This window comes from Lissotriton vulgaris, chromosome 5 (genome assembly GCF_964263255.1).
Source record: "Lissotriton vulgaris chromosome 5, aLisVul1.2, whole genome shotgun sequence".
NCBI classification, from domain to species: domain Eukaryota; kingdom Metazoa; phylum Chordata; class Amphibia; order Caudata; family Salamandridae; genus Lissotriton; species Lissotriton vulgaris.
Genome location: NC_141693.1, coordinates 1,780,845,428 through 1,780,917,516, shown reverse-complemented (window position 1 = coordinate 1,780,917,516; position 72,089 = coordinate 1,780,845,428).

Genomic DNA, 72,089 nt, shown 5'->3' with positions numbered 1-72,089 from the left:
TTTTAAATTCCTTGCCTTTTATTTCATATGATTGACTTGAAAATTGAATGAACTTATGTAGCAAGTTGTTTTTTAAAAGAAATGTTTTATTGTATCTATGTAATTGTTCTTTTATGGTATTCATGCCGAAATAAAGATTGAAATGAATGAATGAATGTCCGTAGTAGTTGTCCTTTCCTCCGGTGTACCTGTACCGGTTGCGATGGGTCTACTACAACCCTGGCTCTCTTCATTGTCTGTGTGACCCTCCCCTAATGTGGGAAATCATGATTTAGGATCAATGCTAGGAGCGATGGCACTGCCAGATTTAATGGAGATTACTTCCTCCTGGTAGGGTATATGTTTGAGCATGCACACTCTCTCGCAGAATACTTTGCACAGTTTCTTAAGGCCTTTGAGGTGCCCTGGGTCATGCTTAGTAGCCTTCTGTGTAGGTCTTGAAGGTTAACCCCCAAAGCCTCTCTCACCATTTATGAATTCTTCACCAAAGAACTTAGTAAAGTGGTCCATCATATTTCTGAGCCGTTTACTAAGGTTGAGAGCTTTGGAAATAACTGACAGCCTGATTCATGAAAACCGGAATCTGCGATTCTCAATTTGCGAAAAACTGCAAATCGCAATTGAGAAATCGCAGAACGGAATTCATGATGTTTTGCGATAAAAAAAAGCGAATCGCACGCGGCCGGAAAAGCCGTTTGCGATTATCGATAATCGCAGAAAAATCGCTATTTCCGGCTACATCCGTGTCGGAATTGCGATATCGCAAATAGCGATATCGCTAATTGCGAGATCGCAAAAAGCGAGATCGCAAAACCGCGAGATCGGGAAAACGGGAAGTCGCATTTCGAGCACAGTGATGACATCACAACCAGGAAGCAGCCAGTTCCCACCCCCATTCACCACAGTGAGGCAGACCTCGAGTCAGCAACTGGGAGAGCTCCTGCAATTCTGTTTGGATTTCTACTCTGAAACTACAGTGCAGCAATATCTGAGGATGCAGTTCCTGGGCCCAGCAACACCACAGGGCGGAAGAGAAAGTTCAAATTCTCCGAGCAGGAGTTGGAGCATTTATTAGAAGGGGTGGTGGCCAACCACTCCAAACTGTTTGGGAAGGATTCTAGGAGGGTGCCGGAGCAGCAAAAACGCAGGATCTGGCAGGGTATAGAGTCCACGGTGAACTCTGTGGGTGTGGCTGATAAGTCACTGGACGAACTCAAAAAACGCTGGTATGACCTCCGAGGTCGTGCCAAAGAGAAGGTGGCTGAGCGGCTTGGAGAGTCATCGGGCACTGGAGGGGGAGGACCTACAGTCCCTCCAAACACCCCCTTGGAGGACCAAGTAGAAGACACGCTGGAGACTGAGGCGTGCATCGGAGTGACTCGTCTGGACTCATCCCGCCCCACCCAAGACATCCAAGGTAAGTGGCATGCGACTGCGACCCTGTCCCCTATGAATGTCCATGACCATATAGCCTCCCATAATGTTCCATAGTCATGCCATTGTTGCACATCAGGTAATGCCCTGAAGCATTGTGGGACATGTAGTGTGGCCACAATGTAGAAGTACCACAATGCAGCCAGACAGGTTCCAAAGTACGCAAAGCCATAGCCAGTCAGGGAATATCACCCAGCATGCATGTAGCAACTGCACGTGTGACAGATACATGCAACCAATGAACGTCCACTTCCCCACACAGGTGGCACAGACAGCAGCGACAGCGAGAGGCTGCAAATAGATGAGGAGGCACAGGATGAGGAGGAGGTGCCACCACATACACAGCCACCAGCCCCTGCCGCAGCAACAACTCCTGCAGCCAGGTCCACCACCAGTGTGCCTCCTGCGTCTGGCACAGCAACTACTCCCGCAGCCAGGCCCACTACTAGTGTGCCCCCTGCCTCTGCCGCTGCTACTACTCCCGCAGCCAGGCCCACTACTAGTGTGCCCCCTGCCTCTGCCGCTGCAACTACTGCCGCAGCCAGGCCCACTACCAGTGTGCCTCCAGCCCCTGCCGCACCAGCAAATCCTACCGTGACACCACCAGCAGCTGGTGCTTCAACATCAGGGCCCGCGACAGCGGCAACACAGCGGCCACCCACTGTGTCAGGGCAGCAGAGCAGGCGTGGCAGGTCTCGCCTGCAGACCAATGCACCTATCAGCAGGAGGGGGAATGAACAGCGGCTGGCGAGAATGAGCGTGGAACGACGCATGCTCCGTATACATCAGCTGCAGGCACGCCAGCAAGGTGCCATACTGCTACAGCTGTACAACATTGGGCGCAATGTGGCCAGAGTGGGGGACCGGATGGACCGCATGACGGCAGCCATGGCAGGTGTGGGGGAGGGAATGGCCCGCATGACTGCAGCCATGGAGGCCAACACTGCTGCAATTACATCGCAGCGCAACGCAGCACGCCACCGCCACCGTCAGCTATTGACCCGGCTGACGGCCTACACTAGGTCAAATTATGTAATAGGCAATGCCACCTCACAGTTATCGCGGCGGTCCCTTGCGCAGCAGCAGCAGCTCATCCAGTGCTGCGAGGATGTGGCCAGGGTCCTTGAGCATCTGACCACTGCCGTGACAGCACTACACCCTGCTCTACCTGCCACTGTTGGGGGTGATGATGCCAGTGAGGGGACATCGAGTGTGAGCAGCCACTCTGCCTCACACGTAGGGGCACTCAGGCGCAGCACCAGGCCCACTGCAGGTACACGTGCCTTGGATGAGGATGAGCCGCAGAGGCGCTTGGGTGGTACGCGCAGGAGGCGCACATGACTTCATAGGACTATTACAGGCACAGGCTGAGTATAAGCCTGCCCTGTCCTTTCACACAGCAGTATGCTGAAATACTGTTAGCAATGACAACATTTAAACTGGTACCATTATTGTGAATGAAACAATAATATTTAATTTTGCAGCACACATTGGCGTTGTGTCATTATTACATTTTGCATGCATTTGTGATTTGTGGGGTGAGGGTAGAGGGTGCACTAGAAACTGTTCAGTGTGATGTGGTTGCGATGTCTGTGGCCTTCAGCTGGGTTCTCCCCGCGTGCATGGCGCGCATGTGCAGGTGGCCGGTCGTCCCCTTCTGATTCACTGCCAGAGATGTCGACAGGTATCCGGCGCTTGGTAGCAATGTTGTGTAGGATAGCACACACAGCCACAATGCGGCAGCACACTTCAGGACTGTAGTACATGGCCCCACCTGTCTTGTGAAGTATGCGGAATCTGCTCTTCAGTAGGCCAAAAGTTCTCTCTATGCAATTCCTTGTGCGTATGTGTGATACGTTGTAACGCCGTTGCTGTGGTGTAGCAGGGTTGAGGTATGGGGTGAGGAGGTATTCACGCAGGGCGTACCCACTGTCACCTGAATGAGAGGAGCAGAGGGTGAGTGCCTGTGCAGCGCAGCTAGTCATTCGCAATGTGACATTGTGGGCAAAGTGTACTTACCAAGTAGGTGTCCTTCCCCGAAGTCTCCCCTGACCAGTCGTGTGTGGAGGCCGCTGTGCCGGAATATGAATCATGTGTACTCCCCGGGTACTGTGCCACTATGTCCGTGATGTATGTCTTCGCATTGCAGACCATCTGGATGTTGAGGTAGTGGTAGGACTTGCGATTGCGGTACATGTACTCCGTTGCAGCAGGTGGGCAAATGTGGACGTGGGTACAGTCAATGCATCCTATCACATGTGGGAAACGGGCAACATTGTAGAATTGCAGCTTGGTCTCATCCAATTCCTGTTGGCTGGTGGGAAATTTGATGTGGTGGTGTAGCTGGGTCAGCATTGCGTCAAGGAAACTACGTAGGCAGCGGGACATGGTGGGCTGGGATATCCCCCCAGCTACCGCAACTATCCCCTGGAAGCTCCCAGAGGCCAGGAGGTGCAGGCTACACAATACCTGGACATGTGTTGGGACGGCATTGGTCCGCCTTGTTGGGTGCTGCATCAGGGGGTCAAGGTCCTGTATAAGCTTGATGATCATAGCCCCATTCAGCCGGTACTTTGCGTATATTTGCTCTCTGGTCTGGCCCAGCAGGGTGACCGGCTGGCGGAATATCCTCTCCTGGATTCTGCGTCTCCTCCTTGCTGCTCGCTGTAGCCTTCGCCGCCTGACCACCATGTACATTCCTGGCATTGTGAGACTCCTTCTGCTGATGCTGCTTCCCCTTAAGTGTGTTTGGTCAGGCCTGCACCAGTTACTGATTGGCCAACGGTTTTTAAAAAAAAATGTTCCTATGGGTTTGATGGTTACCACCTGCTTTGGGTTGTCCTTAAATTGCGCCTCGCAAAATGCGATTTTTGGCTTTATCGCAAATAGCGATTTTTCATGAATACCGATTGCGAGTAATGTGCGATTTCGCAATTATTTTCGCAGAATCCGTGCTTTCTCGCTATGTCCGATTCGCAATTGGTATCCTGCCGGCATTCTGCGATTATTTTTGCGATTTCGCAAATCTGTGTTTGCGAATTCGCTTATTTAATGGTGAATTCCGATTATGGGATTTGCGCCCGCGATAGCATTTTCGCAGTGATTGCGGGCGCAATTTTGCTTCATGAATCAGGCTGTATATTCAGTGCTCTTTCCACCTCTTCCAACAAGGGCTTCTGTGTGGTAAGTCATTCCTCCTCCTCTTCCTCATAATAATGGGAGTATTCACAACCCCTGAAGGACTCCACTCATTGAAGGTGGGAGCACCACAGGGTGAAACACTGTGCCTGTGAAAAAAACACCCTTTTATATTCACATGAGCTGCCCCTCGCCTGTGCTCCGTGAGTGTAGTGGGTACTTATGATGGAATTATCTACTGTATAACTGACCGCAAAGGGATTTATCTGACCACCGAGTGGTGTCGGGGAGAGTGCTGTGAGGGTAAACCTCTTAATCCTTTAGGGATTTCCATGTAGGGCTGCGTCTGGAGTGGGAGCCCGCAGGGCTTCCCTGCATGTAGGAATATAGGGTGTGTCTAGTCTGAACTGCCAGGTCATCAAGCAGTGTGCAAACCTTCCAACTCACATAGTGCAACCACACGTCACACACTATTGATTCCCTTTACACAGTCTCAGGTGAATAATGGATATTACAAGGTGAAACACAAAGAGAACTGGAAACCTCTGCACAGGTTGCGTTTCCAGCTCCTGTTCACAGACTTTGCACAGCAGATGTCCAATCTAAGGTGTGAAACCTTCCTGGGATATTGGTGACAGCCTCACAAACTTTGGGGTTTGTTTTGGTATGGGAGTAGGGTTACAACCTGGCTGATATTTTTACTGGCATAACCAGTATTTTAATGTCCCAGCTGGTACAAAAACATCAGGAATTCACCTAAAGCTGCTATTTCCCCCTTATCAATGCATACTTAAAACAGTAAGCATAAAAAAGAACTTGAAAATGTGTTCTAGAGCTGCCTTAATGTTCCCTGAGTCATAAATAAAGTAAACAAAGGCAGAAAGATGATGTACAAAATAATGCAAACAGTTTTATATAAAGTTTTACTTAAGTATTGTTAGACCTGACATCCTTGGCGTGGTTTTTCCCCATCTTTTTGCCTCTGACTCATGTATTTTTGATGCTGTGCTGGATTTCGTTTTTGCTGATTTAGATGCTTTGGACCCTCTGCCACTGCTGAACAGTGTCAGAGGGTAAGTGCTCCCTCTGTAAATTGTCATATTGATTGGGTATACCTGATTGGCATATTTGTATCACCATGAAGTCCCTAGTAAAGTGCACTGTGTGTACCAGGGCTGGTGATGACAGATGCTACTAGTGGGCCTGCAGCGCAGATTGCGCCACCCACATGAGTAGCTCTAAAATGGTGTCTCAGGCCTGCCAGCGCAGGGCCTGTGTGCAGTCAGTGGACTGCCATGTCCGCCTGGCCAGTGTCCCCAGTGGCTGGGCTTAACCCTCCCCTGTCTGTGCACATCAGCCACCCCTATGGAAGGCTCCAGGTACCCCCCTGGGCAGGGTGCAGTGTATGGGTAGGGTAGAGCATGTACTAGTGCAGGTAACATGCACTGGTGGAGAGCAGCAGCCACTTTGTGTGCTCACTGCTGTAGGGCTGTGAGGCTCCCTAGGGTAACATGGGGAGGCTGGTCCCATTTGGACCCCAGCCTATCTCCCTATAGGAACAAGATGGAACATCAATGAAAGATATCCCTGAACTCAGAATTAAATGACACATCTTTTAGTGAAGGTTGTTTTTGGATCCTGGGGTTGAGAATAGCACTTTTAGAAAGTGGCTGTTCTTTTGTATAAACCTTTCTGTGTGCTTGGGCCTGTGTGTGTGGAATGCCTGCGTGACAGGAGCTGCAGGGCCCCGGAGGGGGTTGGAGTCAGCCCAGGGGTGAAAGGCGACATCTGTTGCCCGGGGAAGGGGAGAGAGAAGCGCCTGATAGTGCTGGGCTGTGCCTGCCTGACCACCGTGCTGGCTAACTCCCCTGCCGGCCTGCTGTCACCTCTGGCCCTGAGGCTGTCAGGAAGACGAACACCAGAAACATTCCAGAGCCAAGGATCCCCTTGCACAAAAGACTTCAAAGGTGTTCAGGGGTATAAGGGAAGGACCCCTTACTACAGAAGATTAGATTCTAAAATTCTACAAGCAAGAAGGAACCTCTGCTGGAAGAAGGACGGCTGGAGAACTAAAGGAAGATTGCCTTGCTGTGTGCTCTAAGGGCTGACCTGTTCTGCTGTCTAACTGGAAGCTGAGTAGGAGAAAGGGACTTTGCTGTGGGCTGTGTCCCTGCCTGCTTGAAACTGCTAAGACTTTGCTGTGTGCTGTGTCTGCAACCTGAATCTCCAAGGGCCTGAGAAGAGCTGGCTCCCTGTCTGCAACCCAGGAACATAAAGGTTGCCCAAAGCTTCAAGAATCTGCTGTGCCCCCCCTGAGGCTGCTGTGTGGCGAAGAGATCGTGACACCGTGTGGTTTGCCTGCTTAGCGCATTGGCTGCTCTCTACTGCTTGAGAGCGCCGCGCTGACCCAGCCTGCTGCGTGGCCCAGATCGACGTGTTCATCGACACGTGTGTGGGGCAGACCGGAGACCTGTGAGCCTCTGCAGCGCAAGGAGCGCTGAAAACAATTGCTGGCCGTATCACCGCCGCTGCCCGGGGCCAGAGAACCTCTGTGTGAAGCGCCATCCTGATCGGAGCTCAAACGGCGAAGAACGAAGCCGCCGCGCTCCCATTGGTGGAGGGAGCCGAGCCCCCTCACTAACGCCGCGACGGGATTGGCCCGTGCGGCGTAGCGTCATCGGCGAGGTGGGCCGTGATTGGCCGAAGTCGCGGAGCGTCACTGTTTACTTGCCCGGGAGCCGCACTGCCATTGGCTGACTCCCGGGTGCTGTTGGAGGCTCGCCTGGAGAGGCGCGACGCGATTGGCTGCTTGGGCGGAGGCGGCTGGGGAAGCCGAAGAATCAGCGCGATCACCGCCGGGCCCGGGAAGAAGTGACCTGACCTCGCCGAGGGATCTGCGCAAGTGCTCCAGCCCCTGGCCTGCCGTCTCTGCTCCCCGCTGCTCTCTGAAGGATCCAGAGCGGGCGGAGAGCGTCCTGAGACCGGCCGGGCGGGAGCAGTACTGAGCCTTCCCCCGCGAGGTGCCCCTGGGGGACCCGCGTCACCGCGAGCACGGGGAAAGAAGTCCCCCCTCCCTCAGGATACCGGGTGAGACGCGCTTGAAGCGCTTGTGGTCCCTGAAGCCAGGGGATCATTGGGGCATATTTTTTAACGCTTTTGAAAAGGGGGGTGGTGATGAACAGAGTGTCTGAATTGAGCAGACCACTCTTACCCAGTCCAAAGATCAGGGCTTGATCCATCACCGTTATTTATCTCACTGCCCCACCCCGGCTCAGAACCTGGCTATATGCAAATCAGTCTGTCCCTGGCCCAGTGCATCATGGGAACAGGGCAGACTAAACTACCAAGTCAATTCTTCACCAGAAAGGAGACAAGCTACCGGGGACCGGTTTCTGGCATTTCAGCCGTCTTCGGCCCGGCTTGCTTGAATCCTGATAGAGCAGTGAGAAAGGGACTCATGTCTGAGTATACCCTGCCACACCTATAGTGGCCAAAAACGATTTAGAAAAGGGGGGTGGTGATGAACAGAGTGTCTGAATTGAGCAGACCACTCTTACCCAGTCCAAAGATCAGGGCTTGATCCATCACCGTTATTTATCTCACTGCCCCACCCCGGCTCAGAACCTGGCTATATGCAAATCAGTCTGTCCCTGGCCCAGTGCATCATGGGAACAGGGCAGACTAAACTACCTAGCCAATTCTTCACCAGAAAGGAGACAAGCTACCGGGGACCGGTTTCTGGCATTTCAGCCGTCTTCGGCCCGGCTTGCTTGAATCCTGATGGAGCAGTGAGAAAGGGACTCATGTCTGAGTATACCCTGCCACACCTATAGTGGCCAAAAACGATTTAGAAAAGGGGGGTGGTGATGAACAGAGTGTCTGAATTGAGCAGACCACTCTTACCCAGTCCAAAGATCAGGGCTTGATCCATCACCGTTATTTATCTCACTGCCCCACCCCGGCTCAGAACCTGGCTATATGCAAATCAGTCTGTCCCTGGCCCAGTGCATCATGGGAACAGGGCAGACTAAACTACCAAGCCAATTCTTCACCAGAAAGGAGACAAGCTACCGGGGACCGGTTTCTGGCATTTCAGCCGTCTTCGGCCCGGCTTGCTTGAATCCTGATGGAGCAGTGAGAAAGGGACTCATGTCTGAGTATACCCTGCCACACCTATAGTGGCCAAAAACGATTTAGAAGAGGGGGGTGGTGATGAACAGAGTGTCTGAATTGAGCAGACCACTCTTACCCAGTCCAAAGATCAGGGCTTGATCCATCACCGTTATTTATCTCACTGCCCCACCCCGGCTCAGAACCTGGCTATATGCAAATCAGTCTGTCCCTGGCCCAGTGCATCATGGGAACAGGGCAGACTAAACTACCAAGCCAATTCTTCACCAGAAAGGAGACAAGCTACCGGGGACCGGTTTCTGGCATTTCAGCCGTCTTCGGCCCGGCTTGCTTGAATCCTGATGGAAAAGTGAGAAAGCTAAAAAACGGTGTTGGATCTAGCCCTGATCTCTTGACTGGGTGAGAGCTTTCTGCTTAATTCAGAGACTCTGTCCCTCACCACCCCTTGTTGTAAATATTTTTGTCCACCCTAAGCGTGGAAGGGTATTCTCAGATGTGAGACCCTTGCTCATTGCACCATCAGGATTCAAGCAAACCGGGCCGAAGACGGCTGTAATGCCAGAAACCGGTCCCCGGGAGCTTGTTTCCTTCCCAGTGTAAGAATTGGCTTTTGTAGTTTGGTTTGCCCTGTTCCCATCATGCACTGGGACAGGAACAGACTAATTTGCATACAGCCAGGTTCTGAAACTGGGATGGTGCAGTGAGCTAAAAAACGGTGTTGGATCTAGCCCTGATCTCTTGACTGGGTGAGAGCTTTCTGCTTAATTCAGAGACTCTGTCCCTCACCACCCCTTGTTGTAAATATTTTTGTCCACCCTAAGCGTGGAAGGGTATTCTCAGATGTGAGACCCTTGCTCATTGCACCATCAGGATTCAAGCAAACCGGGCCGAAGACGGCTGTAATGCCAGAAACCGGTCCCCGGGAGCTTGTTTCCTTCCCAGTGTAAGAATTGGCTTTTGTAGTTTGGTTTGCCCTGTTCCCATCATGCACTGGGACAGGAACAGACTAATTTGCATACAGCCAGGTTCTGAAACTGGGATGGTGCAGTGAGCTAAAAAACGGTGTTGGATCTAGCCCTGATCTCTTGACTGGGTGAGAGCTTTCTGCTTAATTCAGAGACTCTGTCCCTCACCACCCCTTGTTGTAAATATTTTTGTCCACCCTAAGCGTGGAAGGGTATTCTCAGATGTGAGAGCCTTGCTCATTGCACCATCAGGATTCAAGCAAACCGGGCCGAAGACGGCTGTAATGCCAGAAACCGGTCCCCGGGAGCTTGTTTCCTTCCCAGTGTAAGAATTGGCTTTTGTAGTTTGGTTTGCCCTGTTCCCATCATGCACTGGGACAGGAACAGACTAATTTGCATACAGCCAGGTTCTGAAACTGGGATGGTGCAGTGAGCTAAAAAACGGTGTTGGATCTAGCCCTGATCTCTTGACTGGGTGAGAGCTTTCTGCTTAATTCAGAGACTCTGTCCCTCACCACCCCTTGTTGTAAATATGTTTGTCCACCCTAAGCGTGGAAGGGTATTCTCAGATGTGAGACCCTTGCTCATTGCACCATCAGGATTCAAGCAAACCGGGCCGAAGACGGCTGTAATGCCAGAAACCGGTCCCCGGGAGCTTGTTTCCTTCCCAGTGTAAGAATTGGCTTTTGTAGTTTGGTTTGCCCTGTTCCCATCATGCACTGGGACAGGAACAGACTAATTTGCATACAACCAGGTTCTGAAACTGGGATGGTGCAGTGAGCTAAAAAACGGTGTTGGATCTAGCCCTGATCTCTTGACTGGGTGAGAGCTTTCTGCTTAATTCAGAGACTCTGTCCCTCACCACCCCTTGTTGTAAATATTTTTGTCCACCCTAAGCGTGGAAGGGTATTCTCAGATGTGAGACCCTTGCTCATTGCACCATCAGGATTCAAGCAAACCGGGCCGAAGACGGCTGTAATGCCAGAAACCGGTCCCCGGGAGCTTGTTTCCTTCCCAGTGTAAGAATTGGCTTTTGTAGTTTGGTTTGCCCTGTTCCCATCATGCACTGGGACAGGAACAGACTAATTTGCATACAGCCAGGTTCTGAAACTGGGATGGTGCAGTGAGCTAAAAAACAGTGTTGGATCTAGCCCTGATCTCTTGACTGGGTGAGAGCTTTCTGCTTAATTCAGAGACTCTGTCCCTCACCACCCCTTGTTGTAAATATTTTTGTCCACCCTAAGCGTGGAAGGGTATTCTCAGATGTGAGACCCTTGCTCATTGCACCATCAGGATTCAAGCAAACCGGGCCGAAGACGGCTGTAATGCCAGAAACCGGTCCCCGGGAGCTTGTTTCCTTCCCAGTGTAAGAATTGGCTTTTGTAGTTTGGTTTGCCCTGTTCCCATCATGCACTGGGACAGGAACAGACTAATTTGCATACAGCCAGGTTCTGAAACTGGGATGGTGCAGTGAGCTAAAAAACGGTGTTGGATATAGCCCTGATCTCTTGACTGGGTGAGAGCTTTCTGCTTAATTCAGAGACTCTGTCCCTCACCACCCCTTGTTGTAAATATTTTTGTCCACCCTAAGCGTGGAAGGGTATTCTCAGATGTGAGACCCTTGCTCATTGCACCATCAGGATTCAAGCAAACCGGGCCGAAGACGGCTGTAATGCCAGAAACCGGTCCCCGGGAGCTTGTTTCCTTCCCAGTGTAAGAATTGGCTTTTGTAGTTTGGTTTGCCCTGTTCCCATCATGCACTGGGACAGGAACAGACTAATTTGCATACAGCCAGGTTCTGAAACTGGGATGGTGCAGTGAGCTAAAAAACGGTGTTGGATCTAGCCCTGATCTCTTGACTGGGTGAGAGCTTTCTGCTTAATTCAGAGACTCTGTCCCTCACCACCCCTTGTTGTAAATATTTTTGTCCACCCTAAGCGTGGAAGGGTATTCTCAGATGTGAGACCCTTGCTCATTGCACCATCAGGATTCAAGCAAACTGGGCCGAAGACGGCTGTAATGCCAGAAACCGGTCCCCGGGAGCTTGTTTCCTTCCCAGTGTAAGAATTGGCTTTTGTAGTTTGGTTTGCCCTGTTCCCATCATGCACTGGGACAGGAACAGACTAATTTGCATACAGCCAGGTTCTGAAACTGGGATGGTGCAGTGAGCTAAAAAACGGTGTTGGATCTAGCCCTGATCTCTTGACTGGGTGAGAGCTTTCTGCTTAATTCAGAGACTCTGTCCCTCACCACCCCTTGTTGTAAATATTTTTGTCCACCCTAAGCGTGGAAGGGTATTCTCAGATGTGAGACCCTTGCTCATTGCACCATCAGGATTCAAGCAAACCGGGCCGAAGACGGCTGTAATGCCAGAAACCGGTCCCCGGGAGCTTGTTTCCTTCCCAGTGTAAGAATTGGCTTTTGTAGTTTGGTTTGCCCTGTTCCCATCATGCACTGGGACAGGAACAGACTAATTTGCATACAGCCAGGTTCTGAAACTGGGATGGTGCAGTGAGCTAAAAAACGGTGTTGGATCTAGCCCTGATCTCTTGACTGGGTGAGAGCTTTCTGCTTAATTCAGAGACTCTGTCCCTCACCACCCCTTGTTGTAAATATTTTTTAACGCTGGCATTGTTTAGGATTGCTCATTTTGAGAACGTTCAAATTACCAAACGCTGGCATTGTTTCGTTGCTCATTTGAAGAGCATTTTCAACCCAAGCACATTGGCAGATCTTTGTGCTGATTAGAAGAGACTAGAGACATTTGTTTTGAGAACTTCCTGAAACTACGTACCACCATTAAGATTAAGTGCATCATTTTTATAATGAAGTGATTATCGTGCAACTGCTGATTTACCTTGCTGAAACTAGATAAAGTTATATATTTTTATAAAAATATACTTACCTGTGTGGTCTCAGTTTGTGGTGGATTGGGGATTATTGTTGTGTTGAGTGCAATTATTATACACATTGCCTTGGGGATAAGCCTGCCTGCTCGCGCCAAGCTACCTAGAGGGAGAGCGGAGGTTATCTACTGTGTGTATTCCTTCACCCTGACTAGAAGCAAGGGTCCCTACTTGGTCTAAGGTACTTACCTCTGCCAACTAGAGACCCCCAGTTCTAACATTGTTGGACAGCGGTGCGGATTTTGAACTAATAATTGCACTTGACCTGCAGTGATTTCTTGTACATCACTAGTCTAGTTTAGCAGCACAGGTTGCGCAAGATTTTTTCTTTTTGGTGAAACCTTGGTGTTGAAAAGGTTAGGAAGCATCATGTCTTTGAACGCGGCAAGCGTGAGAGAAGAATTGGAAGTGGAATTCGCAATTCAGGAGTTGTACAACTACAGAAAGGATCTCCTGAAGCAATTCTGCAAACAGCTTGGATGCCCAGTGAAGGGCAGCGCAAACAAGGAAGAGCTACAGAAAGCTCTGAGGGCCTGGTGGGAGGCCAAACATGTTGTCTCAGAAGAAGCTACTGAAGTGGACGGCACACAGGAGAATGTTGTTTTGCTCAGTGATTTGCCAGTGCGGTCAGCATCTAAGGCTGGCAGCAACCATTCCAGTAGGGTTATTTCTCCAGAGGAGCTGGAGGATAATCAGAGAGCTAGGGCTCATGAGATTGAGCTTTTGAAACTCAGAGCGGAAGCCGATGAGAAGAGACTGCGCCTGGAAGTTGAGAAAGAGGCGCAGGAGAGAGCGGCGCAGGAGAGAAGGCATGCTCTCGCTTTGGAGGAGAAGAAGCTCCAATTGGCTCATGAGAGGAGCATGAAGGAGTTGGACATCAAATATAAAGAGAGGGTGTCCAGTTCTAATGGTGGCAGCGCACAACCAGTACAGGCGGGTAAGGTATACATACCAAAGGATCTGGTACAGAATTATCAGCGGGGTGAGGATATTTATGCGTGGTTCAGAGCGTATGAACTTGCCTTAAAGATGAATGAAGTGCCTGAGAGGAATTGGGGGGCAGGATTGTGGAAGCATTTTGAGGCCTCTGGGAGGGATGTTTTGGCACCCTTAGATACAGAGGATGCTTTATCCTACTCCGCCATGAAGGAGGCTTTATGCCTCAGGTATGGGCTCACTGCAGAACAGTACCGTCAGAAGTTTAGGAACTTCAAGAAGCTTGATTCAAGTACTTGGGTGGAGTGTGTGAGTATGTACACGCGTGCACTGGAAGGTTGGATAAAGGGCAGCAAAGTTACTGATTATGTGGGGTTGTGCCACTTGATTAGTAGGGAGCACTTAAGTCATTTATGTGTCCCCGAGCTGCGCCAGCATCTTCTGGATATCAAGTTAACTGATCCCAGTGAGCTTGCTAAAGAGGCGGACCGGTGGACTAGCACCAGGGTCCACAAGGGGGTGGTAAGTACCCCAGCCAAGGGTGGACAGGGTCCCCAGCAGAAGAGTGGGGGGGACACGGGTAATCAAAAGGAGTCTTCTAAAGGGCCCCAAACTGGTTCCCAGGAGAAGGTGTCTCAACCCCCCAAGTCTAAGAAGTCCTGGCCCCGTAAGGGCAAGCAGGACAACAGGCCCCCGCCTACCTGCTTTACATGTGGGGAGGTGGGGCACATTGCCCCCAAATGTCCAAAGAAACCTCCAGCACCCTCTGGTGCTCCAGCACCGGCGTTGGCCAGTGTAGCTTTGGGAGGGGATTTGATTTCTAGTGGGGAGGAGGGGTTAGCAGTGATGACCCTTGTCTCTTTAGGAGACCAAGAGATGGCCCAGGAAGCCTTGCTGCCCTTAAACACTAAGAAATATGGGCAGAAGGTGACCATCAATGGAAAGGAGATAGACGCTCTGAGAGACACCGGGGCCAGTGTGACATCTGTCAGGTGTCAATGGGTGTCTGAAGAGCAGATCATTCCCAATGTACTCCGTCCTGTGGTGGCAGCTGACAGTTCAGTGCGCTACTGCAAGTTGGCACGTGTTCCATTTGAGTGGGGAGGAGTCTCCGGTACATTGGAAGTTGTTGTAAGTGATGCCTTGCCTGTAGATTGTCTATTAGGTAATGATCTGGAGAGCTCTCCATGGAAAGATGTAGAGCACAGGACTCACTTGGAGATGTTGGGTTTGCCTGCGTGGATCTGTGTGTCCACCCGGGCCATGACAGCCAGAGAGGGCGGTCTAGCAGAGCTGGAGCCTGGAACAATGGCCCAGGAACCTACCAAGAGAAGAAGGGGTAGAGGGCGCGGGAAACCGGCCCCCACTGTTCCCACGGTCCAGGAGGAGGCAGACCCAGAGGGGGATGCCCTGGAACCTACAGGGGAGCAGGTGGCCGAACTAGGGGAATTGCCTGAGCTGTCCCAGTGGCAGCAAGAGGGTGGTCCCTCCAGGGAGGAATTCTGCCAAGCTCAAAAGGAGTGCCCTTCCCTCATTGGTGTGCGGCAGCAGGCTGCAGACCAGGCCGCAGGCCTGGGTTCCAAGGAGCATTTGATCTACTGGGAGGATGACTTACTTTATAGTGAGCCTAAGTTCGCTGAGCCCGGTGCAGCCCGAGTGCTGGTAGTGCCCGAGCGCTTCAGGAACTTCCTACTGGGTCTGGCTCATGACGTGCCTCTCGCAGGACATCTGGGGCAAGACAAGACCTATCACAGGCTTGTCACCCATTTCTACTGGCCCCAGATGAAGAAGCACGTCGCTGCCTTTTGTAAGTCTTGTCAGACTTGTCAGGCCAGTGGCAAGAGCGGAGGGAAGTGCGTGGCACCCCTCCAACCCTTTCCCGTGGTGAGCACCCCTTTTGAGCGGGTGGGCATTGACATCGTGGGGCCCCTGGATCCCAAGACAGCCCTAGGCAACAGGTTTATCCTGGTCTTGGTGGACCATGCCACTCGGTACCCGGAAGCCATCCCGCTCAGGACGGTCACAGCCCCAGTGGTGGGCCGTGCTCTGATGGGGATCTTTTCCCGGGTGGGATTTCCCAGGGAGGTGGTCTCGGACAGGGGGACAAACTTCATTTCTAGGTATATGAAGTCCATGTGGGCGGAGTGTGGGGTGACATACAAATTCACCACTCCTTACCACCCTCAAGGAAATGGGTTGGTTGAGAGGTTCAACCGCACCTTGAAGGGCATGATTATGGGCCTAGAGGAGCCCATGAGGCGGAAATGGGACGTCTTGTTGCCATGCCTGTTGTTTGCCTACAGGGAGGTGCCTCAGAAATCCTTAGGGTTCAGTCCCTTTGAGTTGCTGTATGGCCACCCTGTCAGAGGGCCTCTTACTCTGGTGAAGGAGGGGTGGGAGAAATCCCGTGGGAAAACACCTCAGGATGTGTTCAGTTATGTGCTGGCCATTCGCAACCAGACCAAGCGCTTCAGGAAGCTCGCTCAAGAGAACCTGGAGGCTAGCCAGGAGGAAATGAAGAGGTGGTATGACCAGAACACCTCTCTTGTGGAGTTCCAACCTGGACAGAAAGTGTGGGTGATGGCGCCAGTGGAGCCCTGTGCGCTCCGTGACAAGTGGTCTGGGCCATACGAGGTGGTGGAGCGCAAGAGCGAGGTTACCTATTTGGTTAACCTGAAGACTCCCAGGCAACCCCTGAGAGTGCTACATGTGAACCGCCTCAAACCTCACTTTGAGAGGACTGAAGTGACTATGCTCATGGCTACAGATGCTGGAGGGGAGGAGGATAGTGATCCTCTCCCTGACCTCCTGGCAGTCAAGGAGCAAGATGGGTCAGTGGATGGTGTGGTTCTCTCCCCCACCCTGACCCCAGAGCAGCAGAAGGACTGTCGCCAAGTCTTGGGTCAGTTCGCCCCCCTGTTCTCCCTGACCCCAGGTGTCACCAAGTGGTGCGTCCACGATGTGGACACCGGTGACAACCTGCCTGTGAAACAGAAGTTTTACAGAGTGGCTGACAAGGTCAGGGCTAGCATCAAAGAAGAGGTTTCTAAGATGTTAGCGCTAGGGGTAATTGAGCCCTCCAGCAGCCCCTGGGCTAGCCCAGTGGTCTTAGTGCCTAAGAAGGCTGCTACACCTGGTGGCCCCCCAGAACTCCGGTTCTGTGTGGACTACCGCGGGCTCAATGCGGTCACCAAGACTGACGCGCACCCCATCCCCAGAGCTGATGAGCTGGTGGATCGGTTGGGAGCTGCCCGGTACCTGAGCACTTTTGATTTGACTTCAGGTTACTGGCAGATTGCCTTAACTGAGGGGGCCAAGGAAAGATCAGCATTTTCAACACCCGAGGGGCACTTCCAGTTTCGTGTCATGCCCTTTGGGATGAAAAATGCCCCGGCCACATTCCAGAGACTGGTCAACCAGGTATTAGCAGGGCTGGAGGAATTCAGCGCAGCATACCTGGATGACATTGCTGTGTTCAGCTCCACATGGGAGGAACACTTGCAACACCTCTGCGCAGTGTTGAAGGCTCTGCAGAAGGCAGGCCTCACTATCAAGGCCAGTAAGTGCCAGATAGGGCAGGGATCTGTGGTGTACTTGGGACACCAGGTGGGGAGCGGCCAGGTGGCGCCCCTACAGGCGAAGATTGAGACCATTCTGGCTTGGGAACCCCCCAAGACCCAGACTGAGGTGAGAGCCTTTTTAGGTCTCACCGGGTATTACAGACGGTTTGTCAAAGGTTATGGCACCATTGTGGCCCCTTTGACAGAGCTGACATCTAGAAATCAGCCCAGAAAAGTGAATTGGACTGAGGCCTGTCAAACTGCTTTTGACACCCTCAAAACTGCCATGTGCACAGCACCGGTGCTTAAGGCACCTGACTTTTCAAGTGAGTTCATTGTGCAAACTGACGCTTCAGAGCAAGGCGTGGGAGCAGTACTCTCACAGATCAATGAGGAGGGCGAAGACCAACCAGTGGCTTTCATTAGTAGGAGGCTACTCCCCAGGGAACAGAGATGGAGTGCAATCGAAAGGGAAGCTTTCGCTGTGGTCTGGGCTCTGAAGAAGCTGAGGCCCTACCTGTTTGGGACTCACTTCCGTGTTCAGACCGACCACAGGCCCCTCAGATGGTTAATGCATATGAGGGGCGAGAATCCAAAACTGTTGAGGTGGTCCATTTCCCTACAGGGGATGGACTTTACGGTGGAGCACCGCCCTGGTACAGAACACGCCAATGCTGACGGTCTGTCCAGATTCTTCCGCCTTAGTGATGAGGACTCCCAAGAGGTTGGGTAGTTCTCCCCACTTTCAGCTGGAGGGGACACGTGTTAGACCTGACATCCTTGGCGTGGTTTTTCCCCATCTTTTTGCCTCTGACTCATGTATTTTTGATGCTGTGCTGGATTTCGTTTTTGCTGATTTAGATGCTTTGGACCCTCTGCCACTGCTGAACAGTGTCAGAGGGTAAGTGCTCCCTCTGTAAATTGTCATATTGATTGGGTATACCTGATTGGCATATTTGTATCACCATGAAGTCCCTAGTAAAGTGCACTGTGTGTGCCAGGGCTGGTGATGACAGATGCTACTAGTGGGCCTGCAGCGCAGATTGCGCCACCCACATGAGTAGCTCTAAAATGGTGTCTCAGGCCTGCCAGCGCAGGGCCTGTGTGCAGTCAGTGGACTGCCATGTCCGCCTGGCCAGTGTCCCCACTGGCTGGGCTTAACCCTCCCCTGTCTGTGCACATCAGCCACCCCTATGGAAGGCTCCAGGTACCCCCCTGGGCAGGGTGCAGTGTATGGGTAGGGTAGAGCATGTACTAGTGCAGGTAACATGCACTGGTGGAGAGCAGCAGCCACTTTGTGTGCTCACTGCTGTAGGGCTGTGAGGCTCCCTAGGGTAACATGGGGAGGCTGGTCCCATTGGACCCCAGCCTATCTCCCTATAGGAACAAGATGGAACATCAATGAAAGATATCCCTGAACTCAGAATTAAATGACACATCTTTTAGTGAAGGTTGTTTTTGGATCCTGGGGTTGAGAATAGCACTTTTAGAAAGTGGCTGTTCTTTTGTATAAACCTTTCTGTGTGCTTGGGCCTGTGTGTGTGGAATGCCTGCGTGACAGGAGCTGCAGGGCCCCGGAGGGGGTTGGAGTCAGCCCAGGGGTGAAAGGCGACATCTGTTGCCCTGGGAAGGGGAGAGAGAAGCGCCTGATAGTGCTGGGCTGTGCCTGCCTGACCACCGTGCTGGCTAACTCCCCTGCCGGCCTGCTGTCACCTCTGGCCCTGAGGCTGTCAGGAAGACGAACACCAGAAACATTCCAGAGCCAAGGATCCCCTTGCACAAAAGACTTCAAAGGCGTTCAGGGGTATAAGAAGATTAGATTCTAAAATTCTACAAGCAAGAAGGAACCTCTGCTGGAAGAAGGACGGCTGGAGAACTAAAGGAAGATTGCCTTGCTGTGTGCTCTAAGGGCTGACCTGTTCTGCTGTCTAACTGGAAGCTGAGGAGGAGAAAGGGACTTTGCTGTGGGCTGTGTCCCTGCCTGCTTGAAACTGCTAAGACTTTGCTGTGTGCTGTGTCTGCAACCTGAATCTCCAAGGGCCTGAGAAGAGCTGGCTCCCTGTCTGCAACCCAGGAACATAAAGGTTGCCCAAGGCTTCAAGAATCTGCTGTGCCCCCCCTGAGGCTGCTGTGTGGCGAAGAGATCGTGACACCGTGTGGTTTGCCTGCTTAGCGCATTGGCTGCTCTCTACTGCTTGAGAGCGCCGCGCTGACCCAGCCTGCTGCGTGGCCCAGATCGACGTGTTCATCGACACGTGTGTGGGGCAGACCGGAGACCTGTGAGCCTCTGCAGCGCAAGGAGCGCTGAAAAACAATTGCTGGCCGTATCACCGCCGCTGCCCGGGGCCAGAGAACCTCTGTGTGAAGCGCCATCCTGATCGGAGCTCAAACGGCGAAGAACGAAGCCGCCGCGCTCCCATTGGTGGAGGGAGCCGAGCCCCCTCACTAACGCCGCGACGGGATTGGCCCGTGCGGCGTAGCGTCATCGGCGAGGTGGGCCGTGATTGGCCGAAGTCGCGGAGCGTCACTGTTTACTTGCCCGGGAGCCGCACTGCCATTGGCTGACTCCCGGGTGCTGTTGGAGGCTCGCCTGGAGAGCCGCGACGCGATTGGCTGCTTGGGCGGAGGCGGCTGGGGAAGCCGAAGAATCAGCGCGATCACCGCCGGGCCCGGGAAGAAGTGACCTGACCTCGCCGAGGGATCTGCGCAAGTGCTCCAGCCCCTGGCCTGCCGTCTCTGCTCCCCGCTGCTCTCTGAAGGATCCAGAGCGGGCGGAGAGCGTCCTGAGACCGGCCGGGCGGGAGCAGTACTGAGCCTTCCCCCGCGAGGTGCCCCTGGGGGACCCGCGTCACCGCGAGCACGGGGAAAGAAGTCCCCCCTCCCTCAGGATACCGGGTGAGACGCGCTTGAAGCGCTTGTGGTCCCTGAAGCCAGGGGATCATTGGGGCATATTTTTTAACGCTGGCATTGTTTAGGATTGCTCATTTTGAGAAAGTTCAAATTACCAAACGCTGGCATTGTTTCGTTGCTCATTTGAAGAGCATTTTCAACCCAAGCACATTGGCAGATCTTTGTGCTGATTAGAAGAGACTAGAGACATTTGTTTTGAGAACTTCCTGAAACTACGTACCACCATTAAGATTAAGTGCATCATTTTTATAATGAAGTGATTATCGTGCAACTGCTGATTTACCTTGCTGAAACTAGATAAAGTTATATATTTTTATAAAAATATACTTACCTGTGTGGTCTCAGTTTGTGGTGGATTGGGGATTATTGTTGTGTTGAGTGCAATTATTATACACATTGCCTTGGGGATAAGCCTGCCTGCTCGCGCCAAGCTACCTAGAGGGAGAGCGGAGGTTATCTACTGTGTGTATTCCTTCACCCTGACTAGAAGCAAGGGTCCCTACTTGGTCTAAGGTACTTACCTCTGCCAACTAGAGACCCCCAGTTCTAACAAGTATCATGTCAAGGCCTTTGCAGAATCCTAACCCATGAACAAATGGTTGGTATTTTTCTCTGGAAAAGGTAGCAACTCTATGTGAGAGGGAGTAGGCGTGCCTCAGATTGTATTATGCATGAAGCCCTGCTCCCCCCAAGGTTCCATATCTCCTCACACAGTGAGAAGTTGACAGGCCTGGGAGCACATGGAGCCCCAGACCAGTTTCCTCCTCATAGGCCCCCTCAACAAGGTACAGACTGAGTTTTGTGGCTGATAAAGAAGGTAGCCACAATGCTAGTATTTCACTGGCCTGGCCAGTATGTTAATGCCAAAGGCAGTCAAAGGATTGGGAAATGCAGCCAAACTGGGCCATTTTCCTCCATTTAAATACAAATTTAAAACAACAAATGCAGGACAACACCACATAAAAGATTTTAAACCTACCTAAACTATTTCTAATAAATCATTAAAGCAAACAGAAGCACAACTGGCATGTTAAAAACAATGCTGAGGAGTTTAACCAAATTGTTATATTAGAACCAACTCCTGGTGCCGCCTACGCTTAGTTATTACACACAAGAATGCAGATCAGGACCTGGAGAAATGGGGGTTACTATTAGACAGATTACAGGCCACTGAGCAGCCGAGAGGGAATGAGGACGCTCTCACGCAGTCGGGACCCCTCCCTCCCTGGTTAGAGGAACTGGCGAGCACCCCGGTCATGCAGACTCCATCAGCCAACATAGCCAAGTGGGTTCGGGGAGTGGAGATGACCGTCTGGCCTTGGTAGTGGGGCATGGGTTATGGTACATAATCTACTAGCAGCAAGAATACCCTCTCCTGTCCCGGTCATCATCCGGTCCCTGTCTGCAAGCGGACCCTTAGTATATGGCCCTGTACACCTGTTACCATACACATGGTAGTTCCATCCAGGGGTGGAGGACGGGGATGGACATAGTAGTCAGATTATGTCAATCTAGGTTGTCTGTGACTATATTTTACTGCACTGTCCTGTCAATCGCTGCCTAGTTCCTTACAGTTATGTTTTCAGTCGATTTTGTATTTCATTATAGACTGATCGGGGATGTGCAGATTTGTTTATGGTGGGGTTTGTTGCCCACTGGATTTGGTATGTAATTTCCTATGCAATATATGTCCCTTTTAGGGATTTCACTATTTGTGTGCTTATACATGTCTCGAAAAGAAAGCATATGAAAAGAAAAAAAGAAAAGTACCAACTCCTGGCGTTTTTTAAGATCTTAAAAAATGAACAAATGGCTGGTGTTTTCTTTTTGAGAAAGCAGAGACTCTAATGCAGGGCTGGCCTTTGGTATGTGCTAGCTGGGCCCACACCCGGGGTGCAGAGGGGAATTGATGCTCCCTGCAGCAGTCTCCCAACAACTTAGGCCCACACAAAAGTGTGAGAGTACCATTGAGTTAGGTAATAATGAGCATCTGTTATTTGGCGCCAAAGATGCTCTTTGGGGTGAACCTGCGCTTTACAAATACACATGTTATGTTATGGCGGGGGCACTAAATTTGGTTTCACCCAGGGTGCTTTCTGGGTAAAGGCCAGCTCTGTCCTACTTGCATACATGTCAACGGGAAACATCACTTACAACGCAACTTTTACAACGACATACCATTACAACGCAACTTTTACAACGCAAAAACTTTTACAACGCATGTATTTACAACGAATGTTTTTACAACGCAGGTACCTTTACAACGCATACCATTACAACGTAAGTATTGGTAAGTATATAATTATATTTTAAATGTTATATGTTTGGGGTAAAGGGGTATTTTTAGGGTTCAGGGTCAGTTTTGGGTTTTTGGGTAAAGGGGTATTTTTGGGGTTCAGGGTCAGTTTTTAGTTTTTGGGTAAAGGGGTATTTTTGGGGTTCAGGGTCAGTTTTTAGTTTTTGGGTAAAGGGGTATTTTTGGGGTTCAGGGTCAGTTTTTAGTTTTTGGGTAAAGGGGTATTTTTGGGGTTCAGGGTCAGTTTTTAGTTTTTGGGTAAAGGGGTATTTTTAGGGTTCAGGGTCAGTTTTTAGTTTTTGGGTAAAGGGGTATTTTTGGGGTTCAGGGTCAGTTTTTAGTTTTTGGGTAAAGGGGTATTTTTGGGGTTCAGGGTCAGTTTTTAGTTTTTGGGTAAAGGGGTATTTTTGGGGTTCAGGGTCAGTTTTTAGTTTTGAGGGTACAGGGGTACAGGGTAAAAATAAATTAAAATTAAATTTAAATTAAATTACATTAAATTATATTTTTTTAAATTAATTTACGATTATAAAATTAATATATATTTACCAATACTTACGTTGTAATGGTATGCGTTGTAAAGGTACCTGCGTTGTAAAAACATTTGTTGTAAATACATGCGTTGTAAAAGTTTTTGCGTTGTAAAAAATGCGTTGTAAAAGCATGCGTTGTAATAACATGCGTTGTATCAACATAGATCCCATGTCAACATACCATAGCCACAAAGAGGTAGGATATTTCAAGTTTTAAAACTACAGAGGAACATTGTCATCAAATTAGTGGAAATTACATCACTCAACCTTTGGCCTGATGATTAAACCATGCTTCAGAACCCTGCGTTAGGGCACCCGGTGGCCCCGGTGTTTTTAGATCTATCTGCTGCATACAATACGGTCTCTGAATTCATTTTGTTGACCAGACTGGCAGATGTTGGGATTCGTTAGTCGGTGTTAGAATGGTGTACATTTTACTTGAATAGATGCCAGGCAGTCCATCTACCCCTTTTTGCAGACATTGAATCAGGGGATTACTCGGGTCCGCATTGAGCCCCACCCTCTTTAACCTCTATATTTGGGATCTGACAAAGCGTATTAAATCCTTTGGGGGTAAATAGATGAGTTATGCCAACAACACTCAGTTGATCATCAATGTAGATCAGGCGTCTAAAGTCCCATTTGTGACCTTTCAACACTGTAAACCCGATTCACAGAATGAACTTAAGACTCAATCCTAAACGTACTACTTTTTTGGTATTCACAGAATGCACTTACTACTTTTGGTATTCACAGAAGTTAGGATTTTGTCTAAGACAGACTTAAGACAAAATCCTAACTTAAGTCTGTCTTAAGTTTGTCTTAAGTCTGTCTTAAGTTTGTCTTAAGACAAACTTCAGACAAAATCCTAACTTCTGTGAATACCAAAAGTAGTAAGTGCATTCTGTGAATACCAAAATAGTGGTACGTTTAGGATTGAATCTTAAGTTCTTTCTGTGAATCGGGCCCTAAATGTCAGCAGTCACCGCTCGACTGAGGGAGAACATCTGAAGTCCAATGTGGATGAAACTGAAGTGCTCTGGATAAAAAATGCAACATTCCAGCAGTCTGGCAACATCAGATTTTTTGGCCGTCGCCCTGGATTAATTCTCCCTGACTGGAAGAACCAGCCAAGAAAGGCATGTATCTTGCTGAATGTAAATGCAAATGTAAGTGTACTTGTAAAGCACACTGTGACTCCAGCTACGTTCTACGCGGTGCCACGCGTCGTACCAGACTTGCGGAGGACAAGCCTTCAGAACGATTGTGTTCTCTGGCGTCCTGTACACCGGACACCAGTGCGAGTGTTTGTAACACATAAACTCGTGATTGTTTTCCCGCACTTAAGGGGACACTCTCCATAGATTACACAGGATTGGTAAGGATTTCTTGGACCTACCTCCCTGTAGGGGTAATAACTTTCCCCCAGATTACGGGGGGACCCCGAGAGAAACCGAATGCGACTGTCCTGACGAAGACCGGAGTGACCATACAGGCGCATCAAGAGCGGTCGAAACATGTTGACTCTGGCAGTGGTAGGAGGGAAGCCTTGAGGTTCCTAATTATCTCCTGAAGGCATTTTCCCATCCTCTGTTTTTTCATCTTTTTAATCCTGGTAGAGGTGCCAAGTAACGTTTAATAAAGTTGTTTTTCTAGTTGACACCTTTAATCAGTCTTAAATCACTCCCCATACTGCACAATTTCTTTGTCGCACTTTTCGGTTTGGAAACACAAGGTGTTTGCACTATTTTCACCACAGTGGATGTGTTAAGTGTTGTGTCTGTCTAGTCGACTATATGTTGTGTTAAGTGGAATTTATTATTTTTCCCCCTCCCTTATGCTCCGTCCTGTGTGGGGTACACCAGGGCGTATTGTAAGCAGGCCCAATGATGAAGCATGTCACATACCTCGGTATGTGAGTGAGGGCAGTTTTTCCAAATAGAGCGATTTGCTCTATTGGGGCTGACTCTATTTTTTACCATATTAGTATATACGGTATTATTATTTACTCTTCCCACCCCTTTCGTGTGTACACTAGTGTTCTCTCGGGGGTTCCGGGTGGCGGAGTATAAATTGTCTTTAACCCTCGCCCCTTCTTTGTGATTACACTCCAAGGAGTATCCTGGCGCTGAAGACCGCTGTGGAACCCGTCCTGGTTTTCCCTGTGAGATGGTCTCTTTCTGGGTATCTCCAAGGTGGAACCAGGCATCCCCGGTGTCTGTGGGGGGCCGTTGTAGAGATGAGGCAAGCTTAATGCCCAGAGTTGCCAAGTGTGTTCTCTGGTTAGAGTAGGCACCAAGGCGAGAATTATCGAGTCCGTTTGACCCTGGTCCACGACCCTGCCGCGTTGGGAATTGAACCCTGGTCCCGGGCCATTCTCTGCTTACGGGTCTGCCACCTCTAACCAGTGAGCCACACCACTCTTCCTGTCAGATCATTCATAAGATTTCAAAGGATGCTAAATGCAGCCCCAAAGCTGGCTTTAGGGCTTCCCAGACATTTTTCCCCCTCAGGATCTCTTACACCTTGCACTGGCTTCCTGTGACCAAGCAGACTCGCTTTAAATCCACGTGCTTGGTTCATAGACCATTGTATGGATCTGGTGCTGGTTACCTTAAAAACAAAATCTACTTTATCTTACGTCACAAGTTGAGATCTTTGTATGATGCCCTTGTGTCGGTTCAAAGATTTAAACAGGGTTGTATGCGTGGCATGTCCTTCTCTGTGATAGCAGCAAAGATGTGGAATACGCTTCCTATTACCTTGCGGAAAATATCTGGACATTTATGCTTTTGTAAAGCCCTAATAACTTGCTTTATTGTCAATAACTGCTCCTCTTGGTTCTAGTTTCCTCTTTCACATAGTGCCAGAACACCAGCATGGGTATTAATGCGCTATAGAAATCAATTAACATTAACATGTCTTTCAGAGACTTGTTAGTAATCCTTTTCCTTCATATGGATGAGGTGTAATCTCTGGTTAAATCCACCACTTCCCCAAAAGCAGAAGGATGGCTAAGTGGCAGCCTACTTCTAATGCAATAAAAGTTTAAAGTTTGATGAGATAATCTCTGTAAGGTTTGCATTGTGCTTTCATTTGCAAATGCAGTGCTACAGCTGAGATAGTGAAAGAGTAAGACAACAGAGGCCCAGACAAACAATCTGCTGACTTAATTTCAACATTGCAGCACATCAGCTACTTTATCAGCAGAAAATGCACATCAATTCTATACTATAAACTCAGTGAAGAGACACTGTTTATTAAATCATTCACAGAACAGAGAAAACAATCAGATGCATACTTAGTGGAGAAGTGTGGCTCACTGGTTAGAGGAGGCATACCCTGAAGCTGAGGTCAGACCTGGGACCAGGGTTCAATTCCCGACGTGACAGGGTTCTGAACCCAATTGTCCACGGACTCGATAATTCTCGCTTCGGTGCCCACTCTAAGCACGAGTTCACACTATGCAGCTCTGGGCAACAAGCTTGCATAATCTCCACAACGGCCCCCCGCGGCGGGATGCCTGGCTTTCACCTTGGGGATGCCCAGCACGGGTGATCTCACAGGGAAAAACCAGGACGGGTTCCCAAGGCAAGCGCTGAGATGCCCAAGGGTAAAATCGAGCGCTATATAAGTACATACATACATACTTAAAAAACAGTGACTTGCGTGCCTGTAAACAGTCTTGTTAGAGAAGTCCATACATTAGGTTGTCTAAACATTTCAGGTGTACACACAGGTTGATCAATGTAACAATTAGGTTTTTGTGCAATTCCAAGGCAAATTCAGATGAAGAGGAATGACTTCCAAGCAGATGCCAAGACAATGCTCTAATAATTTTTGTATTGAGTCAGCACACAATCAATAATGGCAGTCTCGTCATGTTATCAGACCAATGGAGTACTGTGTCCTTTACTAAACAAAAATGCATGCATTATACACCACACTCTCATTAGCATCATATTTGAGCTGTATTTTATTTGCAGGCTGAAGGCAGCATTTTATATAAACCAACTAGGGAGGTACTGTACCTATCAGGAAATTAGAGAAAGAGACAGAATGGTGGACGAGACCTGGGGAGGGAATCCTGAGGACTATTTCTTGTAGCCCTCACACATCCCTAGTGATGTGATGCTTCATCACTGGGCTTTTTGCTCCTCGTAGGGCCGGCGATGCAGTGCCCTACAGGTCCTCCGAAGAGTCACTTTAGCCGAAATCTTTAGATGCATGATGAAAGGTGCAAGTGTGAGGGCATCCTGATGTGTGGGGCGATAGTGTGTTTGAAAGTGACTAATTTAAAATTGTGTAGGAGATATCCAATGAATCTTTAATATGAAGATTCTCCTGACAGGGTTTAAAAAACATTAACAGGTTGATGCTACCTTGGGGATATGATGTACCCAAGTAGCTACACTTTAAAGAGTGTAGTGTATTCAGGTCAACATGTTTGGCGCCCTACGGTCTAAAACAGAACCATGGCTCTTCTTCAGGACCAAACTAAGGAGGTAGAGAACTTACCTCACAACTATATCATAATGTGTAGTGAAGGTATCCTAAGTGAAAGAACGTACCGGGTAAAAGGTTAAAAATAGTCACCCAACCTAAGAGAAAATAGGGTGAGAGAAACAGTAGAATAAACACAAACAGATTGCAATTCAACATATCCTGTTATCTGGTATAATCATCGGGATCACTATCCCAATGCCAGAATGTCTTCAAAGGTAGACATATGCATGCTGTGATTGGCACTACATCAATGCAAAATTGTGAAAAACATTACATAGAAACACACATGTAACATGGTAGGTAGGTGGACAGACATAGTACCTACAATACACCATGGAGAAACCTGTGTAGGTGTCACACAGTGGATCGCAGTGTGACAAGTCATTGTCAGTGTGACTAGATGGTCTTACTCTTAACCTTTAGATCAACCAGTCTAGTCTAAGCATGGGCGAATTTTGCGAATCTCGCGTTCGCGAATTTTGCGGATTTGCGAACTCGCAATCTGCAAAATCCGCGAATTCTCGCGAATTTGCAGATTTTTTTTTTGTGTTTGCGCGGGTTTCTGCCAGTTCACGAGGGTTTTGTACAATTTCGCAAATTGCGAACTTACCTGTCGGGTCGCAAGTTTCGCGAACTTGTTGTTTCTACGTGTCCAGCCTGTTTGGGACACTCTTCTTCATCACTGCCACTCTCTGTCACCACTGCCACTCTCTGACTACTCATGCCACCCTCTGGCCCACCCATGCCACCCTCTGTTTCATCACAGCACCCTCTGGTTGTCCAGTCAGTGTACATTATTGTGGCAACGCAAGCACACCTTCCCTGCCTCAAGTGACCTGAATTAATTTGGGGCTGATTAATGTGTCACAGAATATTTTTTTAGCTGGCACCTGCTTCCTTAGTGCTTCCTGATAAGTGATCTTTTGCACTTGCTAAGTGCTTTCATTGTTGCAAAATTAGTTACAACACCTGCCCTGCCCCAACTGACAATAATGAATTAGGGGCTGATTAATGGATTTGAACTTCCAGCCTGGCTCCTGCTTGTCTCCCTTAGCTGTAATTCAGGACCTTTGTGGCATATGTGTAACTATTCTGAGGTTCAGAGCAGGGTCACATAATAGTTGCAACTGGCAACTGAACTCTGGAGGGGCCCCTCAGGAAGCACTACAGGAAATGGCTACTAATGATGAGCCTGAACTTTTGAACCTGGTAAGTAGTTTCAGTTTTGCTAAGATCGTATTTCTGCAATTTTGCACTTATTCGCGGGGCGCGAAGTTCTACTGGGAAGCCGTGAACTCACGCGAACAGTGCGAGCAAAATCCGCTGCTCGCGGATTTTGCGGGAGATTCGAAAATCTCGCGGATTGCGAATTTACCGAAAATCCGCAAAATCCGCAAGCGAAACGGATTTTCCGCCCATGCTTAGTCTAGTCCCATAGGTGGGAACAGACGTTAGCGCTCAGCTGATAGCTGCAAAGTAAAAGGTAATGGTATTGGAGTGAACATGCCACAAGGTTACAGTAGCAAATGAGCTAAGCATTTTGTGCAAAGTCCTAGAGAGGTATCAGAGGCCTTAGTGCTTACGTGGCCCATACGCATGGAACACACAAGACTTACCCTCCCATGCTCACCCGGATCAATAGAGAACAGAGGAGGTGGTCGACTTAACATACGGATAAATTGGAAAATCGCCATCAGGTGTTTCAGTCTGCCATGCTGGGATATCCTGATTGGATAACCCGAGTGTTGAAGTGAGCAGGTCTACCGCACTGGGCTATCCAGGTTGGATCACCCGAGTGGTGACATGAGTGGAGGCCGGTCTGGGCCACATACTCGTTTACGTTTTATGTTATTTGTAAGCAGACATCTTGTAATGTGCCTGTAAACAATCCTACAGACAGTTGTGGTAAATACATGTAGTGTTGTGCTCCTTCCTGGTTCATTAGAGAATTATTAAATGTGCACCAAAGTTTATCCTCAACACACAAGTGCTTTGCCACTGAAATGCAGTAAATGTAGAACGCTTCATGTCTGATTTCCAATCTTAATGGTAAACTGCTGTGGTACAGAAAGGAGTAAAAGTCCGAGCCAACCCTAGGTAGATAGACCCAACTCGCAATCAGGGGCAAAGTATGTCTCTCAATGAAGGGGTTTGCATGGGTCGCCTTTGTCAGTCTTTTCATGGCGGCCATCTTGTAACGTATAACGTGTCCATAGATGGCCCAATTGGGTGATGCATTGTAATGTAGTAAGCCAATGGTGTACAGGCAAAGGTGAGTAGTGCACCAATTTTGTTCAATAAGACCCATGGTCACTTCTGTTGGTGCACAACCATACAGTGAGAGGGAGAGACACGGCTCAGTAATGTAATGCATATAATATGTCACAGTAATGGTCGTAACGGGACGTGTCGACTCCCAAGGGCAATGTTTCAATTGGGCAACTACATTGGAGTGGATATTAGAAAATTAGAGCTATTTATCTAGGCAGACCAGAGAACACATGGATTTTGTGTATACATCTCAATGAGGGGGGAGTCCGTTTTTAGCAGATGTGGCTTAAAAGGATGGAGTCAGCTTTGAAGGAGAGATGCAATAGAAAATATGGTATCCCCATGGATAGGACATCAGTGGATATGGCAAGCCTATCAGGGGGAGTCCTGGAGTAATATTCCTGACTGGCTGATCATTGAATATCACAAACCTTACTTGTTCAGTTATATCTTACACCACGAGATCTCGTTTTTCAGCCCCTCACTGTTGGTGCAGAGGCAGAAGACCCTGCTCACTTCTTTCTTGAAGAGAATTGTTGTGTTCCAGATGGGGTTGGCCTCCGGGATGGGCCATCTCAGGTCATCAGGGGAGTGTCTGAGGTCATTGAAGTGGTTGCACATACTAGTGGCACTTTTCCGCAACCAATCGTATTCTGGATTTCCGTAATCTTCATCTTTACTGCCCTTGTGGTCCTAACTATGTAGTGGAGATTGCCTGGGCATGTAATCAGGTAGATACAGTTTTAGCTGTTGCAGTTGGTATGTTGTTTTTGTACCCAGGTGAAACATGTGCCCAGTTTGATTTCCTGCAAGTATTAAGTGGATGAGCATGCACCACAGGATTCACATGGGTGGTGCCCATGACCGGTGGAAGGGCCCATATGGTTTTCTGCGTGGGCGTCTTCTTGGAATGTCATCTGGTATGGACCAGGAGATCCATTAGATTGTGTGTGCGCCTGAAGGCAAACCGTGGCCGTGGAACTTGCAGAGAGCCTTCTGCAAAAGTGCTTCCCATTGGTTTTTTGCTGTCTCTCTTCTCAGCTTGTTTGATGACTATAGTCGGGTGATATCTGGTGGATAAATTCCCACCGAGTGTCTTAGCTTGGGTGTCGTAATCCTTTAGTGAGCTACTATTTCTTCTTAGAGGCAGAACCTGTCCATAGGGCAGGTTCTCCCGTACAGTGTTAGGGTGGTGACTGTCAAATAAGAGGAAGCTGTTACAATCTGTGCTTTTGTTGTAGGTTTTGGTACAGAGGTGCCCTTCCTGAACAAATATGAGTAGGTGGAGGAACAGTATCTCTTTTGTAGATGATGACAGTATGAACCTTAGGTAAGGGTTCAAAGTGTTGATAAAGCTCCCAAATTCATGGCAACTGTTCTCATCCCTCCTCCAGAGGACCAAGATGTAATTAATATATCATCTCCATATGATGATATTTTCCGTGAAGGGGTCGTTAGCAGACAGAATATGTTGTGTCGCGAAATGGGCCATGTAGAGGCAGGCCAGGCTCAAGCGAAAGTGCTGCCCATCGATGTACCTTGTATTTGGTGGTATATCTGGGTCTTGAACTTGAAAAGGTTGTTTTTTAGTGCCATTGTGGCACACTCAATGATGAAGTCGATGGGCGTGCTTTTTGTCCAGGTTTCTGCTCTTAGGCAATTCTCAATAACTTCGATGGTGGAGTCTTGAGGGATGTTTGCATACAATGCTTCCACGTCCAGAGTTATGAGAAGGCCAATCTCATGTTGGTTGTCGATCTCAGCAACAAAGTTTAAGACGTCCCTGGTGTCCTTGAGGAATGATGGGTTTCTCTGGACCAGGGGTTAGAGATAATGTGTGGTGCCAGTAGGGATCCAACGCCTGAGACTATGGGTCTTCCTGGAAGTGGATTCAAACCGTTAAGTATTTCAGGGTAGTATGCCCCATATTGTGATTTGGGTCTACCTCCCTCAGGTTGGCTCGGACCTCTCCTCCTTCCAACAATATACGAGCAAGCTGCATCACAGCAGTTTAAAGGCACTATTGGTAATCTGACATGAAGTGTACTGCACTTTAGGGTCAAAGCACTTCTGTGTGTCCAGGATAGACTTTGGTGCACATTTAATAATTATCTGATGCACCAGATGGAGTGCAACACTACATGTACATAACACAACTGTCCGTGGGATTGTTTACGGACACATTACAAGATGGCCACTTACAAATGACATGAAAGAAGTCTGTGGCCTGGACCTGCCTCCGCACTTGTCACCACTTTGGATATCCCAGTGGGGTAGACCCACTCACGTCACTATTTGGGCTATCCAATCAGGATATCCCAGCACGGCAGACCCCAAACACCTGTGGGAAATTTCCATTTAGCCATATGTTAAAAGTCAACCACCTCCTCTGCTTTGTCTTGATCAGAGGTGGGGAGATCTCTCACGTTCCAAGTGCATGAGCCACGTAAGTACTACAGCCTCTGGTACCTGTCCAGGGCTTTGCCCAAAACGCTTGGTTCTTATACTGCTGTAACCTTGTGGCACATGCACGTCAATACTGTTGCCTTTTACTTTGGAGCTAGCAGGTAAGCGCTTATCTTTGTTACAACCTATGGGACTAGACTGGTCATTCTAAAAGGTAAGACCATCTAGTCACACTGACAATTATTTGTCACACTGTGATCCACTGTGTAACACCTACACAGGTTTCTCCATGATATATTGTTTGTACTATGTCTATCCACCTGCCTGCCATGTTATATGTGTGTGTCTATATGTCACGGTTTGGCTATGATCCAGTGCCAGTCATAGCATGCATATGTTTACCTTTGGAGATATTCTGGTATTGGGATAGAGATCCAGATGACATATTATACCAGAGATGAGGATATGCAGAATTGTAATCTGTTTGTTTTCATTCTACTGTTTCTCTCGCCCTATCTTCTCTTAGGGTGGATGACTATTTTTAACCTTTTATCAGGTATTTTCTCTTACTGTGGATACCTTCACTACACATTATGATATAGGTGTGGGGAAGGTTCTCTACCTCCTTAGTTTGGTCCTGAAGAAGTGCAGTGGATTTTTTAATACCGGAGGGCACAAAACATGTTGACCGGATTACACTACACCATTAAACATGTTAGCTACTTGGTTACATCCTATCCCCATGGTAGCATCAACCTTTTTATGGTTTTGTAACCCTGTCAGGAGAATCTTCATATTTAAGATTTATTAATTATCTCCTAGATAGTTTTAAATTAGTCGTTTTCACCCACACTATCACCCCACACATCTAGGATGCCCTCAGACCTGCACTTTTCACCATACGGCTTAAAAAACAAAAGATCTCCGCTAAAGTGACCCTTCGGGGGTCCCATAGGACTTTGCAGTGCCAGCCATACTAGGAGCAAAAAGCCCAATGATGGAGCTTGACATCCCTAGGGATGTGTGAGTGTAACAACAAATAGTCCTCAGGATTCCCTACTCATGTCTCGTTTACCATTCTGTCGCTTTCAGTAGTTTCCTGATAAGAGCAGTACCTCCCTTGTTGGCTTGAACACTGCTTTGGGAGTCCAGGCACAGGACCTTCATTGGCTCCTAGTCCCCCCTTGTTTGTTTCGAAACATTTTATATAAAACATATTCCATTTACTAATCCTTAAATAATGCAATCAAACTATGAGTATGTTGTTTTTTGGATTTAACCTGAGCTAAGCAACGTTTCCACCCAACATAAGCCCACTGTGCTTCCCTCCATCAAATGCATTCCTCTGGAGTTATAGACAAAAAGATAACCATCCGTTCCCTCATGAAGGTCAACTAGGCCTGCTAGTATTCATATTAATCCAAACAAAGTGAACATCACTATATATTACCTGTATGTAAATTGTCTGAGCTGATAAAAGGTTGTGGCAGTGGCACCAAATGGGTCACCCTCAAGTCAATGCGTCCCTTTGAAGTTACGTCAGAATACAATATTGTCCATGTCCTATAGGAAAATCACATTGGCTCTCAAATATTTATGTTGCTTTTCAAACTCACTTCATCCCCCTACAAGGTTCATGAAGATTTAGCCTGAGCAAAGCAATGTTACCACCAAAACATTGGTCCATTGTGCCACCCTCCAACCAGTCCATGTCTATGGAGTTATAGACGAATACATAACCATACTTTCTTTCATGTCTATCAACTTGTATTTCAAATATTTACATTTATCCTAATACAGGGAGCATCCTTCTACCTCATCTGTGTGTAAAATGTCTGAGCCAAGCAACAGGTGGCACTTCAATGCATTCCTATGCAGTTACGTCCAAATAAGTAATCATACTTGTCTTATAGGAAAATTATATTGGTTAAAAAATAATTATGATGTTTTTCGAACATGTGACATCCTAAATGGTCATGCAGATTTAGCCACCTTTTCTTTCATGAAGATCAACTTGGCTCACAAATATTCATATTGATATTAAGAAATGGATTACTCCTCTACACTACTGATTCCCTGAGCCAAGCAGCAATTTGTTTTAACAGAAGACACCTAAAGGGTAGAGCTAATTTCTGTTCAATTCTAATCATTCACATACTACTAGGTAACTATAGTTTTCCTAAATGAAAACCACAGTGCTCACACATTCTTACATTGTTTTTCTCACACACTGCATTTTCTTACATCCTCCATATATTGGTATTTGGTAGTGTGTGTGGTTGGTTTATAATGTGTCCTGTGAATCTAAGGCATTTATTGGGTTGGTGTCTGATGTTGGTATTAGTGGATGATATTGTTTGCGTGAACATATGAAGGTAAGAGCTTTAGTGTTTAATGTGTGTGTCACGTAAGACGGAGTGTGCATTGGTGTGTACTGTTATGTGAACATATATTGTTGGATATGTGATCGTATGATGATGGATATGTTGACCTGCTGTGTTGGTTGTTTGGCCATACAATGGTGGATGTGTTGGTATATGATTTTGCTTGTGTGTATATAAGTTGTTGGCTGTATTGCAGTATGATGGTGGGTGTGTTACAGTTATTATTCTGGGTGAGTTGCCATAAAATGGTGATTAGGATGGAGTATGGTAATGGTTGTGTGAACAAATGATTGTAGATGTATTGGTCTCGCGTGGTGGGGTTTTTGGTGCATGATGTTAGTTGCACGGATGTTTGGTGAGGGTGTGCTGGTGTATGAGGGTGGTCCCATGGAAATATTATGAAGGTCGGGGAATGGACTTAACGTTGCTTGTGTTGACATTTCAAATTGGATGAGTTGGCTTATGATGTTGATTGTATAGATGTACAAAAGATGATGTGTGACTGGGTGGGTTGACTCAATTGTGAATGTGTTGGTACATTATGTGGATCAAGTGAACGCTTAATGGTTGTTTTGTTGGTGTATGATGTTTATTGAGTGGCTATATATTGGTGGTTTTGTTGACCCCTGATGGCAACTCACTGCTAGATGCATCAACGTTCGATTTTGCGAGCCCTTAATTGCGAAGTTTAAGGATTCGCATTTAGGGACTCACAAAATCAGTTGCATGTAGGATTTGCTAAAATATTAGCAATTCCTAAATATTCCTTATCAGCGACTCACTGAGTGCGATTCGCAAATAAGGAATGACATCTCATTGATTCCTATGGGCCAAGAGGCCCATAGGAATGAATGGGGAGGAATTCTCAATTTGCGATTAGCAATTAGCTAATCGCAATTTGAGAATGCAATCTCAAGGGTGACGGGTGTCCAAAGGACACCCTGTTGCACACCCTGAATTGACCTGGACACTGGTATTGCGCGCACACATTTCCCACGGACATGTGTGTGTGTCACATACAAATTTGAAAGATGCACTTTAGTGCATTTTTCACAGTTTTCGCTATTTAGCATGAAGTTTGGTTTCACTGTAAATAGCGACCCCTATCAGCGAAATCGCTAGCTATTTTACATTCATGCATTGCATTTAAGGAATCTCAATATGAGATTCCTTAAATGCAATCGCAAATAGCGATTTATGCATTTGGGATGATGCATCCCAAATGCATAAATACCGGTCGCAGAGGGGCAAAATTCTGAGAATCTGCCCCTTTGCAAACGGTATTTCGCTTGATGCATCTAGCTGACAGTGTATACATGAATTGGTTTAGTGGATGTGTGATGTTGGTTGTGTGGACATATTATAGTAGGTGGTTTGTCATATGAAGTTGGTTGTGTGGAAGTATATGATGGTTGTGTTGTTGTATGATGTTTGATGGGTAGACGAATGATTGTAGGTGTACCCCCACCTTCCTTTGGGCAGCCTGCCCTGCAGCCCCCACGGGTGAACCCCATCCCTCCTGCTGCACCTGTGTGCTCTCTGCCTCATCTGCACCCTCGCTATGTGCCTCTGCTTAGGCTTTCGGTGTGACCCTCCCTGTTCAACCATGGGTGCTCCTCTTCAGCCTTTCTGTGTTGCCCGGCCTCAATGCATACGCTGTGAATTGGCCCAAGTTCTCTTGACACATTTTGTTTACTCTCTCGTGATATTCACATACATCAGGAGAGATTAAAAAACGTGATCTGCCAGCACAGCTGGCAGATCACGTTTCGAGCACTCGGTTGAGGACATCGATGGCAATCATTACAGGGAGAAAGCAGCTATTCTAAAGGCAGATCACGTTTCGAGCACTCAGTTGAGGACATCGACGGCAATCATTACAGGGAGAAAGCAGCTATTCTAAAGGTCGTCATAACCTGTCCAGTTAAGAACACCAAGTCCCAGAAAGCATTGGCTGACTGAGTACACAAACAGTATTGAGAGATCAGCCCCTGATGAAGGCACTATTTGGTGCCGAAATGCATTGGGCAGGAATGGAAAATTGTGAAATGTTATGAATTACTATTGGTTATAAAATGTCAATATAGAATACATTGCATAACTGAAAATATTGTGTTAAACTGTTAATCATAATTGTATTAGGAATACGGAATGTATTATTTGGTGATTGATTTGAAGAGAATCAGATTATGATATTAAATAACTGATTGACTACAGTATACAGATTTGATATTGCATAATCACTTAAGGTGTAGGATTACACCAGGTGAACTGTGCGCAACTAGATGAGATTCTATCCCATCATAACTAGTATTTCAACCACAGGCGTGACACACCTGATTAGTTGCAGCACCGCTTGATTAGATTGAAATTTGTTTGTTTAAATAGGAGTGCTCCTCACACCCCCAGAACTGTCTTTTACACCTCCATTGGCACCTTTTCAGGGCTGAGACCCAGACTTCTGGCACAGTTTGTGCCTGCTGTCCAGGCAGGTGATTCTTGATGTACACAGGCCAACACCTGAATCCTGACAAATAATGGCAGGTCGAGGCCATTTCCCAAAGTATGCCTGGAAAGCTGCACCAGGCACAGATTTCCAGGCATACTTCTGGGAATGTAATGTGGTTTCCCCCTGAGGCACTGTTTCCCTCGTTCAGAATTCGCCATAGCAGATAACTCTGTAGAGGAGGAATAGAAGCTTCATGTACAAATGTCTTTGTTTTTCTCCACAGGGAAACATATTTCCCTGTGGATAAAGCCCTACCCCTGCACCTGCACCAACTCTGGGTGTGCTCCATTCGTTCTTCCATCATGGATGGAGACTTACCCCCAGCTTTTGGGTAGAAAGGGGTCAGATTGACGTTTGGGGATGCCACAAATATACAAGCTTGTGGGCCTGCAGAAACATCCAAGGCAAACTATGCCTTTGAGTCCCGACTTCTCGCCTCTTGAGTGGTATTTACTTCTGCAGATTTTGAAACACTCACTCTTGTGGCGGGAAATTCTGCTGTAGTAAATGTATCTATAACTGCTTGTGGTTTCCTGGCAAGCGTAAAAAAGTACATTTGGCTGTAAAATTACATTCATGACTGAATGTAACTTTTTGAATAGAGCCCATATCTATAGTGCCCAGAGTACAACAGATACATATATTTCTATTTAGCTAGATGTATATAATGATAATCCATAAATGGTCTTCTTATTTGTTAAACTCAATATTAGAATTGCTATTTCTGGTCTTAAATACTTAGTGCCTTATTTAGGGTCTAGAGAAGCAGGAGGAATGTCAAACCTTTGGTGGTCCTTTTGCCTCACAAAACCTGCTGTCCCCCCACTCTATTTGCAGTCAGAGACACAGCAGGGTTCCTGTGGTCTGTGCGACCCCTGCTGGCTCCACCTGCACCAACCCCTTACCTCAAGGCCCATCTGTTCAGAACTATTTGGTCATAATGGTGGCTGCCCTTCCCTACTGACAGTAGCATGACTGGGCCATCGTGAGGCATGGCAGTAAAATGCAAGGAAACGTGAAATGGCCCTTTCATACATGGGGCCTGCGCATACGGCCATTTACTTTGTGTTCAGCAAAAACTTTGGGAGGTTTCTTTCCTCTGACCCAAAAAGTTTGCAGAGTGGCTGTGTTAAAATGTGTCCACTAAGCAAGTTTTACTGTTGTGAAGAGAGCATTTGTTGGACTGGCTTTTTTTTTTTACAGCAGAGAGAGGTAAATGGAGATCTCTGATTACTGTGGACGGTCCTCTGCCAGGGCTATGGAGGTCACGACTCCTCTGCCAGGGCTGTGGAGGTCATGACTCCTCTGCCAGGGCTATGGAGGTCAAGACTCCTCTGCCAGGGCTATGGAGGTCAAGACTCCTCTGCCAGGGCTATGGAGGTCAAGACTCCTCTGCCAGGGCTATGGAGGTCATGACTCCTCTGCCAGGGCTATGGAGGTCAAGACTCCTCTGCCAGGGTTATGGAGGTCAAGACTCCTCTGCCAGGGCTATGGAGGTCAAGACTCCTCTGCCAGGGCTATGGAGGTCATGACTCCTCTGCCAGGGCTATGGAGGTCAAGACTCCTCTGCCAGGGTTATGGAGGTCAGGACTCCTCTGCCAGGGCTATGGAGGTCATGACTCCTCTGCCAGGGCTATGGAGGTCAAGACTCCTCTGCCAGGGCTATGGAGGTCAAGATTCCTCTGCCAGGGCTATGGAGGTCAAGACTCCTCTGCCAGGGTTATGGAGGTCAGGACTCCTCTGCCAGGGCTATGGAGGTCATGACTCCTCTGCCAGGGCTATGGAGGTCATGACTCCTCTGCCAGGGCTATGGAGGTCAAGATTCCTCTGCCAGGGCTATGAAGGTCAAGACTCCTCTGCCAGTGCTATGGAGGTCATGACTCCTCTGCCAGGGCTATGGAGGTCATGACTCACTGGTCATGACTCCTCTGCCAGGGCTATGGAGGTCATGACTCCTCTGCCAGGGCTATGGAGGTCATGACTCCTCTGCCAGGGCTATGGAGGTCAAGACTCCTCTGCCAGGGCTATGAAGGTTATGACTCCTCTGCCAGGGCTATGAAGGTTATGACTCCTCTGCCAGGGCTATGGAGGTCATGACTCCTCTGCCAGGACTATGGAGGCCATTACTCCTCTGCCAGGGATAAGGAGGTCAGGACTCCTCTGCCAGGGCTATGGAGGTCATGACTCCTCTGCCAGGGCTATGGAGGGCATGACTCCTCTGCCAGGGCTATGGAGGGCATGACTCCTCTGCCAGGGCTGTGGAGGTCATGACTCCTCTGCCAGGGCTATGGAGGTCAGGGCTCCTCTGCCAGGGCTATGGAGGTCAGGACTCCTCTGGTGAGGCGGCAAAATGTGTCAAAAGGCAAATGTTAACCTAGCCTCGTTTGTAAGGGATTTGATTGACATTCAGACAAAGATATGGGCATATTGTCAGCCCAGTTGTATTTGAGAAATCTATCACCCAGCTACTCTAGGTTAAAATACATACACTGTAGGCTCCTCATTGTACCACAACAAATCTGTATGACATGGTAGAACATCAGATTTCACACTTTACAGTTTTAGGCTATCTGGCTAGAGGAGAAAGGATATATTGTTCATCTGAATTGTTATTTATAATATATACTAAGCTCAGATTGTAAACATTTCTTACAACCAGTCATTACAACTGCACTATTTTAGAACGAGAAATTTAAAAGGGTTTTGTTTTCAATGTGCATGTCGAGTTCTTTTGCAGCTGTGCTGTGATTAATTGTTTTTCCATACTAAAGGGCTGGTCCGTACCGTGAGATGGTCTGCTTTACTGTTTCTTAATTGTAGTTATATAGTCGATTGTTTACTGGTATTAGTTTGGTGCCTTTTTCTCTTATTATTTTTCTAAGATTGTGAAGGTTTTTAATAAATTTATTAGACTTCACTTACTCCTGTATAATCACATCATATGTGCTGGACCACTCCTTTGTTCAGCAGGTGGGCTACTTTCTGAAACATAAGGACACAAGATACATTCATGATTAGCCTTACAATCAAGCATTGCACCTGTATGATGGGCATGGGTTTTTATCTGTATCTTACCGTCAATAGAGTCTCATGCAAGAGCTATCTGCCAGGAGAGGGGGGCATATTGCAATAGTAGCAACACAGTTTTGCAGAGGCACAAGTGCAGGCCTCACATATCTGACATCCCTTGTGGGTAATATATGCCTTTTTCTGGTGACAGATCCTGACAAAACACAAGTGAAGGATTCAGTTGGCTAATGAAGGACCAGCCTCCTAGAGATGTCTCAGTGCCCGGAGAGGCACAGCATCTTCAGTGGTTGCTCTCGGATCACCAGATAGGTGTTCTGACGAAAGGGCATGAGTTTGGTCATGTGCAGTGGCTTTCAGCAGTGATGGACCCCAATGAGGTTCCTGCATGCTGGCCTCACAGCAGGGGCGTAACACAGACCCCCGCAGCCCCCGCGGTGCGGGGTGCCCACAAGCTCCAGGGGCCCCCCTCGGGGTAGCACTCTGGCTGCAGATCTCCTGATTGAGCCCGGAGGGGGCCCTTCCACGTGCCTTGTAGTGAGGCACCCTCAATTTGCGTTACGCCAGTTGCTCACACCTGCAGTTGGTTGTCAAGGAAGAGCTATAAAACAACAACAAGAGCAGACCAGGTCTAGGAATAGTGTGTCACTATGCCACTAACTCTGAAACAGTAAGATGCACATGTGTATAAATGTTGTTGGAAGTTGTTAGACACACAAGGCTAGAAAGAAGTCCCATCAGACCACCCTGCTGGTGGAGTTTACGTCATGTGGGACTTGCTGATTAGTCATTTCCACAACCAGCCATATAGTGCTGTAGTGGAAAAGAATGTCAGCGATCCAGCCATGATGGTTTGTCATGAAGTGGACTGAGTAAAGTGCAGTGCTCGAAGATATTGTGATAAATTTAAAAATGGCTACGCTGGCCCAGAAATAACGTACATACTGGAGTCAGTGTGTCAATAGTTAAAAACACGCCAGGTAGAAAAATTGCACTACCCTGTGTCGTTTGTGAAAATCGGTCGACATGTTTCAGCTTAAGGGGCAATTCCCCAGCTTTCTTCAGGACCTCAAGTTTATAATCGCTACTGCCACTGTAACCACAAGTGATGTTTAGTGATTAACACTTTAAATAAGTTTACTAGTAGACAGGACAAATACATATCTACCAGGAACTAAAATGCTTAGACGTCCACTGGCGGAGGAAAAGTAAATCTTCTTCCCAGCTTTGTGTGGGTGACGGCCTCACCTCACCCGGCAACCGCTCGGGAGCATGAGGCCCCGCTCTGTCCGTCGGTACCCCTGTCATTACACCAAGCGGATGTTGAGGAAGAGCTATATGCAGAGACTCCTTGTTGTGAGGGCCACCGCTCTCTGGCACATGACAATATCACACCTCAAGTCTCATGCCTTCAAGGCTTCTTGCTGATGGGACTACCGGGCTCCAGGTTCATGGGCTCAGAGTGCTGAGGAGCTACCAGTGTTGTCACAGATGCCTGTTTCTCATCCGCAGAAATTCTTTCTTTTAAGTATACCGCTCAATACAATTAGTTTCAATGCTTGGGTGGAAAATGTGCTTGACTCAATCTAACCCTTCCTGTGTCTTGTAGAAGTAGGTGGTTTGTTTTAAAACAGAAAAACATTTCTGAGGGAACATGATTTTGTTATAGGACAAGTATGCATTGAGGTAAGGGTGACCAGTTTGCTGCCACCACTTTGTGACTAATTTAGTTGACACATTTTATATATTTATTAGGACTAATATAAAAATTGATGAGGTAAGATGCTTTCATGAAAGAAAAGATGGTTATAGGTCATTGGAATACATGGGCTAAAGGGTGGCACAGCTGGCCCATGGTTTGCTGGACACCTCCTGAATTCAGCATAAACCCTCATGGACCTTGTAGGTAGGGGGATGCGCTGAGTTTGAAAAGCAACACAAATATTTGTGAGCCAGTGTAATTTTCCCTTGGGACATATGTGAGTACTTATTCTGAAGTATCTGCATGGGAATGCATGAGTGAAGGGTGACCTTTGATGCTACCTGTTGTGACAAATTGTGCTCTGCTCTGACAATTTACATAAAGGTATTGTAAAATGATGCTTCCTTAGGATCATTGGGCCCAATTCACAGAACTAACTTAAGACAAAATCCTAAACTTACTACCATTTTGGTATTCACAGAAGGCACTAACTCATTTTGGTATTCACAGAAGGCCCTTACTCACACTCTCACTTACACAGAAGTTAGGAGTCCTAACTTTAGGACTCCTAAATGCCTTCTGTGAATACCGAAAGTCTTAAAATCAGGATTTTTCTCAGTTTAGTAGTGGTAAAGTTAGGAGTCCCAACTTTAGTACTCCTAAACTGAGAGAAATCCTAATTTTAAGACTTTAGGTATTCACAGAAGGCATTTAGGAGTCATAAAGTTAGGAGTCCTAACTTTACTACTACTAAATTGAGAAACATCCTAATTTTAAGACTTTCGGTACTCACAGAAGGCATTAAGGAGTCCTAAAGTTAGGAGTCCTAACTTCCGTGAATACCTAAATGAGTAAGTGTCTTCTGTGAATACCAAAATGAGTAAGTGCCTTCTGTGAATACGAAAATGGTAGTAAGTTTAGGATTTTGTCTTAAGTTAGTTCTGTGAATTGGGCCCAGTATGAATATTGGTGAGCTAAGTTGACCTTCATTGGAGTAATGATGATTACATATTTGTCTATAACTCTAAAGGCATGAACTAGTTGGAGGGTGGCACAATGGTTCCATGTTTTGGTGGAAACGTTGCTTCGCTCAGGCTAAATCCTCATGGACCTTGTAGGTGGATGCGGCGAGCTTGAAAAACAACACAAATATTTGTAGACCAATGTGATTTTCCTATAAGACAAATATGACTACTTATTCAGATGTAACTTCATAGAAATGCATTGAGGTGAGGGTGACCAGTTTGATGCACTCGTTGTGACAAATTTTGCTTGTCTCACACATTGTACATAACGTTTGGTTAAAGGATTGCCCCATTCATTAGGATCACTATGAATATTGGTGAGCCAAGTTGATTTTCATGAGAGAACGAATGGTTACATATTCCTCTTTAATTCCATAAGAATTCATTGACTGGAGGGTGGTACAGTGGATCCATGTTTTTGTGGAAACGTTGCTTGGCTATTAAATGCCCAAGGACCTTGTAGGGAGGTGTGAAAAATAACAAATATTTGTGAGCCAATGCGATTTTACTATGGTCTAGGTATGATTACTTATTCAAATGATTTTGCCCACCTTACCCAGTGGGTTAAGTTACCTTCCCACCAAGGTGGACATGTTATTGACCTGGTGTGTTCCAACTTTGCCCTGTCAGTGGATGATCCCCTGCGGGTGACTTGGTCAGATCACCATCTGATACAATTTTCCTGGTTTACAGGGAAACAGCCTTCCTCTATTACCCCGGCAAATACCATTCCGGGTCGGAAGATTTACATTTTGGCCTCTTTCTAGGGTCCTTGCGGAGACCTGCCCAGCGCATACATCGGACCTTGAGGAGGCTGTAAATAGTTTCTCCTCTTGGATTAGCCAAGGAGTCGGTAAGGTGCAAAAACCTCCTTCTACTAGGCGACCTGAGACCTACTCCTTCCAAGCCATGGTTTTCAGGCACCCTTAGATACCTTAAATTGGCTTGTAAACCCCTGGAACTCTGCTGGTGGCAGCATTATTGTCCGCAGGATAAAAAGGCTCTCTGCTTAGCGCAGAGAGAATACTATGCAGCTATTAGAGAGGCAAAAAGGGTTTTCTATGCTGATCGGATTGCAAAGGCGAATAACAATGGCAAGGAGATTTTTGCTATTGTGAGTAGCTTTTTGTCACCAGCTGCCCAACATATGGCCTTGCCTATTTGCGATCAATGGTGAGAGGAGCTGTCTGCTTTTTTTGTTGAGAAAGTCCAGATCATTCAAAATAGTTTGGGACCGGGGGATGCTGCACCGAGTGTCCATCTCCCCACTTCCCTTTCTATACCTCTTCCGCTCTCCCCTCTGTTCAGGAACTTTAGCCTATAGCTGGATCTGATACCCTGTCCATCCTTAAATCTCTTAAATCATGGTCTCCGTCTGACCCCTGTCCGGCCAGAGTGTTGGCTGGGGTCGCGGAAGTGGTCTATCCAGAGGTTCATAGGATTGTCAATCTATCCTTACAGACCGCTATGGTTCCAGGGAGCTGGAAGCAGGCTAAACTTCTGCCTCTTTTGAAGAAACCTTCTCTCGACCCGTCCAAACTGGTCAGCTATCGCCCTATATCTCTGCTGCCGGCTCTGGCAAACGTTTGCGAGAAGGTGGTTTTTCGGCAGCTTGATACCTATGTGGAGTTTTCTGGCCTCCTCCATCTGTCGGAGGCGATAAGAGAGTGCCTGGATGCAGGCGGCAGAGCGGCCTTGAATTTACTTGACCTCTCTGCCGCCTTCGATACGGTGCCTCACCGTATACTCCTTGCCCACCTGTCCAATATAGGCATCGTAGGCGCTGCCTTGGATTGAGTTAAATCCTTCCCGGAAGATCAAGCCCAAAAAGTGTGGATGCCCCCATGTGCCTCCTCGGCCAAAAAAATGCTCACTGGGGTCCCTCAGGGCTTCACTTTGAGCCCTCTGCTTTTTAATATCTCTCTGACCCCTCTGATTGTCTTGGCTGAGGAACTTGGTGCAAAAACAATTCCATATGCAGACGATTTCCAGCTTCTTTTCACGTGGGAAAACTCTGACCTGTCCCCAGACCTAGCGTGTAACTGTCTTTCTGCTGTATTTAGCTGGTTGGCGCAGGCACAACTTAAGTGCAATGAGGACAAGTCTGAGATCCTTCTATTTGGCCAGTTTCCGCCCGCTTTTAGGGAGTCCTTATGGCCCTCGGATTATCCTCGCCCCAACTCTGTGGGCGCCCCAGCTAAAAATCTTGGGGTCTGGTTTGAGGAGGATCTGCGCTTTGGGGTGCAGATCAAGAAACTTACTGGAGTTTGTTTTAGCACCCTTAAAGCTCTGAGAAGGTTCTTTCCGTTGCTCCTAAGGTCGGCTAGAGAGACGGTTTTGCGGGAGCCTATTTTGTCTTGCATTGACTACGCCAATGCTCTGTATGTGGGTATCCTGGGGCACCTACTTAATAAGATTCAGATCATACAGAACGCCGCGGCTAGACTCCTGTTTAACATCTCGGGAAGGTGGTCTAGTGTAAAACAGCATCTCCGTGAGCTGCATTGGCTGCCGTGGTGCAGAGAGTGCAAATTAAGGCTCTCGTTCTGGCTCACAGAGCTTTACACGATCTTGGACCACTGTATTTGAGGAAGCGTTTCTCCCTCTATACACCTAACAGACTACTGCGTTCTGCCTCTTTGAGACAGATGGTGATCCCACGTTTCTGTAGAATGCGGGTGGGGGGCCAGTCTTTGTCTGTGAAGCCAGCCTCCCTTTGGAACTCGCTTCCCCTTGCCATTGCGCACTATCCAGAGCCTTATACTTTTTAAAAAGCAGCTGAAAACATTCCTCTTTAAGCAGGCAAATTAAATGGCCAGATTCCATCAGGTTTCTGTTTTTACCTCGCGCCAGGACACTCTGGAGTATTAGTGCGCACTATAAAACCATTATAACATAACATAACAAATGCAACTGCATCACATTGCACTGAAGCAAGGGGCACCCCTTTGGTGCCATCTGTTATACCACATTTTAATATGTGCAGACAATTTACATACAGGCAATGCAGAGAGGTGCTCCATTTATTAAGATCAATATGAATATTGAGGTTGGCATTGTTGTTTCATGTTTAAGGGGAAATGTTGCTTGGCTTCGGCTAAATCCTAATAGTCCTAGAGAGGTATGTGTTGTGTATGATAAACAACATCCTCCTAGGCTTGGTAAACGAGTTCTATATAAAATGCTGCTCACAAATCAGGCGTAGGCAGAATAAGATGACAGCTTCAGTCTGCAAATAAGATACTGACCGGATAAGATGTTAAACAATAGTGACCATTGCACAATATTGAACCTGTCAATTGGTTGAATTATTTTCTACTGCCAGAAAAAAAAATCTAAATGTGTCACACTAGTGCAGATAGTGACATTTCTGCATCAGACTCCTTATAAGTTACCATCAAGAAGTACACTTTGATTTGCTCAGCTGCCAGCAACATCATAAGTTTCTTCTGTTGTTCTGTTCACTCATACATTTAGCAGACATTTCCCTTTGATGTGATATCTGCATCTCAATTAATCACCTAAAGGTCTGTGTATTCACATCTAAACGTAGCCATACAGGAGTCCTCTGCAAATGTCTATTTGAACAAGATACAACTTTAACTATAGCATTAACTTTAACTTTAACTAAAACTTTAGTCTTCCCATAATTTACGCAAATCATTCCCTCATACTGTCGTAATTTATACAGTAATAAAGGCATTTGTATGTAATTGCAAGACCTATAACGAACTAAGCTGGTTTCTGCCACCTTCCACACACCAACACCAGCTTCACACAAGTTTCTAAACATTCTTACCTCTGCCTCCTTCCCTAGAGCACTAGACTGGTTCTATCCTCTCTATGTATTTCCTGTCTACTGGTGCTCCTCCCAGCCTCTGCCCCTCAAGACTCTGTCCTCAACCCTTCTCATTTTCTTGGTCTATACCACCTCACTTGGCAACATCATCTCCTCCTCTGACTCCTGTCAACACTAAAGTTCAACAAGATAGAGATCTCAGGTCTTTTCACCCTCAGAAGGCAGCTGTAGTGCTGCTTGTCTAAATGAGTGGTCCTTTCTTTTTGCATCAGTGATAGGAAGGAGTTCAGGATCAGCCTCCTCTACTTGGGTATGGTTAGTTTGTTCGAGGATGTGACTTGACGGCTAAGCGGCCAACTTTGAAGCTGGGGAACCAGGTTCGAGTCTGGCGGGAGGCTCAATTATCCTGTGATTCTGGGCAAATCACTTAGGGCCCGATGTAGACCCAAATACCGGTCGGTAACGGTGAAATTCGTTAAATTTCAATGTGATATCTCCCCTGAGGCGGAAGACGGGGGATAGGCTCTAGAGTACTGCTCTTGTTTTTATAACGCTACGCTTTTGTTTTAATGTTATTTGCTCACTTTTTAATTTAAAACTTACTTGCTGCTGATAACAATTCTGCCCCATCTCGAACCCCGCTCCTCGCGTAGCAGACTACGTGCTCACGCGGTAGGAGACAGGGGTGGACGCCATCTTGGGTAGACGCCATGGTCAGCGTTCTAGCTGCTGGCTGCCTCCCACACTCCTTCCCCTCCTATAAAATGACCTCAACCACCCGACCGCGTAGCGGCGGGCGCAGCGGGCGCGCCGGCGGCGCCCGAAGGCGCACCAAAGGCAAGCCCGTCTGCGCCCGTCCGCGCCAATACAGCGCCAAGCGCCAGGACCCCAGGTCATTTTTTCCTAAAATATCAGTCCAAGAGAGTTTACAATCGTGAGCTGCTGCTAAGTCTAAGGGGAAGGGAGGAGGATGACTGCACTTGTATAATACCAGACAAGAAAATGCTGACTGGACCCATTGTTTGCCCAGCATGCTGCTCTCGCCCACCTGTCATTTTATGTACTCCAATTAAGGGACTCATTAGGTCCCACTACTTCAGAGAGGATAGGGAGGAGAATACAATCAATTGTATACTCATCAATGCCAGGTCCCTGGTTAAACATAGTACAGAATGCGCAAAATTGATTCAGGATAAAAATGCCAAAATTGCATTTATTACGGAGACCTGGACAGATGCGGCATCGGGACGCATCTAGTCATTGCAACGCCTGCAGGCTATCTTAGCCGTGTTCTGGACAGAACCGGTAAAAGAGGGGGTGGGCTTGCTATTATCTATCATGCCTCGATCCAGGGATCATTTCAGGCGGCGTCCTCACAGACCCACGAGGCACTGGGATTTAAGCTTTCGATATCAAATCATTATACCTTTCAGGGTTGCCTTATATATAGACCACCCAGATCTAGGTCTCAGTTCCTCGATACGGTGGGTACTTTTCTGGAGGAAGCCCTCTGCACCAAGTCCTTTACCGCTCTAGGAGATTTTAATTTTCATTTAGAAGGAGGCTCAGACCCGGACACGTTAGCACTGGCCGAAGTAATGCAGGCAGCAGGACTGACTCAGGTGGTAAGGGGAGCTACACATACAATAAGGCACACTTTAGATGGCATTTTTACAAATAATCCGGACTTACATTTCAGCCATACAGAGTCCATGGCCTGGTCAGATCACTCAGTGGTGCTTTTTAACCTTCAAATGCCCCAGTTGGTCAGGGCCAGACAGGATAGGAAGCCTGCCAAGCTGTACAGGCCTTGGAAAGAGCTTGATGAAAGGGCACTGGAGGATCGGCTCACATCCTCTATATTTACACTACCTACAGATGTAAATGAAGCTGCTGAAAAGTACACTGACTGGTTAGATCAAACATGTACTATTTTAGCTCAGCCCAAACTCTGTCGCCCTACTCGTACAGTACCATCTGCTCCCTGGTTTACCCAGGAGTTACGAGACCATAAGGTGATCTGCAAAAAACTAGAGCGCTTTTGGCGCTCAGACTATCTGCAGGCAGATAAAATCAAACTTAAAGCCAGTCAAAGGATATATAAAGAAATGATCAGGAAGGCTAAAAGTACGTACTTTTCTGTTCGAATCGAGGTAGCCAAAAACTCTACTAGAGAACTCTTTGACACAGTTGCCAGTCTGGTTACCCCTAAATCAGTTATTGTTCCCCCAAGTTTGGAACTTTACGAGACTCTCGCCAAGTTCTTTTTAAACAAAGTGGAACTGATTTTTTCAGCATTAGAACATCAAGTGGGATTGTTTCTCCTTGAAGGGACACACAGGACCACTTTGGTGAATCCACACGTGGCGAAACTCTCTGGGTTCCGTCCGGTGAATTCGGAAGAGATAAAAAAATCTGCTTCAGGCAACTAAATCAGGCTCGCCTCAAGATCCCTGCCCAGCCTCAGTGGCACAGTTGCCAGCTATCCCCATATCATGCATTCTGACGGAGCTATTTAATCAGATGTTTGACCTCGGCGAATATCCAACATGCTGGAAACGAGTGTCAATTGCTCCACTGCTTAAAAAACCAACACTCGACTTCTCAGACCCTAATAGCTACCGGCCCATAACCAGGCTACCACTACCGGCCAAACTTATTGAGAAAGTCATGAATGCACAGCTATGTGACATTCTCAGGTCCTCTCAGTGCTTGGACACAGCCCAACACGGGTTTAGGGAAGGCCATAGCACCGAGACTGCCCTGATTAAGTCCACGGAAGAGATCAGGAAGGCGCTGGATGCAGGGGACAGGAAGCTCTGGTACTCCTTGATCTTTCCGCGGCCTTCGACACGGTCCATCATAGTATTTTGGTGGATCGTTTAGAAGGCTACGGAATTCAAGGGACAGCCCTGAGTATACTGAAGTCCTTCCTAGCCGACAGGGTCCAGGTGGTGGCCTTGGGAGATTTTGAATCCAGACCTTTCAAACTCCCAGGGGGGGGTCCCTCAGGGCTCCTCCCTAAACACCACATTATTTAATATTTACGTTTCCTCCCTCGCCCGGTGATTCAGTCATTTGGATTTGAACTAACATCTTACGCAGATGATACACAAGTTTTGGTATCTCTGCTCCCGGGGAGAGAAGAAGGAATAGCGGCTAGGTTCCAGGACTGCATTTCTGCGGTAAGCTCATGGATGGCTGGCAACTGCCTTAAACTGAACTCCTCAAAAACTGAGGTTCTTCTCTTCGGCACCGATGTTAGTTTCTGGAGCCCCAAATGGTGGCCCCATGATATGGGAGCCCCACCCATTCCGGCAACGAAAGTAAAGAACCTGGGAGTTCTTATTGACATTCAACTATCTTTTAAACCACAGGTCAATGCCTTAACATCTTCCATCCACTGGATCATGAAAACCATCAGGAAAATTCTCCCTTTTCTATCAGACAGTAGCAGGAAAACGGTGGTGACAGCACTTGTGCTGTCCCGCCTTGATTACTGCAACAGTCTTTTCTTGCAAGCCCAGCAAGGGTTTCTCAATAAACTACAGATGCTGCAAAATGCAGCTGTTCGACTAATTACTGGCCTGCCCAAATTTGCACCGGTTGCACAGGAATTGAGGAAACTGCACTGGCTCCCGGTACGCAAGCGGATAATGTTTAAATCATTGTGTATGGTGTTCAAGGCAGTGAATGGACTGGGTCCATCCTTTCTTCAACAACACTTTCAACTGTACACGCCAGGTAGACAGCTAAGATCGGCAAATAAAGGGTTAGTCAAGACCTATCGGATTAGGAAAGCACGATGGGGAGGCCGTAGTTTCATCTCTGGAGCCTCCACCATCTGGAATAAACTGCCCCTGGCCTTGAAACAAAGTACCAACCTGATGGCTTTCAGGAAAAACATTAAAACATGGCTCTTCGGCCTTTAGAAATCAACGGACAACTTAGGGGAGAAATCATATCATTTCAGCGCCAGGACACCGCTCGGTAACAGAGCGCTTTATAAATGGTATAAATGAATAAATAAATAAATTCCCGACCGGTATTTAGGCATTCGTGATGTAGGGAAGGTATCAGTAATAAGTAATCGGTAAATACCGATTCCTTAATACCGATTCCTTATTGGCCTTGCATTTAAGGAATCAGTAATACTGATTCCTTAAATGCAATGCAGAAAGCACATAAAAGAGTGCTTTTGGGCCTTAAGGAATCGGTAATTACCACCAACTTCAAGTTGGTGGTAATTACTGAATTCCTTTAAAAAAGCACTTTCTTGCTTTTTTTGAGGTGCCATGTGGCACACATCCATGCCCTTAGGGCATGCATGTGTGCCACATGTGCACACATGCACATTTCAGGGGTGCAACAGGGTGTCCTGTGGACACCCTGGCACCCTTGAAATACCTCCCGGTATTACCAATTCAGTAATACAGAATCGGTAATACCGAATGTCTTCACATTCATTCCTATGGGTCTCCAAGCCCATAGGAAGGAATGGGTAGGTATTCGTTATTACCGAATCTCAATTACCGATTCTGTAACAACGAATATTAAGGATTCGGTATTTTTTACTGAATTCTTACCTACATCAGAAATACCGATTTCTAAATACCGAATCAGTATAATTCGGTATTTAGAATTCGGTATTTCTCTATTACCTACATCGGGCCTTAATCTCCCCACGCCTAGAAATTAATGTCATGTAACTGGTGTTCATGTAAAGCGCTCTGATACTTTCGGGGCAAGTTCATGCGATATAAAACTGCAACAAAAAAACTTGTTTCTGGCCATCATCCTCATGCTGCTAATTTGCCCATGTAAGACTGTAACCTAAAAGTGAGGTGTTTGTGGCTAGGAACATTTCACTGGTGAAAAAGAGCACGTTACAAATCGACTTTGCAGTATTCAGCTGCATGCGCGATACAAAAAGAAGTACATTACTCCTGCCCTAGTCCATGTTAAGGAAAGGTTTTCACACCCGGTAAACATAGACAAAACAAACTACGGAACCATTGCTAAACATATGAAAAATTTGGAATATATATTTTATCAAATCCTAGCCCAAAATTAAGCTAAAAAAACTTAAATAATGCACATCGATTTTGCACTATTTGAGCTATTGGTGCGTCTAAAATGAGGCTAACAGTTTTACCTCAAGCTTCTGAATCTTTCAAATGTGAAAAAATGGAGAAGTCATTTTCTCCATTTCATATTACATTAACAGCAAAAACAGTTGCACAAACAGAAAAGAATGGAGAAACATGTTTTGAGTGTCACGGTTTTGTAAAATGGCCCCTGGGCTTTAATTATGGACCGGATGGATTTACACCATCAATTGTCATGATGTGAAAGTAAACATCTTGCAAGTCTGTTGACTGGAACTCTTTTTTCTCCAGGGTCAAGTCATATTTGCATAACTAACATTGTGATGAATAGGTCACCCTACCCGAAGACCCTTCATTTATGTTTGCAGGGTGAACTGTCAGCGGCATGGTGACTTTCTAGCTGGTTCCGGGTTTGGTATTGTAGACTAGAGACCGATTCAATTTGTGATATGTTACATGTGTTGTGTTGTGTTCTGGTCTACTTTTGAGTTATATTACAACGCCTAGCCCCAGATTCATCAAAGTCCTGTTTTGCGAGTCCTTCATAGCAAATTTTAAGGATTCGCTATTAAAGACTCGCAAAACGGGATGCATGTAGAAATCGCAATAATTTTAGCGATATCTACAGCTTCCTTATTTGCGATTCGCTAATTGCTAATCGCAAATAAGGAATGGCTTTCCCATTCATTCCTATGGGCCTAAAGGCCCTTAGGAATGAATGGGGAGTCATTCCTTATTTGTGATTAGTAATTAGCGAATCGCAAATAAGGAAGCAATTCCAAGGGTGCCAGGGTGTCCAAAGGACACCCTGTTGCACCCCTGAAATGGTAATGTCCACTGGTGTTGCGGCGCACACACATGTCCCAACGACATGTGTGTGTGTGTAACATACAACTTAGAAAAATGCACTAAAGTGCATTTTTCTAAGTTTTTGCTATTTACCACGTAGTTAGACTTCTCTGTAAATAGCGGCCCCAGATTGCGATTTCGCAATTCTAAAATGGTTCATGAATTGCATTTAAGGAATCTCAAATTGAGATTCCTTAAATGTAATTAATCGCAATTCTATATAAAGTGGCTCCACTGGAAGTACGTTTGTAGGGAACAGCAATTAAATGGTCTTATGAGGAGAGATCTGCTCCCATTTTCAGTGGATGGTGAACACGCAGCCAGGTGCACACAGACCACCTTTCAGCAGTGCTAAGGTTGCATCAGGGAGATTGGCAAGTAGAACCTATTGATGTGGAATGAACAAGGGCATTAAAGATAGAGTCCAATAGAGTGAATGGTAGAAATAGTTTAGATTCTGCGCAATAGTCTTACCTCGTGCCAAGAGGTTAGGACAGTGGTTCCCAAACTGTGCACTGTGGCTCCCTGGAGAGCTGTCAAAGCTAGCCAGGGGAGCCAAGCACCAATTACTTCAATGCATTTAATGTTGAAGGGTATGTTGGCATCAGTTGAATGAATTAGACTCAAACCAATGATGTCGATGATTTGTAAGTGACATGCCTAAAGCTGTAAACGCAGTGCTTAATTGATGGCATGTCGAGGGAGATGACCTGCATATTTCATTGGATACCCACATTCCAACACTCCCAAAGTAAGCAGAAGATGCCTGATATATTTTGTTAGACTCGTTAATAGTTTCATTTTTTTCCAAATGCATTTTACCCTAATGCAAGTTATCAGGAAAGTACAGTTGTCCTGTCTATTAAACACACTATGGGGCCGATTACGATGTCGGTCGGACACTCTTCTAACCAAATCAGTTTGTAATGGTTTCCAACCAAATTGGGTTCTGCGGAGTCCGATCGACCAATTACGATGCTTCCCAACATCATTTGGTCGAACTCGCATTGTCTTAGATGGCAGCCTGTGTTCCGAACAAGAACACAGGTTCCCATTGAAAAAAGGAGTGGTTGGGGAAAACCTTGCACCCTGTGGTGGGCACCTCATGGTGCGTACCACACTGTGCTTTGTTGCAAAGAGGGGACCCATGGGTACCCCCACAGGCCCCAACAGTAGGCCTATAGGTGAAGGGGGGCCTTCTATGGGCCCCCACAGTCAGATTTTGACAACCTTTGGTGTCTGGCAAGCTGATTCAGAACGGCTGTCAGAATCACCCATCGTAATCGCTCAGTCGGAAACTCTGTCCGTAGAGGTGTACGATTCAACTCAGAACAACTCGGATGCTGATCAGAATCGAATCGGACACCCCGAACGGTTTCCCTGCATTATAATCGGTTGGTCGGAATTGTATCCGATTCGGTCGGAAACATTGGTTCCGAATTCCGTTCTGAGCCTTTCTGACCGACATCATAATCGCCCCCTAAGTATTATTAAGTATTGACATAGGTACTTCAGTACACATTTATTTCAGAACACACATTGTCAGACAGGCCTGCTCTCTCCTTGAGCACAGTGAAGTAAAACATCACATACAGTATAATGCCAACATTTGGAAGCAAAAAAAGTTAAAAAAATGTTTAGGGTGGAGACGGCAAAATTAAAGCTATATGTAGTTTAAAAACCTGCTGAGACAGGTGTGTTGGCATGTATGACCTGGGTAGAAATGGAAGTGCAGGCAAATATTCTTCAAGTGCAGAAACACTTTGGCAATGAGGCCTACCCGCATAGGACTGCTATCTAGCAAGGTATTTGGGATAACAACGTTTGAGAGGGAACTTTAAAAAAGGCATGAGCAAAGAAGTGTAACTTGCAATATTTTATTAGAGGAGCAGCCTTAGTAATACGAAACACCCTGTGTATAGGATTATAATAATAATAATAATCCACATTTGTAAAGCGCAAACAATCATCCATAAGGGTCTCTAGGCGCTAGGGGCCGTTGGGAAAATTAAGCAAGCTATTGCCCAGAGTCACATGGTGCTGGGCTAATCTGCCGCCGGCACCAGGGATCGAACCATGATCCCCAGATTCCAGCGTCAGTCGCCCTGGTCTCGGCGCCACACCTCTCCCTTTTAGGATTATATTAGCTTCATCCCAATTATTTTCAGGAAAAATGCAAGTCCTCTCAAGGCTGGGCTTACACCCAACCCACCTTCCAAAAAAGAAACAGTGGGGAGCCACCGGCAATGGCCAATGGGTCAAGGGGACCATGGGTCGAAACCGCTTGGGAACGACTGGGTTAGGAAGTTAATTTTCACATGGCCCTTACAGATTAGTTTGGTGAATTGTTGTGTGTTGCGAGAGTGGAGGAGAAGCAATCAGAGTTCTTGTCAGAGAGTCAGGTTCGGACCTGGTGCCACTACGGTCCACTGTTAATCAGCACAAACTGAATGTTGGTACGTTTTTACAATAATCAGGCATGTTTCTATGATATTGTGGAAGGCTGTGAGATTTTAGAAGTTATGGATTGGCAATATTTGGAGAGGAGTATAGGTCACAATTGGATCAGTGTGTCTTGAAGTTAGGGCAAGAACTGTGGCACTTGAACAAATAGATTTGCGATAAATCAGAGAGTAGAAAATTGAAAGGCAAATTCTACGTAACTTGAAAACAAAGTGGGACCTGGGCGTCCATTCAGTACAGTGTGGGCAATGGCTGTGCTCGAGGTGAGGGAAGCTGGTTACCCACCGAGCCAATGGCTGCAGACAGATCCCAGTGACCTAGGAGGTAGGTCTACTTTGGAAATATTTAGGGTAGTGAACGACCGGTGTAATGATGATAGAACAGCATCTGCCCAAGCACCTACTCAAGAGCTCTGCAACGCCTTAAATGATTTCTTTCTGGACAACATAGCAACTATTAAAGCCAGCATACCTAACAGTGCCAGCCTGGACTCCCTGGAAGGTATGCCTAGCAACCTCTCCACATTAGATCTCTTTTCTCCTATCGACCCCGTACACTAGCGGAACTAATGACCCAGGTCAAATCTGGATCACTCAATGACTGTTGTCCACCCCACGTCTTAAAAGACATTTTTTCGGTCATACCTCATAGTGTACTCCCCCTTTTGAACGAGTCACTTGCGCAGGGCATGGTCCCTCGCGCATTCAAAAAATCTAACGGTGGTCCCCCTTATCAAAAAAGCAGGGGCAGATCCTGCCAATCTCTCTAACTACTGCCCTATATCTGTCCTCCCTTTTGGGGCTAAAATATTGGAAGCATATGTGGCTAAGTGTCTCTCCAACTTCATTGAATCCTCAGATTACCTGGAGCCTAACCAAGCTGGTATTCTTCCAGCGCATTCTACCGAGACTGTGATTCTGGCAGTCCTGGACACCATTAGATCAAACGCAGATAGGGGTATCCATCAGGCCCTGGTGCTTCTGGATCTGTCGGCTGCGTTCGACACGGTCCATTATGCCATCTTACTGCACCATATCGAACAGGCCGGCCTGCGAGGTCCTGTACTTAGCTGGGTCAAATCCTTTCTTGCCGACCGCACTCATGCAGTCAGGCTCGGAAATTTGACTGCCCCCAGGCTCCTCCCTGTCCCCGCTCTTGTTCAACCCATACCTTAGGCTCCTGTTACACTCTTTAAAAAACAGAAAGGTCACCATTTTTAATTATGCTGACAATCTACAGCTAATATTTCCACTGGACTCCCCGGACTCTGTCACTGAGTTTCAGGCCACTATGCTTCACATCCAGCGTTGAATGGACCTAAACGAACTGAAACTTAACCCAGGTAGGACGGAATTGGTGCTTCCTGGGAAAAGCGAGACCAGTTGGGGCCCGTACTATTGGCTGAAAGAACTCGGGCCTCCTCCCTCGCCCTCTCCCTCGGTGAAAAGTCTCGGGATCATCATTAACGCAGATCTTTCACTTAGATTACAGGTGGGAGCAGTGATCTCCTCTAGCTTCCATCAATTGTGTAAAATCAAGAAAATCGCCCATTTTCTGACCCACTCTGCTCTCATACAGGTGGTGTTAGCTCTGGTACTTTCACGGCTTGATTTCTCGAACTCCATCTATCTTGGTTTACCAGCATTTCTAACAAGATGCCTACAAATCGTTCAAAATCAAGCGGACAGACTGATTCATAAACAACCTAAATGGCTCTCGGCCAGACCCCTGCTGTCGAATCTCGACTGGCTACCTATAGCCCAGCGGGTTGCCTTTAAGTCCGGCTGTCTGGCTTTTAAGGCCCTTCACGGCAAAAGTCCCAGATTCATTAACAGCATGATCTTAAAGTATGCCCCCGCTCGAAGTCTCCGATCGGCTCACCTCCACTTGCTCACCATTCCCTCCTTTAAACGGAAGCGGCAAGGAGGCTGCCGCTTCGCCTACCTTGCTCCTAAATTTTGGAATTCCCTCCCCTTGACAATCAGGAGCTGTGACAATCTCATGGGTTTCAGGAAAGCTTTAAAGACCTGGCTGTTTGAGCAAGCATATGTATAGTTGCCCGGCTGCGACATTCTTTACGATCAGCGCCATGAAGCCTCTGGGTGTACGTGCGCTTTAGAAGTTGTTATTAACGTTATTAACATAACATAACTTTGACTGTTTTCGGAGTGTCATTGACTACGGTTATTGACGTTGTTAGTGTACAAGGGCATGGCTAAACCCACTTGCACATGCCTCAAGCAGTTGTTTTCTAACAATGAGCTCTTGGAGCAGGATGGCTACAGCATGTTCTAACATTTTCCCTAAGAGCGGGAGGTGAGTGGTGGGGCATTGAGGTGAATGTTAGTTTGTCATTAGGTGTGAGGTTTTTGGAGGTTCTGAGATTTTTCATGATCAAGAGGGTTAATGTTAATTACTGCATTGACTGCGACAGGTGAGATATTGGTAGAGGGTATGTTCTTGGGTAGGTGTCTGCTTTTATTGAATTGATAACATTGATTAGGATTGAACTGGTCAGTATCTGGAAGAAGTGGAACCTGTGGATATTGGGGAGAGATATCTGTGTGCTGTCGCTACTAATATTTCTGATACTGTGACAAGCAATGTTGGCTTATGTGGTTAATTTTTTTTTGTGTTGTGGATGCGAGAAATGGACGAGGGATGGTACGATGATACACAGTCTTGAAGATTGCTGGACTTTCATTAACTTTCCTCATGTAGTTTGGTTGGGATTATTCTTTGTGCGCTTTATATCTGAAGTGCTGTCGTGAGACCTACATGCAACTGGTGTTGTGCTCAAAGTACACAATGATGCAGAGGGTGCTAGTGATGGTGGAAGCAGCCTGGTTGTTTCTTATGGTACAGTCATGTGTAGAGTACACAGGAGTGTGTTGTCAGTTTGTCAGTTGCAGCGCTGGGTGGAAGTGAGAGGTGTTTTTATAGTGTTGATGGTAAAGCTCTTAACGATCTGGTGGCACTGTGCATTGGTTTAGGCTGGTGCTTGTGTGAGGGGGTCTCTCACGGAGTCAGGACAGAAGATACACAAGGGAAGAAAAGTAAGAAGGATATTGTGATAATTTGTCAGGATAGATTCTGGAAAGTTTTGGGAGGATGGCAAATAGAGTAGAGTCAATGCAAAGGGGTGCAGACAACATGGTAGAAATACTTTGATGTCCAGAGGTTAGGCACCCTACTTATAACACTAGCCCCTTATCAATTTTGATCATATGATGGGAGCAATGGGATTGTCTAATCGCACCAAAAATACAAAAGGAGAACAGGACATGTTCTCTTAGCTAGGAACCCTCGAGCGACAAAGCTTGATCAGTTGCAATTTACACGTACCAGCCAGTTCCCATGAAGGGATCCTATGAAGCTACAGGAGGATTGACACTACATGACAGACCATTGCAGGAGATGAGTGTTCAATCAGTTCTACCCAGCACGGATCTCACCCCTAATGAGATAGTCACCTAAGGAGAAAATAGTTGGTATAGTGTTATACCCTGTGTGGATAATCTAGCAGGATGGACTGAAGATTTAGCCCCACAGATGGAAGAGTTTTTTGATCCACGTCACATGGCAAATGATGAAGACTGCATTCTTTATAGTGAGGGATATCCAGAGTGCGGAAATGTTTGCACGTGTGCAAAAACATGCCAGACAGCACAACCCCCAACATTCTGTTACTCCCATATATCAGATGCCCCCAATACGCTAGGGACCTGGAGCACCTAATTTTGTTCATTGGCCTCAAATGGAATATCAGAATTTTAAAGGCATCACCCTGGCAGTAGGGGACATAAAGAGTTTACTTCATTCTCTTATAGGAGATGACGGATAAATGTTTTTTTATAAGGCTGGAATAAGGAATATTACCCTCACTGAGACTAGAAATGATGGCTATCCGTTCAACTTAGTCCGGACAGTGGTCCCGGATCGGATGAGGAAAATGTACCCTGATAGGCCAAACATCGGGTACCTCATGGCTCAATCAATGCAGCCGAATGAGGATCCAGCTCCGATTCTAAGAAGGATGAATGAAAAGTGGCACAATAATTCAGGAAGTGCTGTGTTTTATAATGCAGTAAAGAAGGGTTTATCCTCTGATGTGCAGGATAATCATGAAAATATAGTGTCATTGGAAGGTAACCCTGGACAGAAATACAGGCAAAAATAATCTACTTTTGTAAAAATAAGCAGGAGAAAGATAGGAACAAGTAGGAGGTGACATAGAAAGCAGTCACCAAGTTGATGTAGCATAAAATGGCAAAGAAAGGAGCAATGGAAGGGGCTGTAGTGGCAGCCACCAGTCTGATGACTGCAATGTCTGCGTGATCCATCCAAAAGACTGCCTAACAACAGTACCCACACTAGAGGATCGTGTGAGTGTAAAAGGAAGTAGTAGTGGAGGACAAGGAGGGCTAGGAAGGGGGGAATAGGTCCTCAGAGGATAGAACGAACATGCCATTATTGTCAAAGACAATAGCCATTTCATTAAAGACTTTAGAACTAAGATGGGATGAACAAAATGGAAGGTCAGGGGTATACAATCAACCAGGGAATACAGTGGTGCAAACAGTCAAACCCGCAAATAATATATTTACCTTGGACGCCAGCACAAAATGTGCAGCAACCAGTAATGCCTAAGTGCAACAAATAATGCCACAGCAAAATTGCCAACCATCCCCAATGGTGACTCCACCTCAAAGCGTACAGGGAGGTGTGATTGTGAGAGGAGGAATTCCCTTCCAAACAAATTATGTGGGAGGATATATGAAATGAAGGTGCCCACAGAGTAGTTTCATGTGCCCAGTATTGTCAGTAGCGCACAGGCCAGATAAGGAACCCACTAGGACGGTAGCTACCTTGGCTCTAGTTGCGCCTTCTGACTGGCGTACGCCGGTTCTGCCCACTCCACTTACGCTTACAGAATTCCATAGATTCTATCCACCGTATGTGAATGATCCAGCTGTGGGGCTGGGAATATCTTGCAGACAGGATGCTGGGCCTTTTATTACCGGTGCTTCCTGGACGCAGCAGCTCGCTTTAGGGGATCCAGAGGAAGGGACTTCGGGGATCCAACAGTCAGAATTCCTTGATCCAGAGATCAACGACCTAGGAGGGTATCCACTGAATGATAATGCAGTATACCACAATGAGAATTCCAAGCTCCTGGACTCAGTTTTCCAGGCATCCGTGCAGTATTCCTGCTAGCCAGTGGCTCAGATTTTAGTGGGCGGGAACCCAGGGTACTAGAGCAAAGGCTGTGGGGATCCCAAAGCAAAGAAGGCGGGTGCCTCAGCAACCGGCACGGTGCCTACTCACGCTCCGTGCATAGCGTTGGCTCTCCCGAGGCTTGGTTTGCAATCCTGAAGCTCTGCCGGGGTTGCCACTGGTTAGCAGCCAAATAGAGCCAAGCTCGTGCTCGGGGGTTAGGCTCTGCCAACATATATACTTATCCAATCACTGCGCCAATCCCCAAGCACTTATAAAGTCAACATACACTCTCCTTGCAGTACTCTAATTATCCAGTCTCTACCCATGTACTCATAGAATGACCCAAAGGTACATAACCGAGGTCTTCCCCACTGCCAAAGGTAACATGGTTGCGTGCGCAGCACAGCACAATGTAATGTGGTAGGGCCCAGGGCCATCATGCATACATAATGAACACACAGACACAGTTAGATAGATAGTGGAACTGGCTACGGGCAACTGCGCTCAGCCCCTTTCTATTACCAGGGTGATGTCTGTGCTGGATGCGTGTGGGGTGAGTGTAAGCCAGCCCTCCGGAAATGGTTGGTGCTGGAAATAACTATAACAGTGATCATCGGATGACACACAGAGATTCACTCATAAAGGATCCATGACTTGTGGTGCGCTGAGGTAGGGACAGCAGATCTGAAATCATACACAAAAGATTCTATCATTAAGGGTCCATGAGTTGTGGTGCAGTGAGGTAGGGGCACCAGAGAGGAGCATGCTCATGTGAAGAAATTGTTAATGTCCCTTCGGAATATTCCTGCTGCCTGAGGTGACATAGTTGCGCCCGGTGTCTACAGCACGAATCATAAAGGGTCCATGAGTTGTTATGTACAGAGTTGGTGGCACCTGAAGAGCTCAGCGGGTGTGCAGCCAGCGCTGATGGAGTGTCCTTGCAGGACAGGATTGGATTGGATATGTGTGAGACCTGCTGACCACAGTGTAGGGCAGAGGCAGTGGTCAGAAAGGGTCCACAATCACGTGGTGTTGACTTGTGGTGCACTGAGTTAGTGGCAACAGTGGCGCTCAGCATGTGCACAGCCAGCAAGGATACGTGGTTTGGGCAGGCCTCAGTGGGAGCAATGTCTTTTGTCTAATGAATTCTGCCTCAATAAAGCCATGTGGTGGTGACTTATGGTGCACTGAGTTAGTGGCATCAGAAGCATTCAGTGAGTGCGCAGCCAGCGAAGATGGGCTGTGTGGGCAGGCCAAACTGGCAGCAATGTCTGTTGCCTACTGGACTGTGTCACCTGCAATCGCGGCTCAATCTGAATTGTGAGCCCTGCTGTCCGCAGTGTAGATCGAAGGCAGTAGTCAGCACAGAGATAGAGGAATGCTTTTTGTCACTTCCTCTTGACAAAGTCCGAGGACATAGAGTACAATTCACTCTGCAATTAATAAATCAAGACTGAATTTTAATTGTGAGCCCTGCTGACTGCAGTGTAGGCGTTTGTAACAAAAGATGAAATATGTATGGAATACATTGTCGAAATATGTAGGTTTCAGGGACGTTATAGTTAGTTGCCTACTGGACTCTGAAATTAATGAATCAAGTCTGAATTTGAATTGTGAGCCCTGCTGACCGCAGTGTAGGCCGGAGGCAGCGGTCAGCAATTGCCCACAGACACATGGCATTGAGTTGAGCTGCACAGTTAGTGGCACCTGAAGCACTCAGAGTGTGCACAGCCAGCGATGATGCGTGGTCCAGCCGGCCGCACTGGTAGCACTGTACATTGCCTACTGGACTGCGTCATCTGAAATCACAACTTGATCTGAATTGTGAGCCCTGCTGTCCGCAATGTACTTCAAAGGCAGTAGTCAGCACAGACATCAAGGAATGCTTTTTGTCACTTCCTCTTGACAAAATTCGAGGACATAGAGTACAATTCACTCTGCAATTAATAAATCAAGATTGAATTTGAATTGTGAGCCCTGCTGAACGCAGTGTAGGCCAGAGTCAGCAGGGCCCACAGCCACGTGGCGTTGACTTGAGCTACACAGAGTTAGTGGTACCTGAAGCACTCAGCGTGTGCGCAGCCAGCGATGATGCGTGGTCCGTGTGGGCCGCACTGGTAGCAATATCTATTGCCTACTGGACAGCAGCATCGGGAATGGATCTGAATTATCAGCCCTGCTGACCGCAGTGTAGGTCAGAGGCAGCTGTCAGCAAGAGCCAACAGATATGTGGCATTCACTTGAGCTGCACAGAGCTAGTGGCACCTGAAGCACTCAGCATGTTCGCAGCCAGCGACGATGTGTGGTCCAGGCAGGCTGCACTGGGAGCAATGTCTTTTGCCTAATGAATTTTGCCTTAATAAGGCTACGTGGAAGTGACTTGTGGTGCACTGAGTTAGTGGCACCTGAAGCCCTCAGCGTGTGCACAGCCAGCAATGATGCGTGGTCCGGGAGGGCCGCAATGGTAGCAATGTCTGTTGCCTACTGGACTGCGTCATCTGTGATGAAGCGAGTTTTAGAAATCAAACGAGTTTTGATTCGCAGACTTAAACTTCCATAATGAATTAATAATATTAATGAGTTTATGCATGTTTTGTATTAATTCAACCTAGTTTAAAAAATGCAATCACAAACATGAGGGAATAACATTATGTGCTCTTTGTTGCATTTGTGAGTATGTTGAAAAATAATAAACTAACTTTGTCTATTTTTTTGTCAACGTTAATTGCGGCTGTTTAAATAAGGGCATGTGCTTATTTTAAATGGGCTTTCGTCTATGTCATGTCTTATTTGTGGCAGAGGCTCGTGGAGAATCCTGAGGCTCGTGTGAAGAAGGTCTTTATAATTGCTGCTTATTCGTGCTTAAAGCTAGATAACAAACTAATGGGTTAACATTAGTTACGGGGGTGGGTAACAGAACGACTATCATTACTCGATTAATTAATGTTTTGTGTTTCTTTGCATACCAGTTCTTCAAGAAAGAGGCCTAGCTTTTAAAATGGGTGTTTGGAATCCTTTCGTGATGAGCCGAGCACAGCAAAAGAATGAAAAAGTTTGTCACATTCATAAACTACAGTAAACAAAATATGAGGAACTGTGCAGGATGTGCTCCGTGTTGAATAATTTCCAAGGACAGGATGCGGCAGAAAAGCCAAGCTGAGGAAGCAGCGAACTGTTATTTAATAAGTTGTTGCAAATGACCTCGGAATCTAATGTCGCTTGTGGACAATAGACAAAGCCGTCATAGAAAGGCACGATTTTGGAATGAAGAAGAGATGATCTAATGTGGACAGACGGCTGTCAGCCAATGAGAGTGCTGGATGTCTTTAAAAAAGTATTCTTTTAGTTAGTTTTAGATAGAGAAAAGGTATAAACTTGGCCCCTTGGCAGGAGGGTTGTTGGCTCGTTCCTGAATCCTGAAGGGCGTGAGATGCTGTCGGACTTTTGACTCACGTAAGAGAAACCTGAACTAATGTCTTTCCCTTAGGTTCTAATAAGTTTAGACAGGGAAATAGGGTTTAGGGAATGAGATTCTTTCTGCTTAAATACTTTTCATTGCTGATACGTTTTGAACTGACAGACTAATGTGCCTTTACTTAATAAAATGATGCTTATTAAATGCTGAAATAAAAGATTTCTTTAATAAAAATGCTCTTTATTTGGGAATAAAGTTAATAAAATAGATTTTGAAATGACAAGCTGGTCTTGTTTATTTTGAGTCTAGTTACCATCAGTTGTTCCGTTGCCTAAGTGGCTTAATTAAATGTTTCCATATATAAACATGAAAATGATAAACTGCAGTTGTATATAAATGTAAATAGATATATGATTAGTATTCGATTAAGTAGGTCACATGATTCAGTTGGTCAATTTTTGTCTCGGTCATTTATGGGCCTTGTGAAGAGTTTATGATAAATGGTGAGTATCATGGTATAGAGTAGTGCTTATGAGACAGAATTTCTACAGGCCCGGTGGATCAATTCTCTGGTAGCAGGATGGACATTCTGAGAAAAGCAAAATACTGCAGTGATGAGATTGATGCAAAGCAGAAAAATCTTAAGGAAAAAGCAATATGGGCACAAGTGAAGGTAGCAGAACAGCAAATAGCAATTTTAGAAAATAAAAATGTTCAGCAGAATCAAGGTAAATTTAAAGGCAATTTTAATAATAAACCAAAATTTTATGTGAATATTGAAGAGCTCAAGCAAAAGCTCCCATGTTTTAATTGCAGCGAAATTGGACACTGGAAGCGTGAGTGAAAGAATCCGCCTAGAAATTAAAAAAAATCATCATTAAATCCACAGATGCAGAATGAGATAAATCAGCAGCAACAGCTACAGCGACAGTTAAATGAAATAAGTCAGCAGCAACAGCTACAGCGACAGTTAGCGAATCAGCAGAGCCAATTGAATCAGCAGAGCCAAATTCCACAACCGCCACTTCCAAATTGTGTGAATATGCAAAGCTTCAGTCCTGATTCTGGGGAGGTGAGCAGGTAAATAGATCACAAAGAGTGAATGTGTCAAATGTTTCTCAACAATTTTGGTTAAAAGAAAATGAAGGGAGTGATTCAGAGGATTACTCATGATGGTGCCTGAGAGAGGAAGAAGAGTATGTGCTTGGAGCCACTCTTGAGGTAGATCAGTCAGGTCCATTTGTAAATGGTAAAGTGAATGATGTAGAAATCACTTTTCTTGTGGACACTGGTGCTACCCGTTCTACTGTTAGATTAGTGGAAATTGAAAACCTTCCTCTCTCTGGTGAGTCCATCCAAGTAGAAAGTGTAGCAAATCAGCAGATTAAAACAGATTTAACAGAACCAGTTAACATTGAAATTGGAAATTACAAAGATAAACACAGATTTGTAGTCTGTAACAGCAGTCCAGTAAACCTGTTAGGTAGGGACATTTTATGCAAGAGGAACTGCAAAATATATTGTTCACCGGATGGTATTGAGCTCCAAACTTTATAAGAAGATGGTCTGTATAAATTAACAATGCTAATGGTTGAAGAAGAAAATAAACTGTTTCCTGCTTTAAATAAAAAAAATTTACCTGAAGAACTGAAAGAGGCAGTTAATCCAAAAATTTGGGATTTAACTGGAGATGAAATGGGCTTAATGAAACATGTAGACCGAGTGCAAATTACTGTAAAGCAAGGAATAGATTTCCCAAACATTCCTCAGTATAAAATGAAAGCTGAAACTATTGAAGGTGTTATTCCTGTGATTGAGAAATTTATAAAACAAGGTGTTTTAGAGGAAATCGAGAGCAGTCCATGTAATTCATCGATTATGAGAATCAAAAAGCCAAACGGAACTTACAGAATAGTTCAGGACCTGAGAAAGGTTAATCAAATAGTTGTTCCATGTTGCCCAGTTGTACCAAACCCAGCGGTAATTCTATATCAGATTCCGCATGATGCAGAATGGTACACAGTCATAGACCTGTGTAATGCCTTCTTTACAGTTCCACTGCATCCAGAGAGCCAACAAATCTTTGTGTTCAGATTCCAAGATCGTATCTTAGCATGGTGTCGTATCCCTCAAGGGTATACTGAGAGTCCATCTATCTTTAATCAGTTGTTAAAGAAATCTTTAGAAGATTTAGATTTGCCTGGAAAATCAACATTAGTTCAGCACATTGATGATCTTCTAGTGGCTGCAAAAACACTAGAAAATTGTGTTACAGACACCATTACACTTTTGAATCGTTTGGCAGATGAAGGACATAAAGTGTCACCTGAAAAATTACAGTTTTGCAAGCAAAAAGTAAAATACCTTGGTCACAGAATTGCAAAGGGAATCAGACGAGTGACAGTGGAGAGAATAAAAATGATTCGCGCAATACAACCTCCAACAACACAGAGACAGGTCAGAATGTTTCTAGGAATGGTAGGTTATTGTCGTCAATGGATTAGTGGATTTTCAGTAATTGCAAAACCACTACAAAGACTGACAAAAGCAGATGTAAAAGACCCGATTACTTTGACAAAAACTGAGTTAGAGGCTTTTGAGCAGCTAAAGAAAAGTCTGTGTGAAGCTCCAGCATTGGGGATGCCAGACTATGACAAGGATTTTGAACTGTACTGCAGTGAAAGGGAAGGTTATGCATTATCAGTTCTGAATCAGAGACATGGAAAACTGAGAAAGCCGATAGCTTACTTTTCAGCTGTTCTTGATCCTATTGCAAAAGCATTGCCAGGTTGCTTAAAAGCAGTGGCTGCAACAAGTGTAAGCCTTGAGCAAAGTGAAGGAATCATAATAGGGTTTCCTGTAAAAGTGTATGCACCCCATTCAGTTGAAACTCTCCTTACCAGAAGTAAGACACAACATTTATCAAGTAACAGGTTGACCAAATATGAAAAGGTTATTCTGGGATCAGATAATGTCTCGATTGCAAGATGTGTGAATCTAAACCCTTCCACATTGTTGCCTGATGGTGCTATTACTGAAATCAAAAATGAAATTGATGTTGATCCCAAGTGTTTGGATGTTTTAGATTACTGCACGAAACCTAGAAAAGACATAAAAGATGTGCCTTTGCCAGAGTCGGACATTGTTTACTTTGTTGATGGCTCTTGCCTAAGAACAGATGAGGGCATTCTGAGAGCAGCACATTCAGTCTGCACAGTTGCAGAAGTAGTTGAAGGTTCAACTCTTGAAGGAATTCGTTCAGCTCAAGTGGCAGAATTAATTGCTTTAATTCGTGCATGTGAAAGAGCAAAAGGGAAAAAGGTTACCATAGTGACTGATAGTCAGTATGGATATGGTGTAGTCCATGACTATGGCCAGCTTTGGTCTCAAAGAGGTTATTTAACTTCTGCGGAAACACCTATCAGGAATGCAAAGTTGATCAAAAGATTGATTGATGGCATTCAATTATCAGAGAAAATTGCTGTCGTAAAATGCGCAGCACATAAAAAGGGTGAAGACTATATTACTAAAGGTATATCATTTGCTGATGAGATTGCACGTTACTGTGCGAAGAACAATTTTTCAATTAATCGGGAAAAAGATAATGAACATACTTTGAACTCTCTCATGCTAATATCTGTAGTTGAAACATGGCAAGGAGTAAAAGATCTCTAGTAAAAGAGAGGGACCCACTGACCAAAGGGGGTGGGGTACCAGAAGACAATTTGTCAGAAACGTTTCCCCTTTGGGTAGATTTGTCACAAAACAACAGTTATTGCCCACTCAATTTCATACATAGATATAGTCTAAACCAATAGACAGAAACAATAGGTGATAGGTATTTACCAAGAAATATACATTTTATTCCAAATCATTAAAAACAGTGCATTATCAATAAAAACAATTTATAAACAGTTATACACAATAAAGGGAAATATACAAAAAGAAAATAATTCCAATTAAAAGAGTGATGAGAAACGCTAGTTGGAACGCTGTAAATCAAACTCCAATTTGTGGTATTGTCGAAAAAGGAGTAGTTATGTCCAATTAGCTTAGCGTATCAAAACTCATTGTAAGTGGGCAATAACTGTTGTTGTGTGACAAATCTACCCAAAGGTGAAACGTTTCTGACACAAGGAGTAAAAGATCTACAAGATGAGGCTGATGATGAGGAGAAAAACACATGGCTAAAAGATGGTTATAGACAGAGGGAAGAAGATGAGGTTTGGGTTTACAAAGATGACAGAGCTGTAATGCCAAATTGCATGATTGCTGACATGGCACGGTTGTACCATGGTCCAGGACATTTAGGAAGAGATTCCATGATCAGACTTTTTAGACAGACATGGTATAATCCAAAATTTAGGATTATTGCAGAATCACTTTGCCAGAGATGCTTGATCTGCCAGCAAATCAATCCAAACAGAAAAACAGTTGTGAGCATGGGAACCATAGGACGGGAGGGTGGTCCTTTTACCAGGCTGCAAATGGATTTCATTGACATGCCACCCCACAATAAACTAAGATATGTCCTTGTGATTGTCTGTCTGTTTTCAAGATGGGTGGAAGCGTTCCCAACTCGGCACAATGACTCAGTTACTGTGGCAAAATTGCTTTTGAGGGAGATCATACCGAGGTATGGATTTCCAGTCACTGTTGAAAGTGATCGTGGCACACACTTTGAAAACAGATTGTTACAATTGATTTGTGAAGCTCTGAATATAAAACAAAAGCTACACTGTGCATACAGACCAGAAGCATCAGGAGTTGTTGAGCAAATTAATGGCACAATAAAAAGCAGAATAGCCAAAATGTGCCTAGCTACAGGAATGAAGTGGGCAGATGCACTTCCACTTGTTTTAATGTCTTTGAGAAGCACACCAGATAAAAAGACAGGTTTAAGTCCGCATGACATACTTATGGGGAGAGTAATGAGACAAGCTTTTGTACCAATTGGAAAAGTTCTAAGTATCAATGAAAGTGCAATTATGGAATATTGCAAGAACTTATCCGATGTAGTAATTTCTGTATTCAATCAGGTGGGAACTGATGTGATTTCAAAAGAAAAGGAGCAAGCTCATGATCTGATACCAGGTGACTGGGTGAGGACAAAAGTTCACCGAAGAAGGAACTGTTTAGTACCCAGGTGGCAAAAAGCAAGACAGGTGATACTAGTCACAACAAATGCAGTTAAATGCAAATGTTTGAAAATGTGGGTGCATGCAAGTCATACCATTCGTGTACCACCTGCTGATAATCCTGATGAGGATAGTGACACAACAACTGATTCAGACTCTGAAGAAGAACCTGAAAAGAATCCAGATTCTGAAGATCGACAAGAGGGTCGACATCTGGAAAGTTCAGATGCAGATCAACCATTAAATGAAAAAGATCTAGAGATTGTGATTCTAGATTCTGAAAATGATGAAGATCTGCTAGAAAAAGAAGCAGAAGAAAAATAATCTGAGACAGAAAGAAATCAAGATCAGGAGAGTATTGAAAAGCAGATTGAAAGCTCTGAAAGTAGGAACAAGAATTCTGAAACTGGGAAGTTAGAAGTAATTCCAGAAGAAGAAAAGGATGAATTACCGATTACCAGCTACAAGGATGATGTTCCTAACGGAGTGAAGCTGCAGAGTAAAGAAGATCCTAGACATAAATTTGAAATCTCTGAAACAGATTCGGATGAGAGTGATGAAGAGTCTGAAATAAGAAAATTCAGAAAAAGAACTTGGAAAACTGAATGTAACGAATCTGAGCCTAAGAAGAAATTAATAAGAAAAGGAGATAATTGGCCAATAGAAAATCTGAAATTCAAATTGGTGAACAAGTCAAAGGAGCAGATTAATGAGATATCAAGTCAAAAAGGTGACTCTGATAAGAAAAGTCAAGCAGGAAAGAAAATTGAAGTGATTAGCAGTAGGGGAAAGAGACCGTTAAAGCCAAATCAAAAGTACAAGTCCCCTGAATGGACTTATATTATAATACCACCAGTGGTGGAAATCAGTAGTAGTAGTCAGAAAGATTTGGAAGAAACCAGTGACCATGATTAGGTCCATTTTCTTTTAGGTTGAGGTTTATTTTTGGCATAAGGCTGAAGAAATTGTGTTAGGTGACACAAGGTCGAAGAAATTGTGTTAGCTGGAAAAACACTTTGATGTAAGACGCAAGGTCGAAGAAAAGCTGTTAGAGGGTTACTAAAAAAATATATATTTAAAAAGGGGAGGTGTATAATACTATTTTAAAATTTTTGTTTTTGAATTTGATTTAAGTAAAAACTTTATAAAAAAGATGCCTAATACTGACAATTCAAGGTGTGCTATTTTTAGAAGATGCTGTAAAATGTCTTCTATTTGTGTGATTCTAATAATCTTGGTCTGGTTAATTTTGGCAGTCATCTTTCCTTTTGGCATAGACAAAGAGAATTGCAAGGCTAACATAATAAGCAAAGCTGAATCTAAACAAGCTGTTCATGATGTTGCAGGCAAAACTAATAGAGTTATTGAACACAAGCCAGAGATCCACCAAGATAGATCTGTTGGTGATTTTTCTACTAATTCTTTCTCAAGACTCTTGTCAGAATATGTCAAAGTCATGGATGTGAAAGATTGTTATGTCTGTGTGAAGCTTCCTGCTTCAGTTTCAGAGGGGGTTAAGTATAACATGCTTCCCCTTACTCATGGCATTACATGCAGTGTTATAGCTAGTTTGTTCTATCAAACAGGTCATCTGGAGTACTATTACTCGGACTATGACGAGACTTTTGCTAACCTCAAGGTTGTAAATAGCTTAAACAAAGTTAGACCTGCTAAACAGATGAGGGAATTCTTTTTAGTAACTAATGAACTTACCTATGAATATGCTTATAAGAACAATTTAACATACAAAATGAGAGATGAGGAAACATCTTTCCTGAAATTGGTTGAGGAGAGAAGGGCGATTTATAAAAGAAATGAGATGCTGAAACAGACTAAATCCAGATTTTGGCAGCTCGAGGGTGAGAAGCTCAATGGTGGAAATAGTTATGCTGCTATTCATATAGATGATCCTGTTAGTGGAAAACTTTGTATTAGGAGAGATAACACATTATACGACAATTATTTTTGTGGGAGCTAGTCAATGTGAGGATACTTATCGTATCATAGGGGGATGGGGATTTAAAGGTGGCAAAGATCCAATTTTTTTTGTTTGTGGAAACAAAGCTTACTGTAGCCTCCCAGACCATTGGTATAGGACGTGCTATCTTGGTTTAGTTTTTCATGTGGACAGAAATGCTGAAGGTTCATTCGAAATTGGCAAACACCTGAACAGGTACAGGAGAGAAAGTTTTTCAGAAATCATGGGTGACATATTTGGTGCAATAATTCCTATGGTGGGAATAACCCTGAATGCAATCAAAATCAGAAAGGTTTCCACAATTGTAGACAGATTGTCCACAGATACTGCAAGTGGTTTTCAATTGGTTAACACAGAACTTATTGCCACAAGAAGCATGGTTATGCAGAACCGTCTTCCATTAGACATTCAGCAAGCAAAAGAGGGAGGAGTTTGCGGGATTTTACAAGTTTAGAATTGCTGTACTTATATCCCAGATAAGAGTCAGAATATAGAGATGCTTATCAAAAATATCACTGAATTTCACTCTGAAATAGAGCCCTTGGAAGATGACAATTTTTCAGAACGTTTGAGCAAAAGATTTGCAGAAATTGGAAATTGGTTTAGAGAAATGGGCAGTTCAATCATTGACAACGTGCTTTATCCTGTAATAATCATAGTTATAGTGACTCTTTTGTTAAAAATTAGTTGCATGATTCACAAGAGAAAGAAGCATGTGAGGGAAAAGAGAAGGATTTACAAGCTCAAAAAGGCGCAGGAGAAGGAGATTGAAATGGAAGAGTTTCATAGAGCACAATATGAGAGTTTCAGACAAACTGCTGAGACAGGGGTTTAGAAATACTAACACAGAGTATTCAAAATATGATATCTTCAAAAGTTAAAGTTTTGGTAACATTTTGGGGTATTGTTTGGTGATTTTAAAATCACCAGATGAGGGAGTTGATGAAGCGAGTTTTAGAAATCAAACGAGTTTTGATTCGCAGACTTAAACTTCCATAATGAATTAATAATATTAATGAGTTTATGCACGTTTTGTATTAATTCAACCTAGTTTAAAAAATGCAATCACAAACACGAGGGATAAACATTATGTTCTCTTTGTTGCATTTGTGAGTATGTTGAAAAATTAGAAACTAACTTTGTCTATTTGTTTTGTCAACGTTAATTGCGGCTGTTTAAATAATGGCATGTGCTTATTTTAAATGTGCTTTCGTCTTTGTCGTGTCTTATTTGTGACAGAGGCTCGTGGAGAATCCTGAGGCTCGTGTGAAGAAGGTCTTTATAATTGCTGCTTATTCGTGCTTAAAGCTAGATAACATAAACTAATGGGTTAACATTAGTTAAGGGGGTGGGTAACAGAACGACTATCATTACTCGAATTAATTAATGTTTTGTGTTTCTTTGCATACTAGTTCTTCAAGAAAGAGGCCTGAGGCCTAGCTTTTAAAATGGGTGTTTGGAATCCTGTCGTGATGAGCCGAGC